Source organism: Blastomyces gilchristii (assembly GCF_000003855.2).
Source record: "Blastomyces gilchristii SLH14081 genomic scaffold supercont1.14, whole genome shotgun sequence".
Taxonomy (NCBI): Eukaryota; Fungi; Ascomycota; class Eurotiomycetes; order Onygenales; family Ajellomycetaceae; genus Blastomyces; species Blastomyces gilchristii.
In genome coordinates this window covers 536,128-608,216 of record NW_003101669.1, presented here as the reverse complement: position 1 = coordinate 608,216, position 72,089 = coordinate 536,128, and the positions used below count along the sequence as shown (strand labels likewise).

General features: G+C 29.7%; 2 protein-coding genes and 1 non-coding gene across 4 annotated transcripts; 1 reads left to right on the top strand and 2 right to left on the bottom strand.

Annotated features, from left to right (window-relative positions):
• Nucleotides 1-34,361: 34,361 nt before the first annotated feature.
• On the bottom strand, nt 34,362-34,442 carry BDBG_17411. Its single transcript has one exon. It is a non-coding gene; the product is annotated as a tRNA-Leu (tRNA).
• A 10,620-nt stretch (nt 34,443-45,062) lies between these two features.
• Nucleotides 45,063-50,611, bottom strand: BDBG_06560. Of its 2 annotated transcripts, XM_002623075.2 has the most exons (3): nt 48,164-50,611; nt 46,114-48,087; nt 45,063-45,831 (listed from the first exon to the last, which is right to left on the bottom strand). In XM_002623075.2, the coding sequence occupies exon 2, from the start codon at nt 47,931-47,933 to the stop codon at nt 46,743-46,745; it is 1,191 nt and encodes a 396-aa protein (XP_002623121.2). In that variant the 5' UTR covers nt 47,934-48,087; nt 48,164-50,611; the 3' UTR covers nt 45,063-45,831; nt 46,114-46,742. The 2 variants fall into 2 exon arrangements, with proteins under 2 accessions (XP_002623121.2, XP_031579492.1); XM_031722657.1 differs by having other exon boundaries at nt 45,085-48,087.
• On the top strand, nt 48,550-51,044 carry BDBG_06559 (uncharacterized protein). The gene is made up of 3 exons (XM_031722656.1): nt 48,550-49,467; nt 49,530-49,694; nt 49,777-51,044. The coding sequence occupies exons 1-2, from the start codon at nt 48,924-48,926 to the stop codon at nt 49,685-49,687; spliced, it is 702 nt and encodes a 233-aa protein (XP_031579491.1). The 5' UTR covers nt 48,550-48,923; the 3' UTR covers nt 49,688-49,694; nt 49,777-51,044.
• Nucleotides 51,045-72,089: the final 21,045 nt, after the last annotated feature.

Sequence of the window (72,089 nt, the reverse complement as noted above, 5' to 3'; positions counted from 1 at the left end):
ATAACTCAGTGAAATTATTGACAAGTTCTGTTATTTCTATATACATCTATCATCAGAAATTTGAGGATTTGAGAAGAGCAGATATTAATGAAATTAAATTTTAAAAGTAGAGTTATCTTATAAAGAATACAGCAAGATTTTTCTGAGCAGAACTCAGAGTTGATATTTGTATTAATGATACTATTGAAATTAATGTTTTCTTAACTGATAAAATCGGAAATTATGCTCTGTATTGCTTTTTCAGAGTTGATAGATCTTCAGAGAGTAGACTTATCAGTGATATATTCTTTAATAAACACAGGATTTGCAGCAGTGATTGATATCTTTTTCAGGAAATATCTGACTCTTCAGTTCAGAGTCTCATTGTCAGAACAAATGAATTCATATTGAAGTTACTATGTTTATAAGCTATATCAATTGCTGAATCAGAATCAATAAATTTATTAATAAAATAGAGAACAGTAGTAGTAATATCTTTAATAGTAGTATCTTTTATAGTAATATCTTCAGCAACTGACTTGTTAGAATCTTCTTAATCATCATTTTCTGAGATATTTTTCAGAATATTCTTCTCAGTGTCTGGTTTTAAAAGTTACTCTATATACTTAATATTATGAGCAACATTATTATTATATAACTCTATCTTTAGACAATGTTAGTTTTTATAATAATAAGACATTAAAAGTGATAAATATACTGAGAATAGTAATGCTTCTTCATCAGAAACATCATTGTCAGAGTCACTATTAATGAAATTTTCTGATGTTTCTTTGAAAAGAAGATTCTGAGATTGAAATTCTGATTAATCATTCTCAGAATCTTGTCTAGAGACAGATAGCAGATATTATTTCAGACTTTAATTAAATAGATATAACATTTTGCTTTCTGATATGATTTATAGAAACAAGTTGTATAGTTGAAAAGATATAAATGAAGTGAGTAAGTGATCTATAAGATGAAATAAAGAGATAAGATTGAATTATTAAAAAGAAATATATTAATAAGAGTTATAATCAGTGATAATCTATATCAAATTAATATTATTAATTAAACTATTTTCTTTATTTCAAGATTATATTTCTGCAAGCTTCTGAAATCAGTATCATCAATTGACTAGAATTATAATTGAATTTTAAAAATGAATACTCTCATTGACTCTGATATACTAGATCTTTCTGAACTTTCTCATCTAGTAGATTTAATGAGACAATTTGCTAATTTCAAAGGAAATTCAATATTAACATTTCTTAATCATAGAAGGTACACAATAACATCAATGAGAAATACTTAATAGATGAGAAGAAATCAAACTTCTCACTGATAAGCATTTCATCTAGAAGATATCAGAGAACTAGACACTCTGACACTGAAATGTATAAGAAGAAGATTCATCTGGTAGAGCAATGTCTGCAGCTAGAGATTAAATAAATATATTTTCTATTCTTTATAAAGAAAAATCTTGATCAGATAGTTGCAAAAATAATCAAAACTGATGATAAAACATCGTATACATTCTCATTCAGCAGAACAACAATGCTGGACACAGTCAAGATCTGAAAATCAAGATCATTAAAGAAAATGAAGATAGATATTTAAATTTAGTAAAATAGTAACTTTTTAGTGAGATATAATAATATTATTATTATTCTTCAATTATAGATGTATACAGTCAGAGACTATCATATCTACCTGAGAACTTTTAGTTCTCAGGGTTTTTCCTATATCTATAAAGTTAACTATTATACATTCACCAATTTCAGATGTGCAAAATCAGAAAATTCCAGCTCAGAGTACAAAAACTGTTTACAAATTGCAGTATTTTAACACCTTCTGATACTTTGAAACCATTTGATAATATCATAACAAAAGAAAAGAGAACACAGTCTTAAAGATAGACACATTAAAAATAGATAGATAGAAAAGAATAGAAAGGAAAAGTAAAGTAAAGAGAGACTGTAACAAAACCAATTATCATAAGATAGTATATAGCTGTTTTAACAGATTATATCTGATGAATTTCCTCCTCTTCATATTCAGATATTTCTGAATTTAGTCATTTTCTTGTAGCTGCTTGAGTTTTTGATAGAAAGTCTATTAAGTATTTAATTTCTGTCTCAGTTGAGAATAAGAATCTTATATTTAATTGATTTAGATTATACTTCTCTTTCAATCTGACTCTGAGACTATTGTATAATGCACAGTGCATTACAATATACTCAGGTGTAGGAATAAGTGCTCGCAGGCGATTATTCGAGTGTTTGCAGCTTGGCATGATATGTATTGTTAACTACTAGAAGTATTTACAGTAGAAAGATAAAATGTAGCAGTCAATGTATAATAGTATTCAAGCTGAGTTATAAATAGTATTCACAAACTTCAGTCTATATAGTTGTGTGTAGCCAAGAGCTGCTAACCCTATTAATTACACAAGAGATAGAAATAAAAGTAAAGAATCTGTGAGAAGTGAGATTTCTTACATACTCTCTTCTCTCTAAGACTTTGTCTGTGAAGCCTTTCACTGAGTAATTTCATAGAATCACACTCAGCACTGCAGTGATACTCACTAAAAATCCTTCATATCTATAAAAAAAAATATCAGTGAGGAAAAATCTCTTGTTACTGTGAAGAGAAAAGAGTCTGTTACTCAGTTTCTTGTTTTATAAGGTTCTTTATAACCTGCAGATCTTTCTCTGACTATTATATAGATTCATCTCACATCTTTTATACAGAAGAGTTCTGATTAACTCTCAATTATTTCTGTGAGATTCTTATGTGATTATCACACAGATTCATTCTACATCTTTCAATCTGAATAGTTTCAGTTGATCTTCAATCATTTTTCTGTGAGATTCTTATATAGTGATCGCACAGATTCATTCTGCAGATGAGTCACTTTCTATGAGATCACTCTCATTAAAGAGAAGTATTTGTAAGTTGATCTTTCACTTATTCTTATAAATCATTATTCTTTAACACTGTAGAATTGTGAGGAATTTTTCATTCTTTCATTAACTCTGTAGAATTGTAGAATCAAGATATCTACAGTCTGAAATCACTCTTTATAGTTATATAGAAAGATTCAGATCTGTAATTCATAATCATTCTTTATTCACTAGAGTAATCTGACTGTTTCACAGAATTACTTATAGTGTAAATAAATCTCTCTAAAGTAGTATAAATATCTCAGATCTGTCTGTGAAATCTTATCTTCTTTTCTCTTCTTCTATCACAGCTTTCATTCTCACAACTGTGAGTATTCTCATTCATTTATAAAGTATTTTTATTCAGATGACAGAGAGAGAGTGTTTCTAATAATATTTATATATTAATTCAAGAACTTCTCAAGAATAAAAAATTTTTCAATTTCAATATCTTTATAAACAATATCTGATCATTATTAAGCTTCTTATAAATATTCTTATAACTTCTCTGATTACTTTTTATCAGCTGATGAAGCAGAAGTATCATCACTTATAATAGTGTCTTTATCTCTCTCAGCTCTGTCACTGTATTCAATTTTCAGATCAGCAGTTAACTTCATGCCTCTTTCAGATCAGTCTCTGACTTTAAGCAGTGCAGTTTCACTCTTTGCTATAAGTCCCTCTGTAACTAATTTCTTACAGATTCTAGCTGACAGTTTCTGCAAAGCTCTCAGTGCTGTCAGTGTTCTCTGCAGTTTCACAGGCCTATAATTACTCTCTCTCTACTCACACAATCTCTGATCAGATATATGCAAATATGTCTAGATTTTCTATCAACAGTTCTCACACTGCAGTGTATTTTCACAATTTCATTGTCAATGAGAGATAAGTTCTCAGATATCTGTAAAATCTGAGTAATTAAGATAATACAAATATAATGAATTCATAATAAAAGTTGATCTGAGCAGATAAGCTCTCTCTTCATATCTCAATTATTTTCAGGCTGAATACTTTAGTATAACTGAGAAAACAGACACAGCTTTGTAAGAAATATCTAATTATATATATAAATGATCAGCTCTTAAGGCTCTGTTACAACTAGACTGACCGTGTGACCGTGTCTGAAACCAGGACCAGATTTTTTGATAGTCTCATTACCAATTCAACTGATCCTATTACACGGTTTTAACATTAGATAGTAGTCTCATACTGTCTCAGTGAGACTTACTCTCTACTCTTGTCACATTTTCCAAATGAGACCATGATTTCCACTTCTCAATTTAAATTATTTTTATTGCTTTAAATGACTTTAAATCTCATTTGAGTGTTACCAAAAAGTGTTACTTTTTAAAAAATTAAAAATAGTCTAAAGAAAACCTTAAAATGTCTAAAAATAGTAACTTTATGCCAAGAATAGAACTAAATGAGACCAAATGAAATCACTTTCTCATTTTTTTCAAGTCATGGTTTCATTTTAAGATCTCATATATAGTCACTTTGCATGTTTTTTTAATGACTAGTCCCAGTGGGATTCACGCCAAGAAATGTATGAGATCAGACCAAATGAAACCAAACGTAAAATTCATGATTCTGGCGGCCAGTCTAGCTACAACTGTATACACTCTAATATTCAGCTTTTCTGAAGTCTGTGTATTTCTGACAGTCTTTATATTAAATGCAATAATTATCTGTATCACAGATATAATACTCTCTACTTCTTTAAAAAGAAGAATGAATAGTCACAGAGAGATTGAGTGTTACAGATATTAAGAATATAAGTATGAATTTTCTTTATTTTTTCTTTATTAATCTCTAAATTATGTTCACAGTTCTGTTTTTATTTTCTTTATTTTTTAGCTTTAATAAGAATATAATTTCTTCTTCTCTTTGTATATACTGTGAACTGTTCATCTCAGTAGAAACTCATCATCTTATAGACTACAATTTATAAATGACAGTGTTAATGTCTTTATTATAATCAGATTCTTAGTGAAGATCATATCATTCTGACTTGTTAGAATTCACAGTATGAAAGTCATGTCTCAGTTTTCACAGATATCTTATCTACTCAGATGATTCTCAAGTGAACTTATTCATCTTATCAGAATACTGTTATCACTGAATCTTGAATCAGAGCTCATAATCTTACTTCTCTGAGTTAATAATCTCTTTAATCTGATATTCTCTTTTACTCTCTAGTACTTTATAAATAGAGTGATAAGTCACAGAATTCTCTTTTAAGAATTTCTTATATTTATAAAGTAAAGAGATATAAAAAATATTATATATCTATAACTCAGATGACAGTTTCAATCTATAGAACTATAAGCTAACTTTCTTCATAATCTTATAAAACTCTATCTGTAAGAGATTCAGTTTCTTACTAGATCTCTATATAATAATGATTTCTAGACTCAGTCAGACTCTATCATCTTTCTTAAAACTCTTTATAATATGCTTAAAGTTATAGTATCTTTTCTGATACTCTTGAGTCTTTCTCAAGAATTCATGAGCTTTCTTCTGAATATTCTGAATTCTCTCAGTCTGTTCATAAGTATCATCACACTCTATAGTGTACTCTCACAAGTTCATTAAGATTATCTGCAGATAAGTCTTAGTAAGCATCTTAAAGAGAGTTTTATCTGTTCTGACATGCTTTGAGTTATTGTATATAAACTCTGTGAGTAATAATTAATATACTCAGTCATTCTGATTATAATTGATAAAGCACAGCAGATACTATTTTAATATACTTATCAGATATTCTGTCTGATCATCTATCTATTAATAAAAAGTCATACTTAGATTTTATAAGATCTTCAGTATAGTTATCAGATCAGATCAGAACTTCTCTATAAAGATTACTTCTCTATCTAAGATAATATTCACAGATAATTCATGCAATCAGATCACATTGTAGATGAAGATATAAGTTAAATTCTTTGACTTTAAGTTCTTATAGATGAGTATAAAGTATGCTATCTTAATAAAGTAATCTACTATTATTAGCACACTGTCAAAGCAGGCATCATATACATTCTTACTTTCAGAGAGACTTATGAAAGTGTTTATTTCTAGCTGTTCTCAAGATTCTTATAAAATGAGTAGAGAAGTAAGTTCTTTATATAGTCTGAATTATATTATCTACAAATTCTAATAAACAGTATAAGAATTCACTATCTTTTTCATAAGTTCTTATATATTTGATCAGAAGTATTTTCTTATGAGTAACTTATAAGTTTTAGTGTCTGTAAAATAATCTGTTAGAGAAGAGTTATAATATCTTTTAATAAGTTCTACTTATAGAAACTCATTCATAGGTATATAAATTCAGTTCTCTCTTTATAAGAGATTATTTAAGTCTCTTCAATTCTTTATTTCTGCAGGATTGATCTCTGTTATAAGCAGTTTCTAAATATATTAAGTATATTCATTCTTCAGTTATAGTTCAGATAATCTGAATATAAGATTTTATAAAGACTTATACTCTATTTCTTCTTATATCAGATCTTTCACAGTACTTCTTAAAGTATACAAACTCTTCAGATTATAGATACTCTCTTCAAGAATTCTTATAAAGATTCTCAGAGTGTTAACTCTTAGTATTATAGAGAGTAGTTATACAGACTTCTCTTCTCTCTCTTCTCTCTTCTCTTATAAGAAATTAAGAGACTCTTCAGTTAATCTCTTTATAACACTCAGTTCAAACATTCTATTAAGCTTTTCTATCTTCTCTAGTCTCTCTGTATCTATCACTCTAATCTTCTTAATATAGTCAGATCTGTAAGAGAGTCTGTCTGCTGAGTTCTTAGTTTTCTTAACATACTCTATCTTGAATCAGAACTCACTCAGTCCCTGAACTCAGCAGATCTGTCACTGTAAGAGTTTCTTGATTAAAGTAAACTGTTATAAGTTATTATAATCAGTTCTAACAGTAATCACTGTCACAAGATTCTTAAAGTAGTGATATCAGTGACACAAGAATTTCACTATTATAAGAAGCTTCTGATTATGAATGTCATAGTTAATCTTCACAGATTGCATCTTTTATAAGAAAAAGAGCACTGAAACTCAGTTCTCATTTAACTATAGTTATAAGACTATTTCTGAAATTGTAAAGAAGAAGATATCTGTCTTTAATCTCATTAAGAGTAAGAGATTAAAGTAGAACAGTATCACTGTATCTATAAATATCTATGTAAGGAGCCTACGCCGAATAGATCGGTATTATATTGATAGATCTTATATAACAAAGAGAAAAATATTAGAGAAGGAAAAGAAAGAGAAAGTGCGAGAATCAGTGATCAGAGTGAATATTTATATATATATGTGATGATGTATGCAGTGGAGCTTCGAGGCGGAAGAATCTATACATGTTTGTGATAGCCGAGGATCGGTGATTGAGAATGGCCGAGAATCAGAGTGTACACATTCGAGAATGAAGTGGCAGCTGAGGATCAGTGATTGAGAATGACTGAGAATCAGAGTGTATGCATTCAAGAATGAAGTGGTTGAAATCTGTGAAGTGTAATAAAATAGTCTATATAATTGATCAGGTGCAGCCTGCCACATTAGTCCTCTCTTTCCAGAAGCAGTTTCCATCAGTCAAGAGCTGCTGTTTCAGATAATACAGAACTCAGAGTTCAGATCAGATGATTATACCTGACTCATTTCATGACATATTATCAGTCACAGCTGTGAAGTCTCTTATTGAGAATATTCTTAATCTCTCACTCAAGCTCATTATCTTCTTCTATGATGTCTGGCAGCTGCTAGTTGAAAGTCAGTTGAGAAGGAAATAGATCAGTAATAGTGCAGCAGAGCAAGCTTGTGTGAAAGATATTATAAATTTCTGATAATATGTCAAGATAGTAGTTGTAGCTATCTAGAACTTCTATCACTTTATACTTTATATGATGATAATCTAGTGTGTGAGATGAGTATGTGATTCATATATTCTTAAGATTCAATTATATCAGATCTTCTATCTTATATTATTCAGTGAGATCTTGATGAACATTGATTCAATCTTCTTAATTCTGTTTAACACTTGTTATGAAGGCTTCTGCTCAGTCACAGATATCTTGAAGCTTCATCACTATATTATCAGTGATCTGAATTGAACTGTGAAGATTCAGTGTGAAGTGTATAATCTCTAGAAGATTCAATACTTTTATATAATATTTATATGTAAGAAAGAACAGGCTCACATTTATTGAAACAGCATCTCAGTCATTAATAGTGACTTCAGTGTGTAGAAGAAGATTATATCAATTATCTTATAAGTAATTATAGAACTTATAAAGATAATTCTTCACAGTCTGAATTATCTATTCTAATGTATCATCAGTCTCAGAGTGATAGACAGTTAATAGACAGTGTGTAATCTTGAGAACTTGACAGATTCTTATTCAGAGAGTGCTCATAAATTAACAGCTCTGATCTGATACTATAAATCTTGATAATTCATATATCTGATAGAATAAGCTCTGTAGAAAAGCTTCAGTGACTTATTCAGTATTTATCTTATTATAAGATTTCAATATTATATCTTTACTTAATCAGTTCACAATGATCAGAATGTTTCTATAATTCTTACTCTCAGAAAGATTAATAGTGAAGTTAATTATCACATCTTATTAGACTCTATTAGAAATATTAAGTGATTTCAGCAGATCTTTTCTACAGTTCTTTTATAAGATGATAAAAGAACAATAGTTACAGTTTCAGATAAAACATCTGATACTATTTAATATCTCAGATCAGTAGAATTCTTGAGAGATCATTTAATACAGTTATTCATAGTCTGAATAATCAGTTATATATAAATTATGCATCTCTTGTATTATCTGAGTACATAAGAGTTCAGAGTGAGAGACTCAGCATTGTTCATGAAATCACAGAGTATTACTATTATTCATTGAATATTCTGAGATGTCAGTCTTTATATGTAATTCTGAAGAGAAATAAGACACTTCTTATTATACTGCTTCAGTGAGAGTTTAAAGAAGTTTATCAGTCTGAGCTGCTGTATGCCACAGTTCATTCAGTGTAGAAGAAGTGAAGATATCAGTGTCAGTTCAGAGAGAAGATATTCTAATCAAAGGAGTGTGTATAGTGTCATGAGTGATCTCATTATAATCAACTAATATCTTCAGATTCAAGAGCTAGTATTCTTAATTCATTCAGTGTATGTCTGACATATCAGACAGCATATCTTGTTCTTATTATGAGAGTGCATCTGTCATCAAGTTCTAGCTGTCAGAGTGATAGTGTATTATAAAATGAAAGCAGCTTAGAAACTTGAATCATTATATCTATTATTCAGTGAGTTTATAGATAGTTATGAAGTATTTGAGATTCTTATAATTTATAATTATCTCAAATTCAGAGACACTTCAGAGTTCAGAGTCTCATTCTTCTAAACAGTGTATAATTGTGAAAAGTTTCTTATCATAGATCTCATAATTACATTCAGCAGAACTCAGTTTCTTAGATATAAAGATATATAATTATAAGACATCTTCATCATTATATTACAATATAGCTTCTTCTGTGATATAGTCAGAGAAATCAGCTTTAACAACTATTTTATAATCAGGATTGAATATTATTAGTAGAGAGATATTAATAAATATCTTCTTTATCTATGTAAATACAGCTTTAGTATTCACTGATCATTAAAATACTGAGTTCTTCTTAGTGAGTTCTGTAAGTGATCTTATAATATCTGAGAAGTTTCATATAAATCACTGATAGAAGTTAGTGAATTCAATGAAACTTTATACATCTTTTACAGTATATGAAGCTTCTCATTCAAAAATGATAGAGATCTTCTCAGAATTCATTTGAATTCTCTTATCAGCTTCTATGATGAAATCTAAGTATTTAATACTCTTAACTTTGAAATTACACTTGTCAATATTAATTGATAGTTTTACTTCTCATAGTTATTGTAATACTCTTCACACATACTCTTGATATTCTTTTCTGAATTCATTGATGAAGATGAGAATGTTATCTAGATAAGCAGATACAAACTTATCAAGAAAATCTCAGAGTGTTCAGTTGATATACTTCTGAAATATACTGAAAGTGTTAGTCAGTTCAAAGAGTGTGACTACTCATTCAAAGAGATTATAATATGTTTGAAATGCTGTAAGTTATTCATCTTCTTCAGTGATACAAATCTTATGAAATGCAGTGATAACATTTAACTTTGTAAATCATTGAGCTCATCTGATACATGCTAGAGTTTCATTGATAAGAGATAAGAGATAATAATCTTTCTTTATCAATCTATTCAGACCTCAGTAGTTCATACAGAATTGAAGTTCTTCATCTGATTTCTTTGTAAAGAGAATAGAGGCCGCAGTGAAAGAATTACTAATGTGTATGAATTCTTTATTCAATAGATCATTGAGTGTCTTTCAAAGAAGAAGGAGTTCATCTCAGAACATATTATAAAGAGAATCTTATAACAGTTCAGAATTCTTATCATTTTTCTTCTTTAACTTAATACTGTGATTCACTTCAGAACCTTGTAAGAGAGGTATGTTTGTAATATTATCTTATCAGAAGATATTTAGATATTTATGATATTATTAAGAGAGTTTCATACAAGAATCTGTTATTATAATATAAGATAACTTTTCTAGAGTCTTTTTAATATCAGTCAGACTGACAGAATAGATTATCATATAATTCTGCTATCAGTGACTTCTTTTTCAGAGTATTTCATATGTATTGACAGAGATCTGTGTCAGATTCATAATCTTGTGAATATCATCTTTGTGAATTCTATCATTGTTAGAAAATATCAAGCTTCTGTTTCAAGTGTTTAATAAGATGCTCTGTTCAGATAGTCAGACAAGTTCTAACATAAGATTGTAATCAAGATTATCAACTTCATATGTGTAGATATTTTCATATTGATGTTCTCTCATATCTATAATCAGCTTCATTATATAATGAGTACAAATATCTTTTGAATCATCAAATTCTGTAAGAAGTCAGGGTTTTGATAAGAAGATACACTGAAGATTATGACATCTTATGACTGAAGATTTTATTATTACATAGTAGTATAGACTGCTGTCTATTATGACTTTCATATTATACATGTTATCAACTACAGTAGATACAAGAATCACATTCATTGTTATTTTCTCTTTAAATTATTATCATCTGATCTCTTCAAGCTTCTGTTTATGAATTTGAATAGAAGCTAATCTTTTCTCTATTTTATCAGAGTATTCTTGTAGTTATCTTCTGAATCTTTCTTCACTACAATATGATTGACATAGACAAGCACTGATTCATTCTTTAAATGAGGAGATACATAGACTGATTGACAGTTGAAAGCAATATACTCTGATTAATTACAGTTAATGTACACTTCTTGTTGATATTGATCAGTGACTTCTTTGAGAGTGATCTCAGAGACTTAGAAGCATGTTCAGATGATGAAGACCCTTGCTTATACATAGACATTCAAGTCTACTCAGTTCATAGCATCTGCATCATTGTTGTTATTTCTCAGCACAGGTGTGTGAGTGACTGAGATGTAACATCTTCTGTCACTGTTCTGTATACTCTTGAGCTTGATAAGATAGTTATTCAATGTTCAGAGCTGTGTGCAGAAATCTTTATAAGTCTCATCTTTGTCTACACTTATAAGAGTCTGTAAGAGTTTGAAAGTTAATATCTTCTTAAACATGCTAATTTTCATTCAATTCTCTCAAGATTAATCACCTGCTTCTAGAATCTTAGTGTTGAAGTTAGAAATAAATGTTGTAAGAGAAGTGTTTCTCTGTCAGATGCTTTATAATCAATCTAATACTTTCTGTTGCATGACAGTGTCTTGAAACAGAATATCAAGATATTTAATAATATTGTCAGATGTTTACAATGCTGATTCACATGCTTTCATTCATAAATGAAACTTCTGTTTTGTGTGATTCTTCAATTATTCATTGATATATCAATCTTGATTGATTAATGAACTGATGACATCTTTATCTACACTCAGTTTCACAAGCATTTTCATTCTTCATAATAAGTAGAGAGTGAGATCAGAAGTATTGAAATATACAGAAGCATCTAAGCATTCTTTCAGTGCTTTTATATTTAATTCTGTAGATGTTGAAATTGCATGAGTTTCTTGTTATGATAATCATTGAATCTCTTTATATTGACATTGTTAAGTTGCATGCATATCAGCTATTTATTATTATTGTAATTTCAACATTGCTTGAAGTCACTGTGACATCATGTCTATGCTCATGTTCAAGAGTTTCATATTATTATTAGACATGATTATATCAATCATTGAATGTGTAATTATATAAATATCTCATATATCTGAGATATCAGAACTCTCAGATCTTTCACTGATATTCTTTTATAAGATCTTACTCTCTTTGTAAGATCTTATTACAGAGTCAGAGTAACTGATGAGTAAGCTTCTATTTGAGAACTGAATATTTACTTCACTTATTTGACTGTTTCTCTATTTCTTACATGTTATTATGTGTTTGAATATCTCACTAAGTAATCATTTCTAATAAGAAGATGATGAATGTTTTTCTAGTATAAGAGGCCTATGCTGAATAGATCAGTATTATATTGATAGGTCTTATATAACAAAGAGAAAAATGTTAGAGAAGGAAAAGAAAGAGAAAGTGCAAGAATCAGTGATTGAAGTGAATATTTATACATGTATGTGGTGATGTATGCAGTGAAGCTTCGGGGCGGAAGAATCTATACATGTTTGTGGTGGCCGAGGATCGGCGATCGAGAATGGCCGAGAATCGAAGTGTACGCGTTCGAGAATGAAGTGGCGGCCGAGGATCGGTGATTGAGAATGGCCGAGAATCGGAGCGTACGCGTTCAAGAATGAAGTGATTGGAATCTGTGAAGTGTAACGGAATAGTCTATATAATTGATCGGGCGCAGCCCGCCACAATCTATTTCAATCTTATAAAGACTCTGTGAGCTTCTGAGATAAGAAAGTTCTCACAGTTCTTTCTTCTCAACAATCTTTTCATTCTTTATTTATAAAATGACTTTTTCTTATTTTTACTCTTCAGCATGTCTGTAAGAATTAAGAAGATTCTCATGAATATAAAGATATACTATCTATAGAAATTTACAAAGCTCAGAAAGATCTGAATCTTATAAATATTAGTTAGCTCTGATCATGATAGAATAGTCTTAACTTATAAGAGTTTCATTTGAATATCATCTGCAGTGATTATATATTATAGAAAATTAATTTAACAGATACTGAAGTTACACTTTATAAGCTTAATATACAGTTCTATCTTATCTAAGATCTTCAACACACTTTATACATGCTCAGTGTGTTCTTTCTTTATAAAGTATATCATCACATCATTCAGATATATTATTATGAAGACATTTAGATATATATGAAGTATTTTATTAATGAAAGACTGAAATACTGCAGAGATATTAGTTAAATTAAAAGATATCACTAGATATTCAAATAATCTCAGTGCAGTTCTAAAGATAGTCTTTTATTCATCTTTAGACTGTATTCAAAGCTAAGTATATACATTGATTATATTTAGTTATATGAATATGACAGCTCTCATGAGACAGTTAATTACATTCTTAATCAGAGACAGAAGATAGTGACTCTTTATAATCTTACAGTTCAAATTATGATAGTTTATATACAATCTGAGATCTTTATTCTTCTTCTTCACAAATATCACAGAGACTTCTACAGAGATCTGCAAAGATCAGATGAAGTCATTCTTTGAATTCTTCTTTACATAAGTCTGTAAGACCTCTGTCTCATAATGAGAGAGTTTATAGATTGATTCTCAGAAGAGTTTCTACTCTTCTATTAAATCTATTATCAGATTCTTCTTATAATGAGATAAAAGCTCAGCTATCTTAGCTGAACTGAATATCTCTGTAAGATCTTGATATTTCTCTGATATCTGAAGCTCAGTTTTCATGATTACAAAGTTCTCAGACATTTATAAAGTTATTATATAGATGATCTTATCTTCTCTAATTAACTTTATAGTATCAACTGATTCTATCTCTATAAGTGAGTCTGTTAACACTGATTAAATATATAAACCTGACTTATAGATAGCTATATATGAATTGTGTCTTTGAAGTTATACAAGTCTCAAGTATAAGTTATCTATGATATCTGTGATAATTACAATTTTTATAAATCTTCTTCAGATTCTGAAGAGATCTTGTAATTCAAAGATAATTCTTATAAGTCTCTCAGCTCTCAAATCTGAGTTCTCACACTCTGCTTATTATAAGAGCAGATTTTCAGTTTCTATTACTCAGCTTATTCACTCTGTGAGCTTTAGAGACACTATAGTGACCTGAGATTCTGAGTTTATTAATACTTTTTATACTGATGAGATAGCAGTACTGCAGTATAATCTCTTCTTATAAGTATGTATTTTCATTGAAGAAGTAACAGATTCAGATGTCAGCTTTGAGATTCTTAAGAAGACTATTACTAACTCTGTTCATAACTTCTCAAATTTCTATTTTAATTTATCTGAACAGTTTGTGCAGAGATATTCTGATTTAGAATAGATAAAGCAGAGATTCTTTTTCTTAATCTCTTTATTATCTATTCTATTTATAAGAGCTTATGAAGCTCTCTCTCTCTACTCAGTAGTCAGATATGAATCTCTCTATATCTTATTCTCTTTTCTTAGTAAATCTATTCTCTGTTATTCTAATTCTTATAGAACTGATTAATAATTCACTCTTTATAAGTCTGTGACTCTTACAGTGATCTGTAAGTAATGAATAAGAGTTATCAGTTTCTTCAGAATTAAGAACTTAGATTCTTACTTAATAAGCTTATTCTACATATCTTTATTTAGTCTCTTTATAAATATCATTATTCAGATCTTATTTCAGAGCTCTGTTTTCACAGATCTCAATTCATATTATAATTCTATAAAATACTGTGAGTAGTCTTTATCATATTTCTCATCTCTTTTTCTAATATTAATGATTACAGTTCAGATATTCTCTTTTCAGCTTATTAAGTCTCTTAACTTATTCTTTAAATAGATTTTAAGAATAGATTAGTGAGATCTCTTATAATCATTCTTTAACTAATTCAGTCAGTTCTTGACTTCAGTGTAGTAGAGATCTGTTATTATATAGATAACAGCTTCTTCATCTTTTATATCACACAGCTGAGCTTGTAAGTCAATTTCAAATACAAACTTGTAAATGCTTTTATAGATTGTGATTCAGTAGTTAATCTTAAGCAGTCACAGCTTAAGAAAGTTTCTTTTCAGTTTATAAGTATCTCTGAATATTATATCTAGAGACTCAGTTTAAGAGTGTTTACAGACAGTAAACATTTCTTATAGAAAAATAGCTTAATTTCATAGAAGATGCTCAAGAATATTCTTCACTGAGATTGATTCATTTATAGATTCAGAGAGTTTCTCTGTCACAGATACAGAGAATAATATCTTATAAGTAATTAATAAGTTCTCTGAGACTTCTTTTATAGAAGTTATTTATAATTCAGATAACTGCTTCTGAGTGTCTGCAGTAGAGTTCACAGAGATTGAAGTATATAAGTTTCTAGTTCTTTCAGTTATAATAGACAGCTGCTGACTGATAAAGCTTGAAATATAAGAATAAGTGCTTAAAGACAATTCTTCAGATGTTTGTAGCTTGATGTGATATATACTATTAACTACTAGAAGTATTCACAGTAGAAAGATAAAATATAGAAGTCAATATATAATAGCATTCAAGCTGAGTTATGAATAGTATTCATGAACTTCAGTCTATATAGTTGTGTGTAGTCAAGGGCCGCTAACTCTATTGATTACATGAGAGATAGAAATAGGGGTAAAGAAGTCGCGAGGAGCGGGATTTCTTACATCAGAATTCTCATTTACATTACAGAATAAGCATTCTATTGAATCAAATCTATCATCAAATCTTTGCATATAAGATTTGAAATAGTCATGTTCTAGTTTCAGCTGTATTATAGATGAGAATATTTTCTTTTTACATTTAATTGAACAAGATTTTCACTTGAGTTTTGTTTCAAATCTTAAATAATGTATACTCTTCTTTTGTTTCTGTCAGCTTTCATTTCACTTGTCTAAATAAGATTCTTTTATCTTTATCTTTATAAAAGATCAGGATATAATTTTTTGAATAGATCTGCTTCATTCTGAACCCTTTTTTACAGCTGAATCAGTCAATTCATTGTCATGAATATTCATATGAGCAGGAACTTAGTGCAGATGAATTATCAGCTTTGATGTTCTTCTCTTTTGAATTTTCAAAACAGAGTTTAAAATCAGTTCAAGATTTATTTGATCATTATGAATCTGACTATTTCTAAGTCTTTTTAAAGCAGCTTGACTATCAGAGAATATTCATATCTCTTTCAAATCATTTTCTCTTTTATAAGATTTTATTTCAATGGGTTTGAAAGCTTTCACTATTACAAATAGTTCAGCATCAAAAACTTCAGATTCACAGCCTAAATTTCAGAAATCTGAGATAAAATTGATATTATCTTCAGTATAAGCAATGTCTGCATCTAATCTATTCAAATTCTCATTTTTTGAGTCATCTGAATAAATCAGAATAGAGTCTTCTATATTGATTGTAGAAATTCTCTTCAAATGCTGTTCATATTCTTTCTCTTTAGATAGTTCACTTATTTGCAAGTTTATAAGAGATTCAAGCTTTTCTCTTCAGAGAGATATCTTCTCATGATCAACTTTTTCAATATTTAAAGAAGAAAATTGATCTTTAACTAGTGAGCATAGTCTGTATAGTTGAGAAGGCATTTTCTTTGAAGAATTATTTTCATTTCAATCAAGAAATCTATTTCAATCTAGTTCATTTCCAGAGTTAATTGATGAAAATGAAGAAGAGACTCTTTCTCTGATTATATAATTTAAGCTCATCTTTATAACTCTCAGAGTATAGTTCATACAGAAGAAGCTAATATTATTATATAGTAGTTCCATACTCTAGTCTCTTTCTCTTCTATACTGTCTCTCTCTGTCTCACAAAAGAAAGAAGTTCTGTCAGAATCACTAAGTAAGCAATATAAATATGAATGAGATATATGTGATAGAGAAAGAATCAATTACTGACATATTATATTAGCTTTTTCTCTCTGTTTTTAGTGTCATTATAACCTCTTCTACTCTCTTCACTCTCTGTATCAATGAGCTCATCTCTCTCACTCTTTCAGTCATTCTCTGTATTGAGCACTCTCTCTTTCTCACTGTCACTGTCACTGTTAATAATATTATATAGTGTTTCTCTCTCTCTCAATACTCTGTTCATCAGCTGTGTCTGTTGAGAGCAGGTATAGCTGACAAGTCAGTCAAGATAAGATTGAAATTGAATGATGAGTAAGAGCTTCTCATTCTATCAGTCTCAGAAATCAGAGAAATGATAATCAGTCTCTTATAAGAAGTTTCAGTGCTTCTCTTTACAGAAGCAGAGAGTGTGAGATTATATTAGCTGAATAATGAAGACAGAGCTGAGTGAGTAGCTACTGAGAGAGAATAGATGTGCTGTCTATCAAGAGAATAATGAGAAATTTTAAATATACTCTGAGAAGAGAAGAGCTCAGATAGCTAAGTTCAGAGATTCTTATTCTTACTACTAAATTATTACATGCAAGAACAGATATAGTATCTTTAAACATAAGTTTAAGAATCTTAATACATTCTTATTAACACAGTTATATCAGTTGCTGTCAAAGAGATTATCTTCTTCTTCATCAGAAAGCAGTGCTTTGACAGTTTAAATTTCTTATTTTATTTATACTACTCTGCTTTGTAACGAAGATTTCAAGTAAAACTCTAATAAATAAGTAATCTGTATAGATGAATATATTGAAGATTCTATATAAATATTCTTTACAAGTATCAGTTGTAAATGTAAATTAGTTAATATTAAACAATAATATCTCAAAAATAAAATTTGTCAGATATTAGTTATGTTTATTTTAAATCTTGATATTTAATTAACTTATAAGTTGACAGAATAATGCAGAAGTTCTATTATTAATATATTTATCAGTGAAAATGTAATATTATATATTAAATAAAGATGAAGTAAGTAAAGCTTCAGTATATTTATCAATTTTAGTTATTCTTCTTTAGAATTATTTTCAAAGTATTAGATAGATTATTTACAGTAGATAAAGATAATGTATTTTCAATGAAAATAGAATCTTACTCTATATTATCATTGAATTTCTCAGAATAAGACTCAACTTCAGTATTAATAATCATATTATTCAAATTCAAGTTCATTGCAATTAACTGCTGCTAAATTCACACTTAATTAAAGTGCTTAATCTTCTTCTTCAGACTTTTCACTTCAATTAAAAGTATATTCAAGAAGTCAAACATATATTTCTTTGACAGTAAAAGTAAATTCTAAGATAAGATATAATCATTCTTTAATAGACTTCTAGTAGTAGAGAATATCTCAAGCTTAGTAACAGCACTTGTATATTTCTCAGTAAGTAAATACTCAAAGATAGACTCTAAAATCTGCTATAGCTGATGAATTCATGTATTTAACAGACAGATTGAATTAAATATAAGATAGATATTCTTTATTAAATTTTTATAGTATTTAATCTTCAGCTTACAGCTATCATTAAGATGTTTCATGTCTAGATCAATTGCTTTAAAGAAGTCAGGTTTTTCAGACCAGTTGATAAGACCTGCAGTTATAATTACTCAATACAGAGAAGAGATTTTAATAGATTGAAGTATTTAAAAATAATAAAGTATCTCAGTGACATAATTATATTAATCAGTATTAAGAGAGAAGATAATCAGAGATGAAATGAAGTACTTAAGAAGTTCAATATTATCATACTTAACAGCATAGTGAATTTAAATGAATAATTCACATTTTTAGAGAAGATAACATATGATACAGAATTTAATATCTTGAGTGAGCTGAGAGATTTGAGAGTGAATTTCATTTCAGATATCAAGAGTAAATACTTTGATATATACATCTTCAATAAGCTGAAGATACTGTGAAGAACTAAGCTGTTATATAATAGAATTAATATCTTCTAAGCACTTAAGATTACTAACTGAATAATCTTGATATTATATAGCAGTATAAAATAGAGTAAGACTTTGAGATATAAAGCTCTAAGAAATCACTGACTTAAGAAGATGATATTTCAGATTAATGATAGTTATAGAATTTCAGTTCTAATAAATGAGATTGATCTGAATACAGTGATAAGCCTTCTCAGAGACTTCAGCTTCAAAATGAGTATGAATAATAATAAAGAGTAGATTCATTTAAATATGAAATTATTCAGAAATAGAATGAAGTCAGTTACACTGTTCAAAAATATCTATAGATTTTAACTACTTCATCTTAATCAATTAAATGAGTTTTGTGATCAAAGCATCTTTATATACTGAAAAGAGATAAGTTAAAAATGCTGTATAATCTCTTGATAAATTAAGAAAATTATTAAATATCTTCTCATGAACTCTTATAGTTTTCACAATAGTGCTCTCATTTTCAAAAATAGCACTCAACTGCTGAAAAAACATTCCATGCATAGAAAGAGTATTAATAATAGATATTTAAAATAATAAATTATTTACAGTACTGAAAACACTTTTAATCTCATTATTATAAATCTTTTAAATAGTATTTAAAATAAGACATGATATTATTTACTTCTGAAGCTTATTATCATTATCTGTCATATCAGATATATCAATGATTTCTTATAGTATTAGAAGTCTTATAAAATCATGTATAATCTGAGTTAAATCAGATTCTGAAATCTCAGAGAAAATAATCATAGTAGCAGTAGTCACAGCAGTTATGAAATTATTATATCTAATTATCTTATCTTATACAGTCTTCTTGAAGTTCATATTATCATAGACTATAATAGCTCAAGAATCTTTGATAAGCTGCTGAAGTTTAATCTAACAGTAAGAATTAGTCAAGTAATTGACTCAGAAGTTAATAGAAGTTCAAAGAATATATTAGAAAATGATAGATATTATCAGAGATTACTAGAAGTTTGAGATATTAAATAGAAATATTAATAAGTTAAGAATATTAAGTTATATCTTCTCTTATTTAGTAATTTCTATCATCAATCTATTTCTCATTATATAGCTGTGACAGAGTTCAAAGTCAGAAATGATTTCTATTACTTATTATTTTACTTCTGAGCTATGAAAATATGTAGAGAGAATAGAGCTGAAGAAGTGTAAGTTTTTCAAGAAATAAGAGTGATATATAATACTTATAATAATAAATAGCTGTTTAATAGCTGATATTTTATCTAAGTCTTATTCATAACTCTTTCATTTGATACATTTATTTTTTAGAACAGAAGTAAGTAGATTAAATCAGATTGATATATCAGTCTAAATAATCTTAAAAGCAGTCTGAAAGTTAATGATATTCAGATCAGAATTATAATTGAATTTTATAAAGAAGAGAGTATTAATTAGGTATTTCAGCTTCTGTTTAAGTAAGACAGTATAATATTAATTATCATTGAATACTTCTACTTTGAAAAGTGCTGAATATAGTGTATTTCACTACTTTATAGAAGTACTGTATTATTAATAAGTTAAGATATCAGAACTCTGAATTCAAGTCTCTATAAAGATCTTCATTTCTCAACTGTTTTACTGTAATATTCTGATAATACAAGATAATTTCAATTATCTTTTCTATCAGTTATAAGGCATTGTAGACAGATGCTGTGAGTCACAGTGATTTAATCATGAACAAGCTCACAGAGTATCAGTATTAGTATCAGTTATCTTGAATTCTGAAGAAGTATTAATAGATTCAAGCTCTGTTAAGTCACTGTCTGATATATTATATTTATCATCTACATTATTGAAGAACTGTAGTGATTGTAGAGAGAATTCATCTTTGAGTGATAAAGAATATTAACTGAAGTACATCTGACATTGAGTGTCTTGAGATTTAAAAGATACACTGTCTTTTATCAATGACTGTGATATGATGAGAAGAAGTAGTAAGTTGTAAAATAGTAGAGATAATAACAGAATAACTGAGAATTTGAACAATATCAGTTTGATAATGATTAGATAGATATTTAAAGTAGATGTATAATTCTGAAGTCAATTAAATATTTTATATAAATGAAGTTGATTTTTCATATATAATGAAACTATTTCTTCTCAGACTCTCTGCAAGATATTAGATTGTGAGTATATATGAAGTCTCTTATTAGTTCAGAAGTTAGCAGAACTTAGCAGAAGTCTAAAGAAGTTTAGTTAGTTACTCTAATCTGAAAATATTGAGAAGAGAGACTGAGTATACTGAGATAACAGATGATCTGAAGATGAGCGACCTGAAACTGTCGGGTCATGTGATCTGGCTTACTAATCCTTTCATTATATAACTTCTCACAAGTTAGCAACCTTTTCAATCAAGTAAGCTTTACACCTTTCACAGGTTATGGGACTCATTTTGTGTAAAAACACTGTCAATTCGGAATTCCTTGTCAATATAATCATTATTTAACTACTGCTTCATTCAATACTTCTATCAGATGTTAAAATTGTCTTATTCAATCAGTATTGACATATTTTAAGATCTTGTTAATCAATAATACTACTGCTCACTTAAAAAAGAGACTTGTAGAAAACACATCATATTGCAAAAAAAAAAAGCAAGAAAAGAAAGAGAATAATATTGACAAGAATTCAATAAATAAATATTAAGATAACAGATTCAATACTATCTTATTCATATATATATTCACAATCTTATATTCTATTCATTGATTCAGTTAATAGTAATGATTCTTCATACTTATACTCTGTCAGTGAACATTCTTCTGAAGTATTTAAAAGCTTCATTAATAAACACTCTAAATCACTCTCTTGATTTGAAGCTGATTTGATTACAGCTTCTGATACAGTCAGACCGGCTTCTTAATCTACATAACAGCTTAAAGCTGATTCTCTTAATAAGAATAACAGATATTCAGATATTTACTGTTCAGATAAGATAATATTAGATTAACAGATAAAACATCTTAAGATAATATTTAAAATGAAGAAGAAGAGATATAGAGTTTTAGAACTTAAACTATAACTGAAAAAACTCTGTTAACAGAAATTCTCTATAAATTAATGTAAGAAATCCCGCTTCTCACAGATTCTTTACCTCTATTTCTATCTCTCACATAATCAATAGAGTTAGCGGCCCTTGGCTACACACAACTATATAGACTGAAGTTCATGAATACTATTCATAACTCAGCTTGAATGCTATTATACATTTAATCTCTATATTTTATCTTTCTATTATAAATACTTCTAGTAGTTAACAGTATATATTATATCAAGCTGTAAACATCTGAACAATCATCTGTGAGCACTTATTCTTACATTTCAAGCTCAGTCAGTCAGCAACTGCCTGTTATAACTGAAAGAACTAGAAACTTATATACTTCAATCTCTGTGAACTCTACTGCAGACACTCAGAAGCAGTCACTCAAATCATGAATAATCTTCATAAAAGAAGTCTCAGAGAACTTATTAATTACTTATAGAATATCATTCTCTGCATCTGTAACAGAGAAACTCTCTGAACTCATGAATAAATCAATCTCAGTGAAGAACATTCTTGAGCATCTTCTGTAAGATCAAGCTATTTTTCTATAAGAAATACTTACTATCTGTAAACACTCTTGAACTGAGTCTCTAGACATAATCTTCAGAGATACTTATAAACTGAAAAGAAACTTTCTTAAGCTGTGACTACTTAAGATCACTTATTAAATTATAATCTATAAAAGCTTTTACAAGTTTGCATTTGAAATTGACTTACAAGTCTGACTGTGTGATATAAAAGATGAAGAAGCTGTCATCTATGTAATAACAGACCTCTATTACACTGAAGTCAAGAACTGGCTGAATTATCTAGAGAATAATCATAAGAGATCTTACTAGTCTGTTCTCAAGACCTATCTAGAGAATAAGTTAGAAGACTCTGTGAGCTGAACAGAGAACATCTGAACTGTGATCATTAATATTAGAAAAAGAGATGAGAAATCTGATGAAGACTACTTACAGCACTTTATAAAATTATGATGTAAATTGAGATCTGTGAAAACAGAGCTCTGAAACAAGATCTGAATAATGATATTTATAAAGAGACTGAATAAAGATATACAGAACAAGCTTATTGAGTAAGACTCTAAGTTCTTGACTCTGAAGAAACTGATGACTCTTATTCACTGCTTATAAATCACTGTGAGAGTCACAGATCTGTGAAGAGTGAACTACTAATTAACTCTGTAAGAGTCAGAATAACAGAGAACAGATTTATCAGAAAAAGATGACAAGATATAGAGAGATTTATATCTGACTGCTGAGCAGAGAGAAAAAGCTTCATAAGCTTCTATAAACAGAGTGCATAATAGAGAGATTAAGAAAAAGAGACTCTATTACATCTATTCTAAATCAGAACATCTCTGTGTAAACTGTCTGAACAAACTAAAATAGAAATTTGAGAAGTTATAAACAGAGTCAGTAACAGTCTTCTTAAGAGTCTTGAAGCTGACATCTGAATCTGTTACTTCTCTGATAAAAATACTTACTTGTGAGAAGAGACTACACTGCAGTGCTACTATTTCATAAGTATGAAAAGTATTGATAAACTCAGAATCTCAGGTCACTGTAGTATCTCTAAAGCTCATGAAGTGAATGAGCTGAATGATAAAAACTGAGAATCTGCTCTTATAATAAGCAGGATGTGAGAACTCAGATCTGAGAGCTGAGAGACTTATAAGAGTTATCTTTGAATTATAAGATCTCTCTGAAATCTAGAGAAGATTTATAGAAACTGTAATTATCACAGATATTACAGATAACATGTACTTGAGACTTATATAACTTCAAAGACACAATCTGTACATAGCTATTTATAAGTCAGGTTTATACTTCTGATCAGTGTTAACAGACTCACTTATAAAGATAGAATCAATTATTATTATTATTATTATTATTCTTCCATTATACTCATATGCAAGCGGAGCTTATGATGAGTCCTTGCGTGATGTTAAATACAGGTCAAGTGTTGGTTATACAGGAGGAAATACAGGTGTTGAGACCACGCCAAGATAACAAGAACATAGGAAAATACAAAGGAGTGACAATTAGATACATGCGAAGATAGAATCAATTGATGCTGTAGAGTTGATTAGAGAAGACAAACTCATCTATATAATAACTTTATAAATGTCTGAGAATCTCACAGTTATGAAACCTGAGCTTCAGATATCAGAGAAATACTGAGATCTTACAGAGATATTCAGCTTAGTAAAGACAGCTGAGCTTTCTTCTCACTGTAAGAAGAATCTGATAATAGATTTGATAGAAGAGTAGAAACTCTTCTAAGAACTAATCTATAAACTCTCTTATTATGAGACAGAGGTCTTACAGATCTATGTGAAGAAGAATCTAAAGAATGACTTTATCTAATCTTCACAGATCTTCACAGAAGTGTCTGTGATATTTATAAAGAAGAAGAATAAAGATCTCAGATTATATATAGACTACTGTGATCTGAACTTCAAGATAATAAAGAGTCACTATTCTCTGTCTCTGATTAAGAATGTGATTAACTGTCTTACAGAAGCTGTCATATTCACACAACTGAATATAATTAATGTATATACACAGCTACAAATATAGTCTGAGAATGAATAAAAGACTGTCTTTAGAACTGTACTGAGATTATTTAAATATCTAGTGATATCTTTTGATCTGACTAATACTTCTATGATATTTCAGTCTTTTATTAATAAAATACTTTGCATATATCTGAATATCTTTATAATAATATATCTGAATAATGTGATGATATACTCTGTGAAGAAGAAAGAACACACTGAGTATATATAAAGTATATTAAAGATCTTAGATAAGATAGAACTGTATATTAAGCTTATAAAGTGTAACTTCAGTACTTATTAAATTAATTTTCTAGAATATATAATCACTGCAGATGATATTCAGATGAAATCTTTATAAGTTAAGACTATTCTATCATAGCTGAAGTTAACTAGTATTTATAAGATTCAGATCTTTCTGAGCTTTGTGAATTTCTATAGATAGTTTATCTTTATATTTATAAGAATCTTCTTGACTCTTACAGATATACTGAAGAGTGAAAATAAGAAGAAGTCATTTTATAAATAAAGAATGAAAAGATTATTAAGAAGAAAGAGTGGTAAGAACTTTCTTATTTCAGAAGCTTATAACATCTTTACAAGATTAAAATAGATATTCATAGATATAGTGATACTGTTTCACTTTAATCTCTTACTCTTAATTAGATTAAAGACAGATGTCTTCTTCTTTACAATTTCAGAAATAGTCTTATAACTACAGTTAAATAAGAACTGAGTTTCAGTGATCTTTTTCTCATAGAAGATGTAATCTGTAGAGATTAACTATAATATTTATAATCAGAAGCTTCTTATAATAGTGAAATTCTTTCACTACTGATATCACTACTTTAAGAGTCTTGTGACAGTGATTACTATTAGAACTGATCATAACAGCTTGTAATAGTTTACTTTAATTAAGAAACTCTCACAGTAGCAGATTCACTGAGCTCAAAGACTGAGTAAGTTCTGATTTAAGATAGAACATATCAAGAGAACTAAGAACTCAGCAGACAGACTCTCTCACAGATCAGACTTTGTTAAGAAGACTAGAATAACAGATATAGAGAGACTAGAGAAGACAGAAAAGCTTTATAAAATACTCAGACTGAGTGTTATAAAGAGATTGACTGAAGAGTCTCTTAATCTCTCATGAGAGAAGAGAGAGAAGAGAGAGAAGAAGTCTGTATAACTACTTTCTATAATACTGAGAGTTAATACTCTGAGAATCTCTGTGAGAATTCTTGAAGAGAGTATCTATAATCTGAAGAATTTATAGACTTTGAGAAGCACTGTAAAAGACCTGATATAAGAGAAAACAGAGTATAAGTCTTGATAAAATCTTCTATTCAGATTGTCTGAACTACAACTGAAGAATGAATATACTCAGTATATTCAGAAACTGCTGACAGCAGAGATTAACTCTGCAGAAATAAAAAATTAAAGAAACTTAAATAATCTCTTATGAAGAGAGAACTGAATTTATATACCTGTAAATAAGTTTCTATATATAGAACTTATTAAAAGATATCATGACTCTTCTCTAGCAGGTCATTTTATAGATACTAAAACTTATAAGTTACTTATAAGAAAATACTTCTGACTGAAGATATGAGAACTTATGAAGAAGATAGTGAATTCTTATACTGTTTATCAGAGTTCATAGATAGTATAGTTCAGACTATATAAAAAACTTACTTCTCTACTCATTCTACAGAAATCTTGAGAATAGCTAGATATGAATACTCTTATAAGTCTCTTTGAAAGTAAGAACATATATAATATCTATTTTAACAGTGTACTGATGATAGTGAATTACTTTATCAAGATAATACACTTTATATTCATCTATAAGAACTTGAAGTTAAAGAATTTAACTCATATCTTTGTTCATAATGTAATCTGATTGCATGAGTTATCTATGAACATTATCTCAGACAGAGAATTAATCTTTATAGAAGAGTTCTAATCTGATCTGATAACTATACTGAAGATCTTGTAAGATCTAAGCATGACTTTTCATTGACAGACAGATAATCAGATAGAATATCTGATAAGTATATTAAAATAGTATCTGCAGTGCTTTATCAATTACAATCAGAATAACTGAGTATATTGATTATTACTTACAGAGTTTATATACAATAACTCAAAGTATGTTAGCATAGATAAAACTCTTTTTGAGATACTCACTGAGACTTATCTACAGATAATCTTGATAAATCTGTGAGAGTATACTATAGAGTGTGATAATGTCTGTGAATAGACTGACAGAATTCAGAAGATCTGAAAGAAAGTCTGTAAATTCTTGAGAAAGACTCAAGAGTATCAGAAGAGATACTATAACTTTAAGTATATTATAAAGAGTTTTAAGAAAGATAATAGAGTCTGACTAAGTTTAAAAAACATTATTATATAGAGATCTAGTAAGAAGCTGAATCTCTTACAGACAGAGTCTTATAAAATTATAAAGAAAGTTAGTTTACAGTTCTATAGATTAAAACTGTCACTTAAGTTACAGATATACAATGTTTTTCATATCTCTTTACTCTGTGAATATAAGAAATTCTTAGAAGAGAACTCTATGACTCATCACTCTATTTATAAAGTATTAGAGAGTGAAAGAGAATATCAGATTAAAGAGATTATTAACTTAGAGAAGTGAGATTATAAGCTCTGATTCAAGATTCAGTGATAAGAATATTCTGATAAGATAAATGAGTTCACTTGAGAATTATCTGAGTAGATAAGACATCTATAGAAGCTGAGACATGACTTTCATACTGTAAATTCTGATAAGTTAGAATGATATAGTCTTCACTAAGAATCTGATTATAATAAAGATATAAATACTATTATTTATAAACTCTAGTCTATAAGATAATAAGTTTCTACTGAGATGAACAGTCTGTGATGTATATAAAGAGAAGAAGAAATCATACTCTAATTAAAGTTAAAAAATAAGAAAATAAAAACAGAGTCATGAACACAATTTAGAGACTAATAAAGAAAAAATAAAGAAAATTCACACTCATATTCTTAATATCTGTGAGACTCAATTCTCTTATAACTATTAATTTCTTTCTTTAAAGAAGCAGAGAGTATTATATCTGTGATACAGATAATTATTATATTTGATATAAAGATCATCAGAAATGCATAGACTTCAGAAGAGCTGAATATCAGAGTGTATATAGTTATAGCAGAGTCTTGAGAGCTGACTGTCTATATATATGACTAGATATCTCTTATAAAGCTGTATCTACTTTCTCAGTTATGCTGAAATATTCAGTCTGAAAATAATTAAGATATAGAGAGAGAACTTATCTGCTCAGATTAACTTCTATTATGAATTTATAACATTTGTATTATCTTAGTTACTCAGATTTTATAAGTATCTGAGAACTTATCTCTTATTAATAATGAGATTACAGAAATGTGCTGCAGCACAAGAATCATTGATAGAAAACCTAGATATATTTGTGTATGTCTGGTCAGAGATTGTGTGAGTAGAGAGAGAGTGATTATAAGCTCATAAGACTGTAGAAGATACTGACAAAACTGAGAGCTTTATAAGAACTGTTAGCTAGAGTCTGTAAGAAATTACTTATAAGAAGACTTACAGTAAAGAAGAGAATTATACTGCTTAAAGTCAGAAACTGATCTGAGAAAGACATGAAATTGACTGCTGATCTGAAGATCAGATACAGTGATAAGACTGAGAGAGATAAAGACACTGTTATAAATAATAATATCTCTGCTTCATCAGCTAGTAAAAAGTGATTAGAGAAGTTATAGAAATACTTATAAAAAGCTCAGCAGCAGTCAGATATTATTTATAAAAATATTAAAATTAAAAAAAATTTTATTCTTAAGAAATTCTTGAATTAATATATAAATATTGTTAGAAATACTCTCTCTCTGTCATCTGAGTGAAAACACTTTATAAATGAATAAGAATACTCACAGTTTATAAAAATGAGAGCTGTTACAGAAAAAGAAAAAAGAAGATAAGATTCTGTGAATAGATTTAGAATATTTATACTACTTTAGAGAGATTTATTTATACTGTGAGTGATTCTGTGAAACAGTCAGATCACTCTAGTAAATAAAAAGTGATTATGAATTACAGATCTGAATCTTTCTATATAACTATAAAGAGTAATTACAGACTGTGAATATCTTGATTCTATAATTTTACAGAGTTAATGAAAGAATAGAAAATTCCTCACAATTCTACAGTATCAAAGAACAATAATTTATAAGAATAAGTGAAAGATTAACTTATGAATACTTCTCTTTGATAAGAATAATCTTATAGAGAGTGATTCATCTATAAGATGAATCTGTATAATAATTACATAAGAATCTCATGAAAATAATTGAGAGTTAACTGAAACTCTTCTGTATAAAAGATATAAGATGAATCTGTGTAATAGTCAGAGAAGAATCTGTAGATTATAAAGAATCTCACAGAATAAGAAACTAAGTGATAGACTCTTTTCTCTTCACAGTAATAAGAGATTTTTCCTCACTAAGATTTTTTATAGATGTGAAGAGTTTTTAGTAAATATTACTACAGTGCTGAGCTGATTCTATAGAGTTACTCAGTGAAAGACTTTATAAATAAAATCTTAGAGAGGAAAGAGTATGTAAGAAATTCTACTTCTTACAGATTCTTTATCTCTATTTCTATCTCTTATATAATTAATAGAGTTAGTGACTCTTGACTATATACAACTATATAGACTGGAGTTCACAAATACTATTTACAACTCAGCTTAAATGCTATTATATATTTGATCTCTACATTTTATCTTTCTACTGTGAATACTTCTAGTAGTTAACAGTACATATCACACCAAGCTGCAAACATCTGAACAATTGCCTGCGAGCGCTTATTCTTACAATTAATTACAGAATATTAATTATCATTCTGCTATTATCTTAATAGTCTGTACAGTCACATGAAATTCTAATCTTGATAAAAGATTGAAATTCAATCTTTATAAACTGAATAGCTGTGTTAGTGTAAGAGGCCTACACTGAATAGATTAGTATGATATTGATAGGTCTTATATAATAAAGACAAAAACATTAGAGAAGAAAAGAAAGAGAAAGTGTGAGAATCAGTGATCAGAGTGAATATTTATACATGTACACAGTGATATACATAGTGAAACTTTGAGATGAAAGAATAGGGGTTTTTGTACATGATGAAGCTTCAGGGCAGAAGAATAGAAATTCTGTAGATTTTCAGCTGAGAATCAGCAACTGAGAATCAGAGCAGTAGAAATCTGCGGTAGGAATCTGTGAAGTGTAATGAAATAGTCTATATAATTGATCGGGCGCAGCCTGTCATATTAGCCCCCCCTCTCTTTCTTGATTGTACGTAGCTCCCATCGGTCAAGGGCCGTGGTCTCGGATAACATGGAATTTCGGAGTTCAGGTCAGGTGATTGTAGCTGACTCATTTCACAAGATATTGTCAGCCTGCGGCTGCAGAATCTCTTATCAAGAATATCTTTAATCTCTTATTCAAGTTTGTTATCTTCTTCTATGATCTCTGGCAGCTGTCAGTCAGAAGTCAGTTAAGAAGAGAGTGACAGCACAGCAAAGCAAGCTTGTATAAAAGATATTATAAATCTCTGATAATTTGTCAAGATAATAGTTGTAACTGTCTAGAACTTCTATCACTTTATACTTTATATAATGATAATTCAGTGTATGAGATGAATATGTAATGTGTATATTTTTAAGATTCAATTACATAAGATCTTCTATCTTATACTGCTCTGCAGAATCTTGTCAGATATTAATTTAATTCTCTTAATTTTATTTCACAGTTATGATGAAGACTTCTGCTCAGTCATGAGTGTCTCAGAGCTTTATTACTATATTATCAGCAATCTGAATTAAACTGCAGAAGTTTGATATAAACTGTATAGTCTGTAGAAGATTCAATACTTTCATGTGATATCTGTGTGTAAGAAAGAATAAGCTTATATCTATTGAAATAACATCTTAATCATTAATAGTGACCTCTGCATGTAGAAGAAGATTATGTCAATCATCTTATAAGTGATTGTAGAACTTATAAAGAAAATTCTTTATAGTCTGAATTATCTATTCTGATGTATTATCAGTCTCAGAGTGATAAACAGTTGACAGATAATATATACTCTTGAGAACTTGATAGATTCTTGTTCAGAGAGTACTCATGAATTAACAGCTCTAATTTAATACTATAGATCTCAGTAATTCATACATCTAATAGAATAGACTCTGTAGAAAAGCTTCAGTAAGTTGTTCAGTATTTATCTTATTACAAGATTTTAATATTATATCTTTACTTAATTAATCTATAATAATCAGAATATTTCTATAATTCTTACTCTTAGATAGATTAATAGTGAAGTCAATTGCTACGTCTTATCAGATTCTATCAGAGATATTAAGTGATTTCAATAGATCTTTTCTACAGTTCTTTTATAAGATAATGAAAGAACAGTGATTACAGTTTCAGATAAAGCATCTGATACTGTTTAATATCTTAGATTAGTAAAACTCTTAAGAGATTATTTTATACAGTTATTCACAGCTTGAATAGCTGATTATATATAAATCATATATCTCTTACATTATCTGAGTGTATAAGGGTTTAAAGTATTATTATTATTATTATTCTTCAATTATAGATGTATGCAGTCAGAGACTATGACATCTACCTGAGAACTTTTAGTTCTCAGGGTTTTTCCTATATCTGTAAAGTTAACTATTATACATTCATCAATTTCAGATATGTAAAATCAGAAAATTCCAGCTCAGAATACAAAAACTGTTTACAAATTGCAGTGTTTTAACATCTTCTGATACTTTGAAACCATTTGACAATATCATGACAAAGGAAAAGAGAACACAGTCTTAAAGATAGACACATTAAATAGATAGATAGAAAGAAATTGAAAGAAAAAGATAAAGTAAAGAAAGACTGTAATAAAACAAATTATTAAAAGATAGTATATCACTGTTTTAACAGACTATATCTGATTGATTTCCTCCTCTTCATATTCAGATAATTCTGAATTTAGCCATTTTCTTATAGCTGCTTGAGTTTCTGATAGAAAGTCTATTAAATATTTAATTTCTGTCTCAGTTGAGAATAAGAATCTCATATTTAATTGATGTAGATCATACTTCTCTTTCAATCTGACTCTGAGACTATTGTATAACACACAGTGTATTACAATATACTCAGAATTCTCATTTGCATTGCAGAATGAGCATTCTATTGAGTCAAATCTATCATCAAATCTTTGTATATAAGATTTGAAATAGCCATGTTCTAGTTTCAGCTGTATTATAGATGAGAATATTTTCTTTTTACATTTAATTAAACAAGATTTCCACTTGGGTTTTGTTTTAAATCTTGAATAATGTATACTCTTCTTTTATTTCTGCCAGCTTTCATTTCACTTATCTAAACAAGATTCTTTTATTTTTCTCTTTATAAAAGACTAGAACATAACTTTTTGAATAGATCTGCTTAATTCTGCACTCTTTTTTACAGCTGAATCAGCCAATTCATTGCCATGAATATTCATATAAGCAGGAACTCAGTGCAGATGAATTATCAGCTTTGATATTCTTCTCTTTTAAATTTTCAAAACAGAGTTTAAGATCAGTTCAAGATTCATTTGATCATTATAAATCTGACTATTTCTAAGTCTTTTTAAAGCAGCTTGACTATCATAGAATATTCATGTCTCTTTCAAACTATTTTCTCTTTTATAAGATTTTATTTCTATGAGTTTGAAAGCTTTCACTATTATAAATAGTTCAGCATCAAAGACTTCAGATTCACAGTCTAGATTTCAGAAATCTGAGATAAAATTGATATTATCTTCAGTATAAGCAATGCCTGTGTCTAATCTATTCAGATTCTCATTCTTTGAGTCATCTGAATAAATCAGAATAGAGTCTTTTATATTGATTGTAGAAATTCTCTTCAAATGCTGTTCACATTCTTTCTCTTTTAATAGTTCACTTATTTATAAGTCTATAAGAGATTCAAGCTTTTCTCTCCAGAGAGATAACATCTCATGATTCACTTTTTCAATATTTAAAGAAGAAAATTGATTTTTAATCAAAGAGTATAGTCTGTAAAGTTGAGAAGATATTTTCTTTAAAGAATCATTTTCATTTCAATCAAGAAATCTATTTTAATCCAGTTCATTTCCAGAGTTAATTGATGAAAATGAAGATGAAACTCTTTCTCTGATTATATAATTTAAGCTCATCTTTATAACTCTCAGAGTATAGTTTATACAGGTCTTTTCAAATCTAATAGTAGAAGGAGAAATTGAAGCTTCAATTTTCATTGCTTTAATAGAAGATGATTTGAATGCTTTCAGAATTCTTCTCAAGACTCTGTTTTACAGACTTTGAAAGAGTTCAGTGAAATTCTCTTGATTATTTCATTAAACTTGAACTTCATAATCAGCTACTGATGTAATACAGGCTATATATAACTGTCTCATAGTCTGGAAGAATAGACCTCTCTCTGTATTTAATAGTCTGATTATGTTATTCAATAGTCTTTCTGCCTTGACAGTTCTTTGTTGAATGTGATATTTAAAGTTCAACTTGGAGTTTAATCATACTTCTAATCATTTGACATTTACACTGAGTTTAATCTCTCTATTTAAAAGAGATAGAGACAGTTCTTTCTCATTGAATCTAGAAAAGATATGAATTAACTCAGTTTTATTCATATTAAATTGAATTTAATTGATATCTGCTCTAATAAAGATTTTCTTTGCAGCTTCTTCAATCACTTTCAAATTCTCTTTAATAGTTTTTAAGCTGTAGACTAGACCAATATCATTCACATAACTCAGAGATCTCACTATTCTCATATTTCTATTCTTGAATAGATATGCAGTGTATATTGCAAATAAAATGAGTGAGATTGAAGATTCTTGTGATACTTCTATTTTTATCTCAGTCTTGTCTTGTTTCCTACGGGCGCTAGCCACCCGCAGGATGCACCTTAAGCTAATTACATTTAACCCTCTATAATTAACTGACCACCGCATCCGTCCTCTCGGGCCAGCTACTAATTTCCAGGGGCATTAGTTAGTGGCTGTCACTGCTCACTTGGTGGCATACACACCAAGCTTCCAGTTGCTGATCTCGGTCTCATTAGATGCTCATAGGCCTATCAATCAGCTGTCATGGCCTCGCCCCGTGTTAGGGACTAATCATAGGCTTGATGACTGCAGTCCTCTCTGCCAGTATTAGGGATTGGCAGTGAGCTTGCAGGCTCTAGCCTATCAGGGTGCCCTGTCTAGAGCCTAGATGCGTGTCTAGGCCTGCTAGTTGAGTGGTTTTCAAAATCATTCTCTGTATTTGAGGGGGAGCTAGGCTCTGATGACAGCCCTAGTTTAGGGACTTGCTTAAGTAGTGTATAACCACTACATTAGGCTTGGCTCTATATTGTTAGAACCTTGACAGGTGCACAGTAGAATAGTGAGACATTGACATCTCATGCTGACCCTGATGGGTGTTCGCAGAATCTCGCTTAACTAGTGGCTTGGCTTGCAGTAGAGAGTTCTACCCCACACCAAGCCTTACTAATTAGGCTCAGCCTCTATTACATGAGGGCTTTCATGGGTAAGAAGTGGCAGGTGCCAGCGGTGGGATTCGAACCCACGCACCTCTAATGTGTGCGGCCTTGATTACCAGTCTTACCAACTGGGCCACGCTGGCAAGGGTTTAAAGTGAGAGACTCAGTATCATTCACAGAATTGTAGAGTGTTATTATCATTGATTAAATATTCTGAGATATTGATTCTTATACATAGTTCTGAGAGAAATCAGAGTACTTCTTGATATACTACTTTAGTAAGAGTCTGAAGAAGTTCATCAGCCTGAGCTGCTGTATATCATAGTTTATTCAGTGTAGAAGAAGTGAAGATATCAATATCAGTATTAGTTCAGAGAGAGAGTGTTCTAATTAAAGAAGTATGTATAGTGTTATGAGTTGTTCTATCTTGATTAATTAATATCTTCAGATTTAAGAGTCAGTGTTCTCAGTTCATTCAGTGTGTATCTGTTATATTAAACAGTATATCTTATTCTCATTGTAAGAGAGTATCTATCATTGAGTTCTAACTGCTGAGACAGTAGTGTATTATAAAATGAAAGCAGCTTAGAAATTCAGATCATTGTATCTGTTATTCAGTGAGTTTATAGATAATTGTAAAGTATATGAGATTTTTATAATCTGTGATTATCTTAAATTCAGAGATACTTCAGAGTTCAGAGTCTTATTCTTCTAAACAGTGTATAATTATAAAAGTTTCTTATCATAGATCTCATAATTTTATTCAGCAGGACTTAGTTTCTTAGACATGAAGACATATGATTGTAGAACATCTTTATCATTATATTATAATATCACTTCTTCTATTATATAGTCAGAGAAATCAGCTTTAACAACTGTTTTATAATCAGAGTTAAATATTATTAGTAGAGAGATATTGATGAATATCTTCTTTATCTATATAAATACAGCTTCAGTGTTCACTGATCACTGAAATACTGAGTTCTTCTTGATAAGTTCTGTAAGTGATCTCATGATATCTGAGAAGTTTTATATAAATCACTGATAAAAGTTAGTAAATCTGATAAAGCTTTGTACATCTTTCACAGTACACAGAGCTTCTCATTCAAGAATAACAGAGACTTTCTCAGAATTCATTCAAATTCTCTTATCAGCTTCTATAATAAAACCTAGATATTTAATACTCTTAACTTCAAAATCACACTTATTAATATCTATCAGTAGTTCTGCTTCTTGCAGCTGTTATAATATCTTTTATACATATTCTTGATATTCTTTTCTGAATTTATCAGTGAAGATGAGAATGTCATCAAGATATACAGATATGAATTTATCAAGAAAATCTCAGAGTGCTCAGTTAATATACTTCTGAAATATACTGAGAGTATTAGTGAGTTCAAAGAGTGTGACTACTCATGCAAAGAGACTATATTATATTCAGAATACTGTAAGCTACTTATCTTCTTCAGTAATGCAGATCTTATGAAATACAGTGATAATATCTAACTTTGTAAATCATTAATCTTGTTCAATACAAGCTAGAGTTTCATTGATAAGAGATAAAGAATAACTGCTCAGTGGCGTAGTAGTTAACTACGCTATCATGAAGCCTCAATTAGCGGCCTTCCCTCTGGGAAATGAATATTAAGAGAGGGCAGATTTGAACTCTACAAGAGCTATCTTAATCACAGCTTTCACTGTTAAGTTATAAAACAGTATCAGAGGCCTCTGAGTGCACTATAGTGAATCATCATCAAGCTTAGAGTGTTCATTTCAGAGGTTCTCAGATACTAATTCTCACTAATCTTAGAGTTAACAGTCTCTCAGATACTTCAAGTTAGATCAGTACTAGAGTGATTGAGATCTAGAATACTTGCAGAATAGCAAATCATTATCAAGCTTAACTGATCAGGTCTTATTTCCCTCACTCTAGACACTCACTTTCAGAGAATTGACATTTAAAAACTATCTGATTAGGACACCTCAGGCCTAGCAAGAACCTAGATGAGACAAGACCTAGACACTCTTAATAGATGATTAGTGCAAGCAAGACTGTGACAGTCAATTAATAGACTGAAATGCTGAGATTGACAGTTGAAAGATTAGAGACTTAACTAGAATTGAGTAGCTCTGATATTATTCTTAGTGAGAATCTCACTTATAAGTAAGCTAGTTACAGAAGCTAGCTGAGTGGCAGCTCTTTAAAGAGAATGATAATTTCTGAAGTGAGTCTGAGAGAACAGAGACAGTGATCAGTTATATAGAGTGTTAAAATATGTATATAGCTTAAGATGTAAACTGCAGAGATCTTGTTCTGTAAGTCTATCTTTAAGACTATATTCTCTTTTTCTTTATCATGATATTTTCAAATAGTTTCAAAGTATCAGAAGATGTTGAAATACTGTAATTTATAAACAGTTTTTATATTCTGAGCTGGAATTTTCTGATTTTGTATATCTGAAATTGATAAATGTATAATAGTTAACTCTATAGATATAGGAAAAACTCTGAGATTTAAAGATTCTCAGGTAGATATCATAGTCTCTGACTGTATACATCTATAATTGAAGAATTATAATAATAATAAGATAAAGAATAACAGTTCTTCTTCATTAATCTGTTCAATTCTCAATAATTCATACAGAATCAGAGTTCTTTATCTAGTTTCTTTGCAAAGAGAATAGAGGCTGCAGTGAAAGAGTTATTAATATATATAAATTCTTTATCTAACAGATCATTGAGTGTCTTTCAAAGAAGAAGAAGTTCATCTCAGAATATATTATAAAGAGAGTCTCATGATGATTCAGAGTTCTTATTATTCTTCTTTTTCAACTTGATACTGTGATTCACTTCTGAACCTTATAAGAGAGATAGATTTGTAGTATTATTATCTTATCAGAAGATATCTAGATATTTATAATATTATTAAGAGAGTTTCATACAAGAATCTGTTATTATAATACAGAATACCTTTTCTGAAGCCTTTTTAATATCAGTCAGACTGATGAAATAGATTGATATATAATTCTGCTATCAGTGATTCTTTCAGTGACTTCTTTTTCTGAGTATTTTATAGGTGTTGACAGAGATCTTTGTCAGATTCATAGTCTTGTGAATATCATTCTCATGAACTCTATTATTATTGGAGAATATTAAACTCCTGCTTCAAGCATTTATTAAGATACCTTGTTCAGATAGTCAGACAAGTTCTAACATAAGATTATAATCAAGATTATTAACTTTATATGCATAGATATCTTCACACTGATGTTCTCTGATATCTATGTTTAGTTTCACTATGTAACAGATGTAAACATCTTTTAAATTATCAAATTCTGCAAGAAGTTGAAGTTTTGATAAGAAGATACACTGAATATTATAATATCTTACAACTGAAGATTTAATCATTGCATAGTAGCATAGACTGCTGTCTATCATGGCTTTCATATTATATATGTTATTAATTACAGTAGATATAAGAATTACATTCGTTGTTATTTTCTCTTCAAATCATTATTACCTGATCTCTTCAAGCTTCTGTTTATAAATTTGAACAGAAGCTAATCTTTTCCCTGTTTCACTAGAGTATTCTCATAGTTATCTTCTGAATCTTTCTTCACTGCAATGTGGTTAATGCAGATAGATACTGATTCATTCTTTAAATGAGAAGACACTGATGTTTCTCTTGATTGAGAAGACACATAGGTTAATTAACAGTTGAAAGTGATGTATTCTGATCAGTTACAGTTAATGTATACTCTATATTAACAATGATCAGTGACTTCTTCAGAAGTGATCCCAGAAACTCAGAAGCCTGTTTGAACAGCAGAGACTCTTGCTTATATATAGATATTTGAATCTATTCAGTTCATGATATCTGCATCATTGCTGTTACTTCTCTTCAGTGTCAGTGTATGAGTGACTGAGATGTAATATCTTCTGTCACTGTTCTATATACTCTTGAGCTTGATAAGATGATTATTCAATCTCTGAAACTGTGTACAGAAGTCTTCATAAGTTAAGTCTTCATTTACACGTATAAGAGTCTGTAAGAGTTCAAAAGTTAATGTCTTCTTAAGCATGTTAATCTTCATTCAATTCTTTCAAGATTAATCACCTGCTTCTAAGATCTTGATATTGAAGTCAGAGATGAATGTTGTAAGAGAAATGTTTCTCTATCAGATACTCTGTAATCAATCTAATATCTTCTATTGTATGACAGTGTCTCAGAACAGAATATCAAGATATTTCATAATATTATCAGGTATTTGTAATACTGATTCACATGCTTTCATTCATGAATGAAACTTCTGTTTTATATAATTCTTCAATTATTCATTAATGTATTAATCTTGATTGATTAGTAAACTGATGACATCTTTATCTACACTCAGTGTCATAAGCATTTTCATTCTTCATGATGAGTAGAGAGTGAGATTGAAAGTATTGAAGTATACAGAAGTATCTAAATATTCTTTCAGTGCTTTTATATTTAATTCTATAGATGTTGAAATTGCATGAGTTTCTTATTGTGATAATTATTAAATCTCTTCATATTGATATTATTAAGTTGTATGCATATCAGCTATTTATTGTTATTGTAGTTTCAATATTACTCAGAGCTACTGTGACACTGTATCTATACTTATATTCAAGAGTTCTCTCATATTATTATTAGACATGATTATATCATTTATTAAATATATAATATCTGTAAAATCTGAAGACGTGTAATTGTATGAATATCTCATACATCTGAGTGTCAGAACTCTCAGGTCTTTCACTGATATTCTCTTATAAAATCTTATTACAGAGTCAGAGTGACTGATAAGTAAACTTCTATCTAAGAACTCAGTGTCTGCTTAACTGTTTCTCTTTTCTACACATTGTTATGTGTTTGAATATCTCTCAATGAATAATTGTTTCTAATGAGAAGATGATGTATGAATAATCATTTCTAATAAGAAGATAATGAACATTTTTCTAGTATAAGAAGCCTACACTGAATAGATTGATATGATATTGATAGGTCTTATATAATAAAGAGAAAAATGTTAGAGAAGAAAAGAAAGAGAAAGTGTGAGAATCAGTGATCAAAGTGAATATTTATACACATACACAGTGATGTACACGGTGGAACTTCAGAGTGAAAGAATAGGGGTTTTTGTACACAGTGAAGCTTCAGAGTGAAAGAATAGAAATTTCATAGGTTTTCAGCTGAGGATCAGTGACTGAGAATTGAAGTGATAGGAATCTGCGGTAGGAATCTGTGAAGTGTAATGGAATAGTCTATATAATTGATCAGGCGCAGCCCGCCACAGTTAGAAAGATAATCTCTCAATTCAAGAAAGATGTCAAGAATACTATAAGATTAAACAGTCTAACTAGTATATTCAATTACATCACATGAAGCATCTTCATGAAATTGAAACTAATTAATACACAGTGTTGATATATGATAGAGAAATAACAGACTCGGAACTCTCTATAAAGAGATGATAAATAAGTATCATTCTGAGACATCAGAAACTGATGACTCTACACATTCATTTCAAACTTATTGAGTGTAGATGTCAGATTATGTTTCTTTAAATATGATGAAAATCAGATTACTTATACTCTATGAAATGCAATTAAACAGAAATACTCTGTTCTTAAAACACAGTTACACTGTGAGATAGTTCTGAAATTCATGTTACTTAATAACACACAGATTATTAATCTATACATATTCTTTAATAAGTTCTGATTCATTATTATGAAATTGAAGATGATGAATACTTTTCTCTCACATGTATGAATATTTAATATCTTCTACTCAGTTCTACTTAATAATTGAAGAAATTATGTCTAGAAGAAGATAGAGAAGATACAGGATTTCAAATTCACAGCTGTGATATTGAATATTGATCTTCTTATAAAGAAGATCTGTTCACAGCTTAATTCTTCAAAAGATAAATAGAATCTATAGAATACAGATTCTGCGCTTAATACAGCTATAATAGCTACAATAATTATAATATCTATCAATTTCAATAATAATACATTGAATTCGGCCTGTGAAGACTGTACTGAATGTGATTATAATAGTACTCAAGAGAGCTTCTGAAACTATCAGAGATTAAAAAATTTATCTATATATTCTGAATACAAGAGATCTTACTTTAGTATCTGTTAATTAGCTAATTCGGACAGTACTCTGAATAATTGAAGAATTCACAACACTGTGAGAATAAAGAAATTCAAAGAAAAGAAGAACAATAATAAGAGTACAATTCAACTATTTATTACAGATAACTCAGACACCTTTCAGATAGTAAATCTCACAGAGATGATAAATGTATCAGTCTGTTTCATGAAATCTCACAAGAATCTTCTTACTATATAAAATAGTGACGCCGGATGCCACATTGTGAGTGATAAATCATGATTTTCAGAGCTAATAGTAATTAACAGTTTAACAGTTTAAGTGACTAACAAGGTTATTCTGAAGGTTCAGAGTATCAGCACTACATTTATCTCAGTGAGTGAAAGATTGATAGAGTTCAATTAGATATATCATGTATCAGAACTATTCACAAATCTGATCTCTGCAGAACTTATAAAGTGTCAGAGCTATATTCACTGTAATATATAAGTTAATGCTGAGAACTACTTTGAGTTTCTATCATCTATTAACAGTGATATCTTCTATATTAATCTATCTTATAATAATATCTACATTCTTTCTGACAGTTTATTAATATTTCATGATGTAATGAACAATCTGATGTATAAAGTGGTGATAAATATAACTATTCTGAAATTAAAGACAATCTCAACAGATTACAATCTGAATACAGAGTCTTTGAGATTATTCAGTTATAAGAAGATTGAACAGTTAATCAACTCTAAGAATTCAGATACTGATTTCTTTGCTATCTTATTTTTATCTTAATTATCTGCAGTTCTTCTGAAACAGCTTCTGATAGATAAGTAACATCATCAACTTAGTCATATCAGTAAAAATAGTATATTAAAAATAATCAGAGATCTGTGATTTGATATTATCATTATCAGTCTGAAAAAATTATCATCTCATTTCACATGTGTTAAGACTAAACAGAAACATACTTTCTATAAGAATTTCACACCATGTCATGCCACCTGCAAGGCCTTGAATATTTGAGTAAATATATTCAGTGATAATGAGACTCTTGAAACTGAGAATGATATATTATCTTATACTGACAAGAAGCTTGTAATGATGATTACAGATAATATCATCTGTATAAGATGAATATTTCTACTGAAATGAAAGAATGAGATATTGAGATATCTACAGATCTTCAATCAATTCATCAAGAATCTGCTGAGACATGGCATTGCAATCATTCACTCAGATTGTGAAGAATTGAATTTAAACATAGTTAAAGTATATATACTCAGTGAAGAAATAAAATGAGAGCTGACTTCTCTTTATACTTTACAGTAAGATTAAGTATCTGAACAATCAATCAGTTTAATTATTAAGAAGTTTCAATCACTATTAATAGATTCTTCTACTTCTGAAAAGATGTGAGATGAGACAGTTATTACAGCTACAGAGCTGCTTAATCTTATATCAATCTTAATAATATTGTATAAAGACTCTGAAAATACAAAGCTGATTACACTGTATAAGGTCTGACTTGAAGCTCTATCTTCTGCATACAGCATTCACTGATGAGGGTGCAAAGCATTCTTGAAAATAGTTCTCCAGCTCATTAATAATATGACTTTCTGTTTCAAAGAGTTGATTTCTATAAGATATGATGATTTTACTAATTATAGATTAATGAATTCCTTCAACAGATATTTATACATATCAAAAGACATTATCTTTCAGAAGAATCTTCATCTTACTGATTTATTGATACTGATAATACACAATCTGAAGATTCTACTCAATATTGTCTGTAAAGTGACTGTGATAATTTCTTCAGTGACATCAGACCTACTCACTGCAGTCTGTCAAGAGACTGCAGTGATTTCTAATTCATCAATTGATAATCTATTCATTGATAAGAAAATTCAACCTGAGTGTTCATTATTTCTCATACTCACTAATAATTGATGAATTGACTATGATATCTCTGTGAAAATATCTTTCTTTTTAGTGCAGAATACACTGAACTCTCTGAAACTCACAGTTGAATCTAATGATTCTCTGACATCTATGAGAGATATCACTATAGTGAGAAAATCTACAGTGAGAGAATTTTCAGTAAGAGACAGTCTTGAAGATCTATTCACTGATCTCAAGATCACTGCACTTCTGATTCTGAAAAACCTCACATGTATCAAAGCTTTCATGAAATGGAAATATTATTATAAAATCTGTGTTAAAGAGATTAACTATTTAAAACAGATTGAGATCTGATAACTGATTAAGAGAATATCACAAATGAGTGTTTCTTATGATCAATGAGTATTTGACAAAAAGTTCAATAATATGAGTGAGATTATTCACTATAAGACCTGCTGAATTATCTGCAGAAATCATCAATAGAAGAGAATTAATTACTTAAGAATCTTTGTATCTATTATCTCTGCATTCATCTCTTAAGCTCTTATGACAATCTCAGTATTCTGAGAATAATATATTCTACAGATTGATATGATAATCACTTTTTTAAATACTCAGTTATCTGCTGATGAACAGAATATATATAATTCAACTCATAGAATTTCACAAAGACTGTAATAATCTTATATATAAATTAATACAGAGACTCTACAGTCTTAAGCAAGCAGTACTCTTATAATATAAGAAGCTGTAAAAAATGCTATTATACTCAGACTTTCATATCAGTCTCTATAATACTGAATTATTTATTCATGATAAAAGATAGATCTATATAATTATCTATATAAATAATATTTATCTCTACAGTCTGAAAATTGATGATCTGAACTAGACTGGCTGCTGAGACTATAAATTTCACATTTGATCTCATTTGATCTGATCTCATACATTTCTTGACGTGAATCCCGCTGAGACTAGTCATTAAAAAAACATGCAAAGTGACTATATATGAGATCTTAAAATGAAATCATGACTTGAAAAAAATGAGAAAGTGATTTCATTTGATCTCATTTAGTCTCATTCTTGGCATAAAGTTACTATTTTTAGATATTTTAAGGTTTTTTTTAGACTATTTTTAATTTTTTAAAAAGTAACACTTTTTGATAACACTTAAATGAGATTTAAAGTCATTTAAAGTAATAAAAATAATTTAAATTGAGAAGTGAAAATCATGATCTCATTTGAAAAATGTGATAAGAGTAGACAGTAAGTCTCACTGAGACAGTATGAAACTACTATCTAATGTTAAAACTGTGTAATGGAATCGGTCAAATTGATAATAAGACTATCAAAAAATCTGGTTCTGGTCTCAGACACGGTCACACGGTCAGTCTAATCTGAACTGAGTCAAAGCTGAAATCATTACTAATTATAAGATTAAGAATATAGAGAATTTCAACTGCTATCTGAGAATGAAGATTAATAGAGATTTAACTTTATTAATATTATCTTAATCTCTCTTTATAAGAAATCTTCTGAAGAAATTCTTAATAAATAACTGTTACTCTATATTCACTTCTATGAAGAAGAATATTGATTTTATGAATAATAATAAGAAACTGATTATAAATACAGTAGAATTTACTTTATAGTTCTATCAATCTGATATCAGATCTCTGCAATATCTGACAATTAATACATGTCTTAATATAAGCTTTATCACAGAATTTCTTGAATAATTCAGCTTCTAATCTATATTAAAGAATTGAGCTGTATACAAGTATACACTCTGATATCTACAGAGTTTAATCAATGAAGATATAATCTATCACAGAAGTGCTGATATTGAATCTGTGATATATACAGATACTGATTGAGTCAGTAGATATTCAGAATTCTGTTCAATTATTAGTTATATTATCTATATGACAGATGACTCTGTTGCATGACAGAGCTGCTGATAAATAGAGATCTTTAAATTATTAACAGAGATGGAATATATTACATTATCTGAGACTGTATATAAGCTTATTCTGTCTCTGTGAGCTTTTTGAAGATGCTGAATTCATTTCATTCTATCTTAACAATCTGAATACTGATAATTATCTCATTCTCATCACAGTTAATAATCTTACTTATATAATTTATACTAATAATAAGTTCATCATAAAGCTATTATCTTCTGAAGCAATTTCACACTGCTCAAAGTATATAGAGATCTGTTTTCACATTCTTCAGAATCTTATCTGTAAGAATGAGATATCTATTCAATATGTTTTATCTGCTGAGAATGTGATGAATGAGCTTACTAAATTACTTGAAACAATGAAATATATGTGTTGAAAGAAGAATATAAAGAAGATAGAGAGATAGAGAGATCAAAAATGATGTATCTCATGACTGATTTTTCATTACTACACATTTTCCAGTCATTTTTTGTACCTGTACTTGATTTGAAGGCGAATTTTGTATATAGCATAGTGTATAGTTACTCTGGTGAGTGGGGGTGTCAGGTCATGTGATCTAGCTTACTAATCCTTCCACCATATAACTTCCCACAAGCTAGCAACCTTTTCAATCAAGCAAGCTTTACACCTTCCACAGAAACCAGGTCTACAGATCTAGGTCAATTTCTTCCAACGCGAAATGTCCATAGATTATCCCTTCGCTTTGGTGAGACCAGATCTGGGCAGGGAATAATACGTCAGTCGCCCAATGCACAGAGACAACAGATACCTTCATGATCCCCGGAGATAGTCACTTAATGCTAGCGCCGGAGACCAATAACAGAATTTCAATTGGGCTATTGTCTTATGAAATACAACTAAATAGAATCAAAATTTCAATGATAAACCCATTGTGACGCTACCACTTGCTGCTTGGAAATATTTCCCTCCTACTCTACCACAACCTCTACATTGTTCCTTGCACTTTTTCTGGTTTTGGAAAACCCCACAAATCATACTCTTCAGCTGCTGGTTGGTCCTCATCAGCATACATGACAGGATCCAACTCAGTGGGAATATCTTTTTCATTGAGCGATTCCAGTTGTTCCACTCCGTGCCACACAACTTCGATGGAAGGGGAATCTTCACACGGTGACCCTGATCCAGGGCTACTAGCGTCCTGTGGTACTGGCTCAGAGCACTCAATTATACAACCTTCCTCCAGTTCTGACTCAGAGTGCTCATCCACCGGACTCTCTTCTGCCAGCTCAGCATCACAAGCTGGTTGCTCAGCCTCATATGTCTCACCCGGTCATTCTTGATCCGCGTCCTCGAGAGCCTGTCACCATATATCTCCACCAGGAGTTTCACCAGCATCCGACTAAATGTTGGAGTCTCACCAATATAGCCCCTAAACCAATCTTGCGCAAACAATGTCTCATCTTCATCAAACACATTCTCAAATCAAGCGGTGTAGAAATGTAAAGGCATGAATACAGCTGGTGACTCCACATATAAGTGCATGTCGAGTTATGCAGCCTTGTTGCATTGTCAAAATGCAAATGGTCAGTCATGATGTCAACTGCATACATATGTTGATGAACAAAAGTGGAAAAGGAGAACAAATGCTGGAGGTCTGTGCTACAATGCTGGCCATCGGGGGGTATTTTCCTGCCATTGATATTGGCTCTTTGTTGGCATCATGGTGAATGGAACAGCCTGAAATAACCCTCTGATAATGTCCCTTCAGGGCGGAGGTTGTTGGAGAGTCATCCCCAATGTTGGCCATTCATTGGGTGGTTTCAACTTGCTTGTACTTACCTTTTGAGCATCCTCAATCAAATGTTCGCTCATACCCGGCGCGTATCACTCATCTTATGCCCTTCAATAGGTTGACCAAGTATATACTGTTGTCCAGCTCTTTCCTGCACCTGCTCCTGTCAGTAGAGCTTGGCTGAGATGATATGTTCTCAATTCCCCTCATACCCCACTTCCAGCCCTAGGCCCCAAGTCCCGTGCACCAATTCAATTTTGATCATGCATTTTTCCTTCCTGACCTGTGCTCAGACCATGCTACGCCGCAAAGATATGACCTGGGCTTGTAGGCAGAGGTAGCGTCTTTCTCATTGAACACCTTCGGAGTGACAGGTTCCATTTCATCTAACACCACATGGAGATCAGCTGCTTGCTTTGGTATCTCACGCGTTCCTACATAAAACGGGTCATGAGCTTGAGATTTTCTCCCCTATTGGCATTTGATTGTTATATTTTTCAGCGTGAGTCTTGCCACAGCAATGAGATGAAGAACAAGCAAATTAATATAAAAAGGGGACAAGTTTAATTTCTAAAGCCATAAAGGCTTTGGGCACCTCTGGCTGATGAGATATGGAACTCAAACTAACTTCCATCAGTGACACATCCCTGCATGAGTCGGCGTATTCTCCGCGCTTTCAGCTGGAGGTTGCATCCTTGGCGGCAGTCAGTAGATCGTGGAGATAGTAGATTGAGTATGCTCGAAAGAGTTTGTGTGGTTGGTCGATCCAGTCGCTACAAACGTGATAGACAATTTCGAGGGTAAACTCGCTGGCTGCCAAGAGATCATAGCTCAGCATATACCTCAGGTGGGTATTTGATAGGTACTTGTATGCGTCTCGCTCGACATACAGACTCTTGGAGAGCTTCGCGCCCGACCAATCCAGGATTGCAGGGCTGTAAAGTATGATGGGAGGCTTGCCGGCCGAGGTGGTGGCGAGTGGGCGCCATAGAAGCTGCTCCTGATAGAAGCCGGCGTAGTCGGCGCCAATGACCTGGATCCAGTGCGCGGCTGGGTCGCTGCAAAAGAGCTGATTGCGAAGCAGGTTTCGCATTGGTGTGTTGAGCTCCAGCTTCGCCGTCTGCTGCGGGTCACGAAGGCTCAGCGCAAAGTTGCCGTGTGTTGGGCAGTGAAATTCAATACAGTCCTCCAAGTACCGATTCCGAATTCCCGCCTTGTCAGCTAGCCCACACGCATGGTTGGGGCAAGCCGCTCTCACTCCAATGCAGCCGTTCTTGGGCGAGAATAGCGCACCAAGCTGGCAGTGCTGCGATATGATCTCACGGAGATTCTCGAGGGCTGTGCTGCTGCTTAGAATGTCCGCTTGCATTCTCACTGTATAAGCAACACCTGAGACTCGAGAGAATGCCTTGAGGATTTCATTGAATTGGCAAAGATATGTTTTGTCGACGCCCCTCCAGCGGAGACTTCTCTGGTACAGGACCCCGTTGATTTGAAGATTGCTATCTAGTTCCGGTGCTGGGGCAGTGTCAACTGAGTCAAAGTATACGCAAACAATCTTCCCAGCTCTCTGCAAGTGCTGACCCAGTGCAAAGGCTGTTGCTATGTTTGTTATGTTGCCTATGTGAGGAGAGGAGTTCGGTTGCGCGCCGATAAAAATATTGATCTGTGTCTCGGCGATGTGGGTGCGAATCCAGCCGATGAGGTCGTCTCGGAAATAGTATGACCCAGCTCCCAAGGGGTAGTGCCCAATACCATCGTGAGGAAGGGTGTAATCCATGGTGCCAATCCAGTTGACACTGAGTAGCGATATTGCTAGTATTTGTTCCACTAAGGCTAGGTACAGGTTCACGAGAAGTTCAAACATGAAGAAGGAAAGGAAACGGGCAACGGAGCCCGGGAGGACTCGCCTTATAAACCCCCTTCGGAGCTTCTATGCTCTTCCATGCTTGAGCTCACTGAAGCAACTCATTCATGCTTGTCGTACGGAAGCATCAATAGTCTGCTCGCTGCCGTGTCACCTACGCCGTAGGTGATGAGCCAGAGAAGGGGGCAGACAGAGAATGAACGAAAGAGGCGCTGAGACGGGGGTCTTACAGGATGACATGTCTACTTCTCCATCTCTCAATTCAGACATCGTCCCCGGTCCCCGCGGACGCAGAGGACATATATCCTCATGACGGACCAGCCTGTGTATTGACCCTCACACCTACCGCGACTCGCTCGCAATTATCTTATTGGGCTGTAATGCAGCACTGCTATCTGAGAATGCTTGAGGCGATTTAGACTTGAACCTCATGGCTGAGCAATCAGCGGCGAACTGGATGATAGAACGAATGACGAATCAACAGAATGTCTATTAACTTGTCTCTTAAAGCTTTGGGTAAGTATAATGACTAATTTGTAACAGGAACTTGAACCAAACATGTTACGTTCTACTTGATGGTCTCTTAAACCTTGGTCTTTCATTTTTGCTAATCATAGGATCAGAATCTGGTTCTTCCACACACAACGCTGAGAGTTAGTCTTTTGGTTTTCTCCTTTCTTACTCTTCTATATGATTATGATGATGATGATACTGATCTTTTAGCCACTGATTAATCTTTGATGGTTTCTAACTAAGTTAACTACATAATAGTAAGAGTGTTAAGGGGAAATCTCTGCGCCGAGGCGCTTGCACCATTCTTTCCAAATAGGCTTAGCGTGAGTTGATTGAACGAGGTAAGTTACCTAAGGTAGGATTGAAGTGAGGAATTGGTGGTCACTACTGTCTGTTCGCGAGATTCCAACCGTGATTCCAACCTGACGCGTTCTCCCACCAGTCACGATTTTCTCATCCACTCTGTCAATTGTTTCGATGGCAACGAGAGGCTTCAAGAGTGATATTGTTATCGCACTTCATCCTCAACACGTTGCGAATATTGTTCTCCGTGTCAAAAACCATGAATTCCGGAAGTACCTTCTCCCACCACATATCAAACGACTCTGGATCTACGAGACAAGCCCTGCATCAGCCATTAAATATGTTGCCACTATCAGTGCTGGCAAGCAGCCGGGTGAGATCCGCGATTCTAGTGGCCTCCGGAATGATGAGTTCGACCAAGGCAAGTTGGAGCACCTAGCTAGGTATGCCTACGAGATTCAAAAGTTAGAGGCACTGCCGAAGATTATTTCCTTGAGTGATTTGAAGCAGAATGGCTGGCTCAATGGCCCTCCTCAGAAGTACTGCTATGTCAAAGACGCCATGGATCAAGCTCTGAGTGCCTTGCCGTTAAGTCTGGTTTTCGAGTCCACTTCGAGTCGGCGGGTACCAGGGCACTCTAGCAATCTGGAGATTGAACCGAATCAAGAAAAGAACCAAGTCCAACCCAGAGGGATAGTCAAGGGTCAAAAGCATAATAGTAAGTTTGCCACTATGGAAAGACTTTCTCACTGTGGCTGTTCTGACAACTATGCCTCCCAGCCTCACATCAGTCCACCCCTACTCCCCGGTCGCGACATCGCTTAGGCGTTCGAAAGTCAAGAAAAGTCGAAGGTCCTGGCAAGGCAAAAGTAGGATCACAGCCTCATTGGCTCGGCAGCGCAACAAAAGCATTGGATGACAGGCAGCAAGAAGGATAGACAGATGGTCAGAAGCACCTCATTGATATGGATGTTCTAAAGTCTCATGTCCTTGAGAATACATGGTTGACAAGAGAAAGGAAACATAGTAATGGGCAGATCCCATAGACCATAATCAAAATCCACCGCCAACCCCCACAACCACGCTCAAAAAAGCTGCTACATGCAAACTTCATCCATAATTGTGCGGATCGTTAGCATGTATGCCAGTGTATTCTCCCACCTTCTCCGCTGCAAAGAAAGCCTAGTTGGCATTGGGAAGGGCCGGAGATATCGATGGCAAGTCTATGCCCACTACTAAGGACGCTTGGTTTTCCACTCTTGTCTAGGTCGTCCGTCTTTCAAGTCACCCGTCATCCAGGTCACCCGTCTTCCATCTTTTACGTCGCCCGTCAAGCGGGCGCAATGCAAAGGAGTGTATCTGTTTTCAGTCAATGAGGGAGATGTCGTCGGGTTGGAACTGAGAGAAGAAACTCGCAGAATCCCAGTGAAGGATGCCGCCACTGAAGGAACTGCACCAAAAATCTCTCCACGGTAGGTGCGAACGGCACACCCGGCACACCGCCCTTAGATAGACATGATCATGAATACGAAGAGTGTGACCACGAGAAGACCGTTGCAAAGGACACTGCTACATTTGTGGGCCGATCATGTTGAGGAGGTGACGATAGGAATGGCGAAGGAGCTGGTGAGGGGATGGCGAGGAGGAAAGTGACTTCAGCCTAGCAGCTAATATTAAAAGAACAGAGGTTTCAGTGGAGGCAGGAGATCCTTATGGAATGAACAGTAAGGCGTTAGCAGTCAGTCTCTTATGGATAAAAACACTCAGTAAAAAGGCCAAGAAGGTAAGATAGAATTGGTTGATAAATGTACAGACTCTCAAATTTGAGATAGAGGCATTAAACAACACAGACTACTTCATTCAGTATACCGCTGATGTGAAAGATTTCAATTTTAAAGGTTACACTGATTCTGATTGAGTAACTACGGCCGCCGGATAATAACACGGCCGCTTCCGAATACGCTTACGAATGTAAAGGGGCTCTAGCGGCCACTAATTAATTTACATATAAGGAGCCGGTGTACGCCTGTAATCTTATGCTGGCTTAAGCAACCTTTGAATCACATCTGATAGCATGTCTAAAAATCAGTGAGAAGTGCAGGCTTCTCCAGAGTGTGATAATTCCATCTATAAAGTGATTTATAGTTATCATTAGACTGACTGTGTGACTGTGTGTAAGAAATCCCGCTCCTCGCGGATCCTTTACCCCTATTCCTATCTCTTATGTAATCAATAGGATTAGCAGCCCTTGGCTACACACAACTATATAGACTGGAGTTTGCAAATACTATTCATAACTCAGCTTGAATACTATTATACATTTAATCTCTATATTTTATCTTTCTACTGTGAATACTTTTAGTAGTTAATAGTATATATCATACTAAGCTGTAAATACTTAAATAATTATCTATAAGTATTTATTCTTACATTTCAAGCTCTGTCAGTCAGTAATCATTAGACTGGCCGCCGGGACCATGAATTTCACATTTGATCCCATTTGGTCTGGTCTCATACATTTCTTAGCATGAGTCTCACCAGGACCAAGTCTTAAAAAAATCTGAAAATGAATCATTTCTGAGAGAAATGATGTGAAAAATAATCAGATTTAATTCAAGAACAGTGAAATGAGAGTAATTTCTCAGAATAAACTGTGAAAAATAATCATTCTTTTAAAATCAGAATAAGACTGAGACTGAAGATTAAATTCAGTCTCATTCAGTTCATTCAGTGATTACTTATATAATCAGAATTTAATAATAATTATTAATAATGCTTATGAAATAACTAAATATATTCTTATACAAGTTTATTCTTCACTTTCTTATAAAAACTACACTTTTCTGATATACTGTAATCAGAGATATTAAACTGTCTGATAATTTTATATTTTATAATCATGAGTTTCTTAATTATTTCTTCTTATAATTGTCTTCAGTGATAGTAATAAATATCTCAGCTTAAGTTGAACTTTCACTTCATTTTTATCTTTATTAATGAAATTATCAGAATATTATATATTATCAGTGTAATAGTTGAATATATACTCTCAACAATTTTTTATAACTCTAGAATTGATTTAATATATAAATTTATTAAATTATCTTGAAGATAGCAGTTAAATTCAGTTTTATAAGTATATAGTTTTATCTGATTTTCAGTTATAATCAATATATATAAGTTCTGTTTCAAAGTTAGTATTATAGTTCTATATAATATAAAGTGTTATTAAAGATTATTATTTACTAGAGAATTGTATTTCACTGTCTTTATATCTTTAATATCTGCTTATTCAAATCTCTGATAGTTGATATTATAGTAGTCTTAGATTAATTTAATATATAAGTCTCATTTCTTCTCTATTCAATCTTGAGAAGTGTAGATATTAACTTAATAAGAGAGATCTAGTAGAGCTGCTATAATATAGTACTCTGTAAAAGATTGTTCAGTTTTACTATAATAATATATTAGTTTATTTCTTACAGTAATAATAGTCTATACTATAGCATTATCTCAGACTGAATTTCTTTTTAAGTGATTCAACTGCTTCTTAAGATGAGTAAATAAACTGTTATACACTTATCAGACTGACTGCAGTATTAATATATAAGTGATTAAGACTGTCTTTATTATCTTATAAAACTAAAATAGTAAATTAATTATATATTTTAACTGAGTTTATTTTATATTAGAAAGTTTCAATATCTGAATCTTTTTCTAATCAGAGTATTACACTTAATAATTAATTATCTAATATAATTAAAGAGTCTGAATAGTTATCTTATATATTAAACTTTATTATATTCTAATATTCTGTATTATATTCAGTGATATAACTGATTTATTTATTTATTGAATATTATAAAATTATTATTATTATTTAAAGAAGATATAAATTATATTAGCAATGTTTTAAATCTGTAATATTTAAATTATTAGTTAATCTATTTAAAATTAACAGTAGTATTATTAAAAAGCATTATTAAAAAACAATATTAAAAAGTATTATTAAAAAAATATTATCTTTTATAAAGTGAATATAAAAGTTACTTAAGTAATCACTTTCATCTCATTCTTATCTCAAGAATCAGCTATCTTATTATTCTTTATCTTGATATTAAGATTCTTTATCAGTGTTTATATCACAAGTTGAATTATATAAATAATATAGAAAATATAATCTTATTTATTATTTTAGAAATGCAAAGTTAATTTTTACTCTAAGCTATTTATTATAATATAGTTATTTACAGTATTATCAGTTATAATTGTAAGAAGACTGAGACTAATATCTTAATAGTTATTTTTAATCACAGTTATTAATATCTCTGTTATATAATTCTCAGTATAACTACTGATTAATGATTTAAATTTAATTAATATCTCTTAATAAGTTCAGTTCTTATTAATATAATAACATATAACTCTTATAAATGTAAGATTATTTATACTAGTTTATACATTCACTGTGAGAGACACTCTTTAATGATTCTTCAACTCTGATTCTAGATATTGTATATTAACTTTATAGTGTATCTTAAGATTGAACTGAAGACAGAATTAATGTAAAATATAAAGATTTGAATTAAGTATTTAAAGAAGTGTTCAGAATTCAGAGTTTTTAATTAATTGAAGAGAAAGATTCAGAGATATATATATATAAAGTAATTATTTATAAAAGTTATCAGATAAGAGTTATAAAATCAGAGTACTAGTATATGATTATTTTCATATGATTTTCTTCAAATTAGAAAGTTAGTGTTATTAAAAATCATTATTTAATAGAGTAACTTATCAGCTCAGTAGTAATTTTCTGATTATTTTTCTTTTATTATCTGTATTCTGATAACTTCAGATGTTGAGAAATTTCTTCAGAGCTATAATCAGTTTATAATGAATATTTCTGAATGAAGTTACAGTGATTATAGCAGAGAGATAAGTCTTTAGTAATCTATAATACAATCTATTAATAATTATTCTATAGTTCATCTCAGTATTTATGTTGAGTTTTTTATAAATTTTATAACTTGAAATCAGATATAAAGAATAAAGTAATTATTTATCATAATTGAAAGAGAGTATTCTATATTAAATTGTAAATAATATAGACTTTGTAATTCACAGTGATTTCTTAAAGAGTTTATAAATTTTCAATAGAAGTAAAAGAAGTGAAAGAAGTGAATTCAGAAGATATAATAATAATTTAAAAAAGATAATAATTTATTTTTAATAACTGATCACTGATATGTATAAGAAGAATTAATATAAGAGAAAATAATCTTCTTTCTTAGCTTAGTTATAATTTTAGTACTAACTCAGATTGAATATTATTGATGTATAAAAGTAAATAAATAATCTTGATTAATCTCTATCATATTTCTTGAAATATATTAATATTATGAAAGAGAGTGTTATTAAATTACATTATCAGATAATATCATTAAAAATATATTAATATTATAAATATCAATATTGAAAAAATGTTGATACTTATATATTATAGTGACATGATAGTTGAATATATATATATATATTATTTCTGATATTGATAATTGATTACAACTTGTACAATAATTTTTGAAAACTTAAAATTAATTTCAATTATTAACTAATAGTTATAAACTTATAACTAACTAATATAAAAAGAAAAAAACTTTTTCTACTTATTATCTTTCTTCTCTTTCTTATTCTTCTTATTATTCTTTATAATTCACTTCTTATTTTTATTCTTCTTCTTCTTCTTCTCATCTGAGATAATAATTATCTCAAAATCTCTCTCTACTGTCTTCTCAGAGAAGGGTTTCTGCTACTCTCTCTCAGCCAGGTTAATCTGTGTCTCAAAATCCTGCATTTTCTGATCTGCTGTCTCAGGTTCTATCTCAGTGATAAGTGAATTAACATGCTCAGAGAGCAGAACTGTCTTCTTAATATTCTGAATCATGAAGCACATTCAAGATCTGAACAAGGCCTTAATCTTCTTCTTCTCTATCAGCTTCTGCTAATCAATTAGAGAACAGAAGTGTTATTAAAAATTATTATCTTTTAATAAAAAACTTATCAGTTTTGACTTCTTTATCTCTTACTTTAATATCTTCTTAATCTTCTTCTATTACTACTTATTTATAGTAATACTCTTCTTCTCTCTCTCTCTCTTCATCTTAGTCTTAAATTATTCTCAGAACTTCTTCTGATCTTATCACTACTGTATGAGACTCTTCACTGTCTTCTTTTTCAATCTCTCACAGATGATATTATTTGTATTATTTTTATACTTAGTTCAGTCTAAATCTATCAGAAGTGTTACTTAAAATCATTATTATTTTACTTTCTTACAGAGTCTCTTTAAGGTATTATAATATATCTTACAATCTGTCTTCTCATACTTTAATATCTTCTTCTTCTCTCTCTTCAATCTGTGACAGCACTCATGCACCTTGATGATTCACAGAACTGCAGAATATTTGAAGAAGAATGATATAATTAGTTTTAATGAGTGTTAAGAGAGAGATGAAAACAGGCAATGATATAATAATAATGATAATAATAATGATAATAATGATAATGATAATAATAATAATAATGATGATAATAATGATGATAATAATGAAAGAAGAAGTGTATCAGAATATATTATTAACTTATCAAATATAAAGAGATAAAGAAACTATTAACAGCTTTCAGAGATGTACAGAAACAGCTACAGTGTTACATAGTAATATTATCTTCATTCAATGCATACACTATTGATATTCTTTGTATGCATTTATTATATAATCTATATTAGAAATACATGTAGAAAACAGATCTTTATTACTAGAGAGAATAATTGCAGTGATTCTCTGTTTTTATATTATAAAGATAAGTTATTCTCATTTCTTTCTTCTCTCTTTTCTCTTCTTCTTCAACTCATCACTAAGTTCAAGCTGATATGAAAACTATTAAAACACTTATAGAAATTCTTAAATTAAAGAGTATAGACTAATTAAATTTTAAATACAGATGAATTAAATTATATTTAATAATACTAATTATTTATCTCTTTCTTAATAAAATAATAGTCATATCTTTCTCTCTCTTCTCAAATGAAATATAGTCTGTGAAAAGCAAGTATCATACTAGATTATAATAATCAACACAGTCTCAGCATGCAGAACTGTATACACACAGTGCATGCTGAACTGAGAGACTGTGTGAGTTGTAAATCAACAGCAGCATCTCAGAGAGAGCTGTGTGATGTGAAAAAGCTATAACTCTCAGTTATATATACAGAGAGTGAATCACTGCAGTAAGTGTATATGTATTATATGAAAGTAATACTTTTTAATAACACTCAGTCTCTGATATTATGAAAATAGAGTCTCTCTGTGAGATCTGTTTTTATCAGAAGTCAGAGAATCTTATATTTCTCAAGACTATCTTCACACATCTTATTCATGAAATTGATAAAAGAAATCATTGATTTCAGTGTTCTACTCTTAATATTATTCAAGTGACAGCTGAGTTCACTCTGATCACACTTTTTAAGTGTATGTTTTCTAATAATTCATATTTATACAGATATATACTGATTATTTATTAGATAATGTTAAGATAATGACTTATTACAGCTGTGTTATTCTTACTATAAGAGATATACAGTTAATGATAAATATTGTAAAGACTCTGAGAAGTAAGTATTTTAAGAATACTGTAGCTCTGTGATCTTGATTTTTTTATTATTTTTATTTTTTTTCTTTCTCTTTCTCTTTTTTTTTCATTGTGATTTTTTCTTGTTTTTGTTTTATTTTTTATTTTTTTGTTTTTTTTTTGTATGTTATATTTTTTTTATAATTAAAATTATATAAATTATAATCTGTGTTTAGAAAAGTAATGATATTTGATAATACTCTCTGTTAAATTTTCAATAAATGAGTACTATATTATAATATTATGTAAGTGAGAAATGATTTTATAGTCTCATTTAATGTCATTCTCAATAATGAGATCAGAATGAAAATGTGACTAAGAATTCAAATATATTCTTTATCTGAACTAGATTTTTATTTGAAAAAGTGAATCTGAAATCTTTAATATTTGAAATAATATGATTTGAGATCAATGTGATGAACACAAATCATGATCAGAAGTAATGCTTTTAGGTAATATAATAACTGTAAAGTTTGATTCTGATCTCAGACATAGTCATATAATCAGTCTAGTAATCATCTATTATAACTGAAAAAACTAGAAACTTATATACTTTAATCTCTGTAAACTCTACTGTAAATACTTAAAAGCAGTTATCTGAATTATAAATAATCTTTATAAAAAAAGTTTCAGAGAACTTATTAATTACTTATAGAATATTATTCTCTATATCTGTAATAGAGAAACTCTTTAAACTTATAAATAAATAAATCTTAGTAAAGAATATTCTTAAATATCTTTTATAAAATCAAGCTATTTTTTTATAAGAAATACTTACTATCTGTAAATATTGATGAACTGAGTCTCTAGATATAATCTTCAGAGATATTTATAAACTGAAAAGAAACTTTCTTAAGTTATAATTACTTAAGACTATCTACTGAATTATAATCTATAAAAGCTTTTACAAGTTTGTATTTAAAATTGACTTATAAGTCTGACTGTGTAATATAAAAGATAAAGAAGCTATTATTTATATAATAACAGATCTCTACTATACTGAAGTCAAGAACTGACTGAATTATTTAGAAAATAATTATAAAAGATCTTACTAATCTATTCTTAAGATCTATCTAGAGAATAAGTTAAGAGACTTTATAAGTTAGATAGAGAATATCTAAGTTATAATTATTAATATTAGAAAAAGAGATAAGAAATCTGATAAAAACTACTTACAGCACTTTATAAAATTATAATATAAATTAAAATCTGTGAAAATAGAACTCTGAAATAAGATCTGAATAATAATATTTATAAAAAGACTGAATAAAGATATATAGAATAAGCTTATTAAATAAGACTCTAAACTCTTAGTTCTGAAGAAACTGATAACTTTTATTTATTACTTACAGATTTCTGTGAGTAGACTAGCTACTGAGATTATAAATTTCATATTTGATTTCATTTGATCTGATCTCATACATTTCTTAGTGTGAATTCTGCTGCGACTGGTCATTAAAAAAACATACAAAGTAACTATATATAAGATCTTAAAATGAAATCATGACTTGAAAAACATGAGAAAATGATTTCATTTAGTCTCATTTAGTCTCATTCTTGATATAAAGTTACTATTTTTAGACATTTTAAGGTTTTCTTTAGACTATTTTTAATTTTTTAAAAAGTAACACTTTTTGATAACACTTAAATGAGATTTAAAGTTATTTAAAGCAATAAAAATAATTTAAATTGAGAAGTGAAAATCATGATTTCATTTGAAAAATGTAACAAGAGTAGACAGTAAGTCTCACTGAAACAGTATGAGACTACTATTTAATGTTAAAACTATGTAATGAGATCAGTTAAATTGATAATGAGACTATTATAACAAGCTGTATCTGATCAATTATATAGACTATTCTGTTACACTTCACAGATTTCAATCACTTCATTCTTGAATGTGTACACTCTGATTCTCAGTCATTCTTGATCACTGATTCTCAGCTGCTATAAATGTGTATAGATTCTTCCACTCTGAAGCTTCATTACATACATCATTACATACATGTATAAATATTCACTTTGATTACTGATTCTCACACTTTCTCTTTCTTTTCCTTCTCTAAGATTTTTCTCTTTGTTATATAATATCTATCAATATCATACTAATCTATTCAGTGTAGGTCTCTTACACTAGAAAAATGTTCATCATCTTCTCATTAGAAATAATTATCTCTTGAGAGATATTCAAATGCATAATAACACAAAAGAAAGAGAAACAGTTAAGTGAACACTGAGTTCTCAGATAGAAGCTTACTTATCAGTCACTCTGATTCTGTAATAAGATCTTATAAAGAGAATGTCAGTGAAAGATCTGAGAGTTCTGACACTTAGATATATAAGATATTCATATAATTACACTTCTTCAAGATTTCACAGATATCATACACTCAATGAATGACATGTCTAATGACAATATGAGAGAACTCTTAAGTATGAGTATAGAAGTGGTATCACAGTGACTCTGAGCAATGTTGAAATTACAACAGCAATAGATAGCAGACATGCATGCAACTCAATAACTTCAATATGAAGAGATTTAATAATTAACTCATGCAATTTCAACATCTACAGAATTGAATATAAAAGTGCTGAAAGAACACTTAGATACTTCTGCATATTTCAATACTTTCAATCTCACTCTTTACTCATCATGAAGAATGGAAATGCTCATGAAACTGAGTGTAGATGAAGATGTCATTGATTTATTAATTAATCAAAGTTAATATATCAATGAATGATTGAAGAATTGCATGAAACAGAAGTTTCATTCATGAATGAAAGTATTTGAACCAGTGTTGCAAATACCTGACAATATCATCAAACATCTTGATATTCTGTTTCAGGACACTGTCATACAACAGAAAGTGTTAGATTGATTACAGAGTATCTGACAGAGAAACACTTCTCTTACAACATTCATCTCTGACTTTGACATCAAGATTCTAGAAGTAGGTGATTAATCTTGAGAGAATCAAATGAAGATTAGCATGCTTAAGAAGACAGTAACTTTTAAACTCTTACAGATTCTTGTAAGTGTAGATAAAGATCAGACTTATGAAGATTTCTGCACACAGCTCTGAATATTGAATAACTGTCTTATCAAGCTCAAGAGTATACAGAATAGTGATAGAAGATGTTACACTCACACATCTGTGCTGAGAAATAACAACAATGATGCAGATGCTATGAACTGAGTAGACTCAAATGTCTATGTATAAGCAAGAGTATTCACTGTTCAAACAGACTTCTGAGTCTCTGAAATCACTCCTGAGAAAGTCACTGATTGATGTCAACATGAAGTATATATCAACTGTAACTGATTAGAACACATTGCTTTCAACTGCTGATTAATCTATGTGTCTTCACACTTAAGAGGGGAAAGATCAGTATCTTCTCAATTGAGAGAAAGATCAGTGTCTTCTCATTTGAAGAATGAATCAGTGCCTGTCTATGTCAATCACATTGCAGTGAAGAAAGATTTGAAAGATAACTATGAAAATGCTCTGATGAAACAGGGAAAAGATTAGCTTCTATTCAAATTTATAAACAGAAGCTTGAAGAGGTCAGATAAGAACAATTTAAAGAGAAAATAATAATGAATGTAATTCTTGTATCTACTATGATTGATAACATGTATAATATGAAAGCCATGATAGACAGTGATCTATGTCACTATGCAATGATAAAATCTTCAGTTGTAAGATGTTATAATCTTCAGTGTATTCTCTTATTAAAACCTCAACTCCTTGCAGAATTTGATGATTTAAAAGATGTTTATACCTGTTATATGATGAAACTAAACATAGATGTGAAAGAATATCAATGTGAAGATACCTATGCATACAAAGTTGATAATCTTAATTATAATCTTATATTAGAACTTGTCTGACTATCTGAACAAGGTATCTTATTAAATACTTGAAACAGAAGCTTGATATTCTCTAATGATGATAGAATTCATGAAGATGATATTCACAAGACTATGAATCTTACACAGATCTCTGTCAACACTTATAAAATACTCTGAAAAAGAAGTTGTCATTAAAACTGCTGATAGAGTTGCTGATAAGATCACTGATAGCAGAATTATGTATCAATCTATTTCATCAGTCTGATTAATATTAAAAAGACTCTAGAAAAGTTATTCTGTGTTACAATAACAGATTCTTGTATAAAACTCTCTTAATAATATCATGAATATCTAGATGTCTTCTGACAAGATAATAATATTACAAATCTACCTCTCTTACAAGATTCAGAAGTGAATCACAGTATCAAGTTGAAAAAGAGATATAATAAGAACTCTGAATTATTATGAGACTCTCTTTATAATATATTCTGAGATGAACTTCTTCTTCTTTAAAAGATACTCAATAATCTGTTGAATAAAGAATTTATACATATTAGCAACTCTTTCACTGCAGCCTCTATTCTCTTTGCAAAGAAATCAGATAAAGAACTCTGATTCTGTGTGAATTATCAAGAATTGAACAGATTAATAAAGAAGAACTGTTATTCTTTATCTCTTATTAATGAAACTCTAGCTTATATCAGATAAGCTCAATGATTTATAAAGTTAGATGTTATCACTGCATTTCATAAGATTTATATCACTGAAAAAGATGAGTGGCTTACAGCATTCTGAACATGATATGATCTCTTTGAATGAGTAGTCACACTCTTTGAACTGGCTAACACTCTTAGTATATTTCAGAAGTATATCAACTGAGTACTCTGAGACTTTCTTAATAAATTTACATCTATATATCTTGATAACATTGTCATCTTCACTGATGAATTCAGGAAAGAATATTAAGAATATGTGTGAAAGGTATTATAATAACTACAGGAAGCAGAACTGCTGATAGACATAGATAAGTATGATTTTAAGATTAAAAGTACAAAATATTTAGACTTTATCATAGAAGCTGATAAGAAGATCTGAATGAATTCTGAGAAGATCTCTGCTATTCTTGAATGAGAGATCTCATACACTGTGAAAGATGTACAAAGCTTCATCAGATTTACTAACTTCTATCAGTGATTTATATGAAACTTCTCAGATATTGTGAGATCACTTACAAAACTCATTAAGAAAGACTCAGTATTTCAATGATCAGCAGATGCTGAAGCTGCATTTGTACAGATAAAGAAGATATTCATTAATATCTCTCTGCTGATAATATTCAATTCTGATTATAAGATAGTTATTGAAGCTGATTTCTCTGACTATATTACAGAAGAAGCTATATTGTAATATAATAATAAAGATGTCTTACAATCATGCATTTTCATGTCTAAGAAACTGAGTTCTGCTGAATGCAACTATGAGATCTATAATAAGAAACTTCTTGTAATTATACACTGTCTAGAAGAATGAGACTCTGAACTCTGAAGTGTCTCTGAATTTGAGATAATCACAGATTATAAGAATCTTAAGTACTTCACAACTATCTGTAAACTTACTGAATGACAGATATGATAATCTGAGTTTCTAAACTACTTTCATTTTATAATACACTACTGTCTTAGCAGTCAGAACTCAATAATAGATGCTCTCTCATAATGAGAATAAGATATACTGTCTGATATAATAGATACATGCTGAATAAATTGAGAACACTGACTCTTGAATCTGAAGATATTGATTGATCAAGATAGAACAACTCATAACACTATACATGCTTCTCTGATTACAACTGTCACTGACACTGACACTGATATTAATATCTCAACTTCTCTCAAACCTACACTGAATGAATTATAACATGTAACAGCTTAAACTGATGAACTTCTTTAAACACTCATTAAAGCAGTATATCAAGAAGCACTCTGATTTCTCTCAGAACTATGTATAAGAATCAACATCTCAGAATACTCAATCAATGATAATAACACTCTGCAGTTTTATGAACAACATTGAGTCTTTCACTCTGAACTCTTACACACTCAGATAATGCAAGAGATGTATGATTTGTATATAACTGATCACTCAGATTGTGAATAACTGTAAAGAATAATCTTCTGAGAGTTCTACTGACCTGAGATATTAAACAGTATCAGATGCTTTATCTGAAACGGTAATCACTGTTCTTTTATTATTTTATAAAAGAATCATAGAAAAGATCTACTGAAATCACTCAATATCTCTGATAGAATCTGACAAGATGTAGTAATTAACTTCACTGTTAATCTATTTGAGAATAAGAGTTGTAAGAATGTTCTGATCATTGTGAATTAACTAAGTAAAGATGTAATATTGAAATCTTGTAATAAGATAAATACTGAATAAGTCACTGAAGTCTTCTTACAGAGTTTATTCTATCAGATATATGAGTTACTGAGATCTATTGTATTAAACTGAGACTGTCAATTCATGAGTACTCTCTGAACAAGAATCTGTCAAGTTCTCAAGATTACACACTGTTTATTAACTGTCTATCACTCTGAGACTGATGATGTATCAGAATGAATAATTCAGACTGTAAAGAATTATCTTTATAAATTCTGTAATCACTTATAAGATAATTGACATGATCTTCTTCTACATACAGAGATCACTATCAACAGTTGAGATGCTGTTTCAATAGATGTAAGCCTGTTCTTTCTTATATATGAATATCACATGAAAGTGTTAAATCTTCTAGAGATTACACAGTTCACACTGAATCTCTGCAGTCTGATTCAGATCACTGATAATATAGTAATGAAGCTCTGAGATGTCTGTGACTGAGCAGAGACTTTCATAGGAATTACTAAACAAGATTAAGAAGATCAAGTTAATATCTGATAAGATTCTGCAGAGCAGTATAAGATAGAAGATCTTATATAATTAAATCTCAAGAATATACAGACTACACACTCATTCTGTATATTAAACTATTGCTATATGAAATACACAGTGACAGAGATTCTAGACAGCTATAACTATTATCTTGATACTTCATCAGAGATTCATGATGTATTTTATACAAGCTTGCTCTGTCATGTTATCACTGATCTATTCTCTTCTCAACTGACTTTTGACTGACAATCACCAGGAATCATAGAAGAAAATAACAAACTTGAATGAGAGATTGAGAATATTCTTGATGAGAGATCCTGCAGCTGCAGCTGACAATATCTTGTAAAATAAATCAGGTATAATCATCTGACCTCAACTCTGAGTTCTGTATTATCTGAAACAGCAGTTCTTGATTGATGAGAACCGCTTCTGAAAAGAGAGAACTAATGTGATTAGCTGTGTCTGATCAATTATATAGACTATTCTGTTACACTTCACAGATTTCAACTGCTTCATTCTTGAATATGTATACTCTGATTCTCAGTCATTCTCAATCACTGATTCTCAGCTGTCATGACTGATTCTCAGCCATTCTTGATCACTAATTCTTGACTGTTATGAATGTGTATAGATTCTTCCACTCTGAAGCTTCACTGTGTACATCATTATATACACATATAAATATTCACTTCAATCACTGATTCTTGCACTTTCTCTTTCTTTTTCTTCTCTAATGTTTTTCTCTTTGTTATATAAGATCTATCAATATTAGATCAATCTATTCAGCATAGACCTCTTACAACTATTAAAAAATCTGGTTCTGATCTCAGATAGACTGACTGTGTGACCATGTCTGAAACCAGAATCAGATTTTTTAATAGTCTCATTATCAATTCAACTGATCTCATTACACAGTTTTAATATTAAATAGTAGTTTCATACTGTCTCAGTGAGACTTACTATCTACTCTTATCACATTTTTCAAATAAGATCATGATTTTCACTTCTCAATTTAAATTATTTTTATTGCTTTAAATGACTTTAAATCTCATTTGAGTGTTATCAAAAAGTGTTACTTTTTAAAAAGTGAAAAATAGTCTAAAAAAACCTTAAAATGTCTAAAAATAGTAACTTTATATCAAGAATGAGACTAAATGAGACTAAATGAAATCATTTTCTCATTTTTTTCAAGTCATGGTTTCATTTTAAGATCTTATATATAGTCACTTTGTATGTTTTTTTAATGACTAGTCTCAGCAGAATTCATATCAAGAAATGTATGAGATCAGATCAAATGAAATCAAATGTGAAATTCATAATCTCAGCAGTCAGTCTAGTCTCAGATATAGTCACACAGTCAGTCTAACTGTGAGAGTTATAGATCTGTGAAAAGTGAATTATTAATCAGCTTTATAAGAGTTAAAATAATAGAGAATAAATTTACTGAAAAAAGATAATATGATATAGAGAGATTTATATCTAATTACTAAGTAAAGAGAGAGAGCTTTATAAGCTTTTATATTATTATTATTATTATTCTTTCATTATACTCATATGCAAGTGAAGCTTATGATGAGTCCTTGTGTGATGTTAAATACAGGCCAAGTGTTGATTATACAGGAGGAAATACAGGTATTGAGACCATGCCAAGATAACAAGAATATAGGAAATACAAAGAAGTGATAATTAAATACATGCGATAATAACTTCTCATCCCAGGAATATAGAGCAATTTGTTGGAGCGATTTGTACACCTCTGTATTTATTAGAAACCTGAGGTGCTTGAGTTCTGGATTTAATGTATCCCCTGCGGGTTTCGAACTCACACGTCTTGGTTTCCCATGCCAAGGCACTACTGAGTGGCTGCATTAATCATTCAGCCACCGGGGCTATAAGCTCTTATAAATAGAGTATATAATAGAGAGATTAAGAAAAAGAATCTCTACTTTATCTATTCTAAATCAGAATATCTTCATATACACTGTTTAAATAAATTAAAATAGAAATTTAAGAAGTTATAGACAGAGTTAGTAACAGTCTTCTTAAGAGTTTTAAAGCTGATATCTGAATCTGTTACTCTCTTAATAAAAGTACATACTTATAGAGAGAGATTATACTGCAGAACTACTATCTTATCAGTATAAAAAGTATTAAAAAACTTAGAATCTCAGATTACTATAGTATCTCTAAAGCTTACAGAGTAAATAAGCTAAGTGATGAAAACTAAGAATCTGCTCTTATAATAAGCAGAGTGTAAGAACTCAGATCTGAGAGCTGAAAAACTTATAAGAATTATCTTTAAATTATAAGATCTCTTCAGAATCTGAAGAAGATTTATAAAAACTATAATTATCACAGATATCATAGATAATATATACTTAAGACTTATATAACTTGAAAGATATAATCTGTATATAGCTATTCATAAGTTAGATTTATACTTTTAATCAGTGTTAACAGACTTACTTATAAAGATAGAATCAGTTAATACTATAAAGTTAATTAGAGAAGATAAGCTTATTTATATAATAACTTTATAAATATCTGAGAATTTTACAGTCATGAAAACTGAGCTTTAAATATTAGAGAAATATCAAGATCTTACAGAAATATTCAGTTTAGCTAAGATAGCTGAGCTTTTATCTCACTATAAGAAGAATCTAATAATAAATTTAATAGAAGAGTAGAAATTCTTCTGAGAATTAATCTATAAGCTCTTTTATTATGAGACAGAGATCTTATAAACTTATATAAAGAAGAATCTGAAGAATAAGTTTATTTGATCTTCATAGATCTCTACAGAAGTCTCTGTGATATTTATAAAAAAGAAGAATAAAGATCTTAGATTATATATAAACTACTGTAATCTGAACTTCAAGACTATAAAGAGTTACTATTCTCTATCTCTAATTAAGAATATAATTAACTGTCTCACAGAAGCTGTTATATTTATATAATTAAATATAATTAATATATATACACAGCTGTGAATATAGTCTGAAAATAAATAAAAGACTGTCTTTAGAACTACACTGAAATTATTTAAATATCTAGTAATGTCTTTTAATTTAGTTAATACTCTGATAGTATTTCAGTCTTTTATTAATAAAATACTTTATATATATCTGAATATCTTTATAATAATATATCTGAATAATGTGATAATATACTTTATGAAGAAGAAAGAATATACTGAGTGTATATAAACTGTATTAAAGATCTTAGATAAGACAGAACTATATATTAAGCTTATAAAGTATAACTTCAGTATCTATTAGATTAATTTCTTACAATATGTAATTACTGTAGATAATATTCAGATGAAACTCTTATAAGTTAAGACTATTTCTATTATAATCAGAGTTAACTAGTATTTATAAGATTCAGATCTTTCTAAGCTTTGTGAATTTCTATAGACAGTTTATCTTTATATTTATAAGAATCTTCTTAGCTCTTACAGATATATTAAAGAATGAAAATAAGAAAAAGTCATCTTATAATAAAGAATAAAAAGATTATTAAAAGAAAGAACTGTAAGAACTTTCTTATCTCAGAAGCTTATAAGATCTTTATAAGATTAAAACAGATATTTATAAATACAGTAATACTATTTCACTTTAATCTTTTACTTTTAATTAGATTAAAGATAGATATCTTCTTCTTTACAATTTCAGAAATAGTTTTATAACTACAGTTAAATAAGAACTGAGTTTCAGTAATCTTTTTCTCATAGAAGATATAATCTATAGAGATCAACTATAATATTTATAATTAAAAGCTTTCTATAATAGTGAAATTCTTCTATTACTAATATCACTACTTTAAGAGTCTTATAATAGTAATTACTATTAGAACTGATTATAATAGCTTATAACAGTTTACTTTAATTACAAAACTCTTATAGTAACAGATCTACTGAGTTCAGAGACTGAGTATGTTCTGATTCAAGATAGAGTATATTAAGAAAATTAAGAACTCAGTGAATGAACTCTCTTACAGATCTGACTATGTCAAGAAGATCAGAGTGATAAATATAGAGAAGTTAGAGAAGATAGAAAAGCTTTATAGAATGCTCAGACTGAGTGTTATAAAGAGATTAACTGAAGAGTCTTTCAATTTCTTGTAAAAGAAGAAAAAGAAAAGAGAAAAGAAGTCTGTATAACTACTTTCTATAATACTGAGAGTTAATACTCTGAGAATCTTTATAAGAATTCTTAAAGAGAGTATCTATAATCTGAAGAGTTTGCAGACTTTGAGAACTACTGTGAAAGATCTGATATAAGAGAAAATAGAGTATAAGTCTTTATAAGATCTTCTATTCAGATTGTCTGAACTGTAACTGAAGAATGAATATACTCAGTATATTCAGAAACTACTCACAGCAGAGATCAACTCTGTAGAAATAAAGAATTAAAGAGATTTAAATAATTTCTTATAAAGAGAGAACTGAATTTATATATCTATAAATAAGTTTCTATAAGTAAAACTTATTAAAAGATATTGTAACTCTTCTCTAGTAAGTTATTTTATAGATACTAGAATTTATAAGTTACTTATAAGAAAATACTTCTGACTGAAGATACAAGAACTTATAAAGAAGATAGTGAATTCTTATACTATTTATCAGAATTCATAGATAGTATAGTTCAGATTATATAAAGAACTTACTTCTCTATTTATCTTATAGAAATCTTGAAAATAGCTAGAAATGAATACTTTCATCAGTCTCTCTGAAAGTAAGAACATATATAATGTCTGTTTTAACAGTGTGCTGATGATAGTAGATTACTTTATTAAGATAACACACTTTATACTCATCTGTAAGAACTTAAAGTTAAAGAATTTAATTTATATCTTTATTTACAATGTGATCTGATTACATGAATTATCTGTAAATATTGTCTTAGATAGAGAATTAATCTTCACAAAGAAGTACTGATCTGATTCAATAACTATACTAAAGATCTTACAAGATTTAAGTATAGCTTTTTATTAATAGACAGATAATCAGATAGAATATTTAATAAGTATATTAAAACAGTATCTATAGTACTTTATTAATTATAATTAGAATAACTGAGTATATTAATTATCACTTACAGAGTTTGTATATAATAACTCAAAGTATATCAGCATAGATAAAATTCTCTTTGAAATACTTACTGAGACTCACTTATAGATAATCTTGATAAACTTACAAGAGTATATTATAGAGTGTAATAATATCTGTAAACAGTCTGAGAGAATTCAGAATATTCAGAAGAAAGTCTGCAAATTCTTGAAAAAAACTCAAGAGTATCAGAAGAGATACTATATCTTTAAGTATATTATAAAGAGTTTTAAGAAAGATGATAAAGTCTGACTAAGTTTAAAAAATATTATTATATAGAGATCTAGTAAGAAGCTGAATCTCTTATAGATAGAGTCTTATAAGATTATAAAGAAAGTTAGTTTATAGTTCTATAGATTGAAACTATTATCTGAGTTATAGATATATAATGTTTTTCATGTCTCTTTACTTTATAAATATAAGAAATTCTTAGAAGAGAACTCTGTAACTTATCACTCTATTTACAAAGTACTAGAGAGTAAAAGAGAATATCAGATTAAAGAGATTATTAACTCAGAGAAGTGAGATTATAAGCTCTGATTCAAGATTCAGTGATAAGAATATTCTGATAAGATAAATAAGTTCACTTGAGAATTATTCAGACAGTTAAGATATCTGTGAAAGCTGAGATATAACTTTTATATCATGAATTCTGATAAGTCAGAATAACACAGTCTTTGCTAAGAATGTAATTATAATAAAGATATTAACACTATTATTTATAAACTCTAGTCTATAAGATAATGAGCTTTTACTGAGATGAACAGTTTATAGTGTATATAAAGAGAAGAAGAAATCATATTCTTATTAAAGTTAAAAAATAAAGAAAATAAAAACAGAACTGTGAACACAATTTAGAAATTAATAAAGAAAAAATAAAGAAAACTTATACTCACATTCTTAACACTTATAATACTCAATTCTCTTATAACTATTAATTCTTCTCTTTAAAGAAGCAGAGAGTATTATGTCTGTAGTACAGATAATTATTACATTTGATATAAAGACTGTCAGAAATACAGACTTTAGAGAAGTCAGATATCAGAGTATACACAGTTATAGTAGAGTCTTAAGAGCTGATCATCTGTATGTATAATTAGATATTTCTTATAAAGCTGTATTCACTTCTCTAGTTATTCTGAAAATAATTAAGACACAGAGAGAAAGCTCATCTGTCTAGATTAACTTTTATCACAAATTCATGATATTCATATTCTCTTAATTACTCAGATTTTACAGATATCTGAGATTTTATCTCTTATTAACAATGAGATTATGAAAATGCACTGCAGTGTAAGAACTGTTAATAGAGAATCTAGACATATTTATATATATCTAATCAGAGATTATATAAGTAGAGAAGAGATAATTATAGATCTGTGAGACTGTAGAAGACACTGACAGTATTAGAAGCTTTGCAGACACTATTAGCTAGAATCTGTAAGAAATTACTTATAGAAAGACTTACAGTAAAGAACAGAACTACACTGCTTAAAGCTAGAAACTGATCTGAAAGAGACACAGAGTTAGTCACTGATCTGAATATTAAGTGCAGTGACAGAGCTGAGAGAGATGAAGATACTATTATAAGCAGTGATATCTCTACTTCATCAGTCAGTAAAAAGTGATTAGAAGAGTTATAGAGATGCTGATAAGAAGCTTAACAGTGATTAGATATTATTTATAAAGATATTAAAATTGAAAAAATTTTTATTCTTGAGAAGTTTTTGAATTAATATACAGATATTGTTAGAAATACTCTCTTTTTATTATCTGAGAAAAAACACTTCATAGATAAATAATAATACTCATAGTTATAAAAATAAAAGCTGTTACAGAAAAAGAGAAAAGAAGATAGAGTTTCATAGACAGATCTGAGATATTTATACTACTCTAAAGAGGTTTATTTATACTATAAGTGATTCTGCAGAATAGTCAGATCACTCTAGTAAATAAAGAATAATTATGAATTATAAATCTGAATCTTTCTATATAATTATAAAGAGTAATTACAGATTGAAGATATCTTGATTCTACAATTCTATAGAGTTAATGAAAGAATGAAAAATTCCTCATAATTCTACAGTGTCAAAGAATGATAATTTATAAGAATAAGTGAAAGATTAACTTATAAATACTTCTCTTTAATGAAGATAATCTCAGAGAAAGTAATTCATCTATAAAATGAATCTATGTGATAATCACACAAGAATCTTGTGAAAAAATAATTGAATATCAACTGAAACTCTTCAGATTGAAAGATGTAAAATGAATCTATATAATAATCACATAAGAATCTTGTAAAAATAATTGAGAGTCAATCGGAACTCTTCTGTATAAAAGATGTGAGATGAATCTGTATAATAGTCAGAGAAAGATCTGCAGGCTATAAAGAATCTCATAGAAGAAGAAACTGAGTGACAGACTCTTTTCTCTTTATAATAATAAGAGATTTTTTCTCACTGAGGTTTTTTTATAGATATAAAGAATTTTTAGTGAGTATCACTGCAGTGCTGAGCCTGATTCTATGAAATTACTCAGTGAAAGACTTTATAGATGAAGTCTTAGAGAGGAGAGAGTATGTAAGAAATCTCACTTCTTACAGATTCTTTATCTCTATTTCTATTTCTTATGTCATTAATAGAGTTAGTGACTCTTGCCTACACACAACTATATAGACTGAAGTTTGTGAATACTATTTATAACTCAGCTTGAATACTATTATACATTTAACTTCTATATTTTATCTTTCTATTATGAATACTTCTAGTAGTTAATAGTTCATATCACATCAAGCTGCAAACACCTGAATAATCGCCTGTGAGTACTTATTCTTACACTGTGTCTGAGATCAGAACTAGAATATTTAATAGTCTTATTATCAATTTAACTGATCTCATGACACAGTTTTAAGATTGAATAATAGTCTTATACTATCTTAGTAAGACTTACTGTTTACTCTTATTATATTTTTCAAATAAGATTATGATTTTCACTTCTTAATTTAAATTATTTTTATTACTTTAAATGACTTTAAATCTTATTTAAGTGTTATTAAAAAGTATTACTATTTAAAAAACTAAATATAGTCTAAAAAAACCTTAAAATATCTAAAAATAGTAACTTTATACTGAGAATGAGACTAAATAAGATTAAATAAAATTACTTTCTTATTTTTTCTAAGTTATAATTTCATTTTAAAATCTGATAAATAGTTACTTTACATGTTTTTTTAATAATTAGTCTCAGTAGAATTCATATTAAGAAATGTATAAAATTAGATTAAATAAGATTAAATGTAAAATTTACAATTCTGATAATCAGTCTATCTATAACTGTATACATTTATAATAGAAGAATAATAATAATATTAATAATAATAGATAATAACTTTCTCAGTTATACTGAAGTATTCAGTCTGAAAATTACTGAGATACAGAGAGAGAGCTTATCTACTCAGACTAAACTAACTATATAACTGTATTTAAGATTAAAATCAGAATATTTAATAATTTTATTATTAATTTAATTAATCTCATTACACAGTTTTAAAATTAGATAGTAGTTTTATATTATTATTATTATTATTCTTTCATTATACTTATATACAAGTAAAGCTTATAATGAGTTCTTACATGATGTTAAATACAGGTTAAGTGTTAATTATACAGGAGAAAATACAGATGTTGAGATCATATCAAGATAACAAGAACATAGGAAATACAAAGAAGAAATAATTAAATACATGTGATAATAA

What these genes read in the sequence shown, in the direction of transcription:
- BDBG_06560 (XM_002623075.2), bottom strand. Translation starts at nt 47,933, where the DNA reads ATGTTTGAACTTCTCGTGAACCTGTACCTAGCCTTAGTGGAACAAATA.
- BDBG_06559 (XM_031722656.1), top strand. Translation starts at nt 48,924, where the DNA reads ATGGCAACGAGAGGCTTCAAGAGTGATATTGTTATCGCACTTCATCCT. An exon ending in CAAGGGTCAAAAGCATAATA is followed by an intron (nt 49,468 to 49,529) that starts GTAAGTTTGCCA and finishes TATGCCTCCCAG; the next exon opens with CCTCACATCAGTCCACCCCT.